Consider the following 65,498-nt stretch of genomic DNA (forward strand, 5'->3'; position numbering starts at 1 on the left):
TTTGGACATGAAGGGAAGTGATATTTAACAAGTCAAATAGGCTCCGTGATATTTAGTTGGTATAAATAAGCATTAAGGTCAGAATTTAGAGTCAAATCTAACATTGATTTTTGCTCACTCAGAAGTTACTGTTCAAGTCTTCACTTTCTTTTTATTGAGTATATATTATCATTATCATCATCATTATTAAAATATTTGACTGTCTACTAAGTACATTAGAAATTCAGACCATTCCAAAAATTCCCAATCTCTCCTATGCTGCAGAACAAAATAGCTGAAGGGGGAAGGGATGAAGTCAACATTATGCTCCGTGGGGTCTGATCTATTTCCTGATAACATTTTTATCTCATGGTGGGCACTCAGCAAATGCTGATGAGGGGATGAATGAGCGAATGACTGTGAGAACCAATACTCTTGTACTGCCCCTGCTCTAATCCTTTTTGTGAAGACAACACAGACTTGTGTTCTCCCCCAACACAAACTCAATGAGGGTGCCACATATTTTATTTCATAAAGTAAATCCATCCTTTCCTCATTCTTTTGCATAGCATTGGTGCAATGATTGTGGTAGTATAAAAGAAGACACTGTTCCAGCTGTGAATAGTGGATGCTGTGATGAGCCATGCAGATCACCCCCAACCTCTTTAGAACAGAAACACTCCCCCCCCACTGCTGAACACATGGACACCTAACAGCTCTTAGCTGAATCCCACCCACCAGCCTCCAGCCCAGAGATTTCCTTCTGCTACAATGAGCCATCTTGCCCACGAGCATGCACCTCTCCTATGTGCAGCCTGCGTCACATGATCGCTGTGGGAGTACAAAGGCCTGGCTCTCATTCTCCAGTTTGGGACACTCTACAAGGACATCTAAGCACCAAATATCCCTGTGAGATAATCTAAGCCTTTGTTGTGACTGCATCACAGCCCAACTTATCCTTCCGCACGATTCTACTCCCTTCGTTTCCCCCGCAGGTCCCAAGAGCACTCCCCAATAAACTTGCTGCCAGGGAATCTAGTCTTGGAGTCTTCTTGTTGGGAAACATGACCTATGCTACAACATGTTTCTTAACTTTAAAATTATTTCTTCACCACAACTTGAATTATGTCAAATATGTTCTATTTTTTCTTTTTTAAGTGTAGGCTAACACCACATTACCATTTTAAGACCAGTGGGCGTAATGTAGAAATTGAATCCTGCTAATAAGACTTAGTACAATTGTTTGGATAATTAAACATAAAAGTCTGTATTTCATATAACTTTTCATAACCTGTAGAAGTGGCTTAACCCCCTAACCCTTCAGTCACCTGTACTCTTCCACTCGTAGTATGACTCAGATATTTCATGGTCGAGCCCACAAAAAAACAGTGACCTCTGGTTCTAAAATGGAAAAAGAGTGACATATTTTTTTTAATTTCAGAATATTATGGGGACACAAATATTTTGGTTACATGTAATGCTTTTGCCTCCCCCAAGCCAGGGCTACAAGCATGTCCTTCCCCCATATAGTGTGCTTTGCCTCCATTAGTTGTGAGTTTACCCTCTCCCACAACCTCACCTGACTGGCACCCAGTGAATATTACTACCGTGTGAGCACCTTAGTGTTGATCAGTTAGTACCAGTTTGATGGTGAGTACATGTGGTGCTTGTTTGTCCATTCCTGTGATATCTCACTTCAAAGGATGGGCTCAAGCTCTATCCAGGATAATGTTAGAGGTGCTAGTTCACCATTGTGTTTTGTAGTTGAGTAGTATTCCATGGTATACACATACCACATTTTACTAATCCACTCACGTATTGATGGGCACTTGGGTTGTTTTCACATCTTTGCAATTGTGAATTACACTGCCATAAATATTCGAGTGCAGATGTCTTTATTATAGAATGTCTTTTTTTCCTTTGGGTAGATGCCTAGTAATGGGATTGCTGGATCAAATGGTATTTCTATTTTTAGCTCTTTGAAGTATCTCCAAATTACTTTCCACAGGGGTTGTACTAATTTGCAGTCCCACTAGCAGTGTAAGAGTGTTCCAATCTCTCCATATCCATGCCAGCATTTGCTGTTTTGGCATTTTTTGATAAAGACCATTCTCACTGGAGTTAGGTGATATCTCATTGTGGTTTTGATTTGCATTTCCCTAATGATTAGAGATATTGAGCATGTTTTTATAAGTTTGCTGGCCATTATTCTGTCTTCTTTTGAGAAGTTTCTGTTCATATCCTTTGCCCATTTATTGATGGAGTTGTTTGATATTTTTCTTGTTGATTTTCTTAAGTTCTATATGGATTCTTATTATCAGCCCTTTATTGGATGTGTAGAAAGCAAATATTTTCTCCCATTCTATAGGTTGTCTATTTGCTCTAATAACCTTGGCTATGCAGAAGCTTTTTAATTTGATCACGTCCCATTTATTTATTTTTGTTGTTGCTGTGATTGTTCTGGGGGTCTTCCTCATAAATTCTTTGCCTAGGCTGATGTCTGTAAAGAGTTTTCCCAACATTTTCTTCTAGAATTCTTAAGGTTTCACACCTTAGGTTTAAGTCTGTTATCCATAATGAGCTGATTTTTGTGAGAGGTGAGTGGTAGGGATCCAGTTTCAATCTTTTGCATGTGGTTATCCAGTTTTCCCTGTCCCATTTATTGAATAGAGACTCTTTTCCCCAATGTATTTTTTTATCTGCTTTGTCAAAGATTAGATGACACTATAAGGATGGTTTTATATATGGGTTCTCAGTCCTGTTCCAAAAGGTCTATATCTCTATTCTTGTGCCAGTACCATGCTGTTTTGGTTACTATAGACTCATAGCAAAGCTTGAAGTCTGGTAGACTGATGCCTCCCAGTTTGTTCTTTTTGCTTAAGATTGCTTTGGCTATATGAGGTCTTCTCTGGTTCCATACAAAATGTAGAATTATTTTTTCTAGATCTGTAAAGAATGAGGATGGTACTTTGATAGGGATTGCATTAATTCTGTAGATCACTTTAGGTAGTATGGACATTTTAGCCATGTCGATTCTGCCAATCCATGAGCATGGTAGGGTTTTCCATCTGTTTACATCTTCTACAATTTCTTTTCTCAATGTTTCATAGTTTGCTCTATGTATGTCTTTCACCTCCTTTGTTAAATATATTCATAAATATTTAATTTTCTTTGATGCTATTTTGAAAGTTGCATCTTTGATTTGATTTTCTGCTACACTGTTATGGGCATATATGAATGTCACTGATTTGTGTGCATAAATTTTGTATCCTGAGACTTTACTGAATTAATTTATTAATTCCAGGAGTCTGTTGGTTGATTCCTCGGGATTTTCTAGATATAATATCATATCATCAGCAAAGAGTGAGCAGTTTGACCTCTTCTGTCCCCATTTGGGCACCTTCAGTTCCCCTCTCTTGTCTGATTGCTCTGGCAAGGACTTCCAGCACTATGTGGAATAGAAGTGGACATAGTGGGCAACATTGTCTGGTTCCAGTTCTAAGCAGGAATGCTTCAATTTCTCCTTGTTCCGTATGATATTGATTGTGTGTTTATCGTATATGGTCTTAATAATTTTAAGGTATGTCCCATCTATGCCTATTTTATTAAGAGTTTTTATCATAAAAGTGTGCTGTATTTTGTCAAATTCTTTTTCTTCATCTATTGAGAGAATCATATGGTCTTTGTTTTTGCTTTTATTTATGTGGTGAATTGCATTTGTAGATAAGAGTGACATATTTTAGACATGATTTAAAGGAGGGTGAATTGCTTTCAAACTTACAGAGGTATGGTTTTAAAATTCATTTGTTTCTTTGGTTTCTAGAGTACCTTTTCTCCAAGGTTCAAAATTCAAAAGATGTTGGTGTTTCACTTCCTCCTTTTTCTATTCTCTATGTCTCTCTATGAACATTTCTGCAATTAGGAGCCACGGCTCAAATCCATCTCACTTCCTGTTGTGTTTTCTCTGTTTAGAAAAGCAAATATTTTCAGAAAAGTTAAATAAACAGGGCTAGCTCCAAATTCAATTGTGAAATAAAGTCTGTCCCTGTTGGTGTAGATTATTTCCTGTGTGGCTCCTCCTCCCCCAACTCTGGGCCTTCTCAGCCCCTGCCAGCCTCCTGCCCCATACCCTCCACAGCCACCTCTCCTCCTTTTCTAGCCTGCCCTGTTCTGCTGCTCCCCGCCCACTGCCCAGAACTATTCTGGTGGCTTCCATGTTGCCTGTTGTAACTACAACTGAAATTTCTCTGTTCTATAGCTTGTTTCCCAAGGCCAACTTTGTTGTCTTAGGAGGTAATTTTGCCTGACACCCTCATAGTTGGTTAATAAATATTTAAATGGGAAGGGGCAAGATGGTCGACCAGAGACAACAGCTGCCACAACATCTCAGTAAGAAGCAGTTTAGATGAAAGAAAAAAAAATGAACAAAAAGATTGGATGTGGGTCTGAAGGAAGAGTGCCAGGATCTTCAGGAGACTCCATGGGAAGAAGCTGTGGAACAGAACAAGGAGCAAGGTATCAGCAAAGATCAACCCCTGACAGGCTTGGAGTCCAATGAGAAGGGTAGGTGGAGCAGTTTGTTTCTCCTTCCCTTGTATCTCTGACAGTTGGCAGGTTCCTGAGCTGCTGGAGAGACTTTCTGCTCACACAAGCCAAGAGGCTGCTGCTACCAGTGAGCTGGGAGCTTCTTGTGGACAGGGCATCAGGCTCCCAGCCCTGCCTGGGGCACTTCCTGCATCACAGACCTGAGCTGGGATGGCAGGCACCATATTGCTTCTCTACCCACTGTGCATCCTTGTATTCCACAGGGGGCTTCAACTCCTCAGGTTTCATCCTGCTCATTCCCACACAGACATTTCCCAACCTCAGCCCAGAGGGGTCCAGTGGGTCCTGGGTGATCTGCATGATTCCAGAGCCTGGACATTCTGGGTGGACTGTCTCCTGGAGAGAAGGTCAGAGATGACCAGAGTGCAAGCATTCCTCCATACAGACTCTTTTCCTCTCCTTCCTCCCCCTGACACATGGCTGCTGAGAAAGATAATTGAACCACCACACTGAGGCTTCCACAGAGAATGGGGCCCAGGCCTTTCCTCTTGGAATCCTGCAATGCACAGAGGGGTGCTCAGTCTGTGAGCTCCCTGCTCACCGGCCCTCTCTCGTGCTGCTTGCCTAGCAGCTTCATCAGAGTGGGACATACTCCAAGATGGAAGGACATCAATCCTGCTTGGGCACCCCATGGCTGACTCAGGACCAGTGTGCTTCTCCCTGGCATGGTCAGGGATTGATATTCTTGGTCTCAGGAGGTGAGGGAGCCAGCATGGGCAGATCTGGGGGGAAAGTGCAGTGTGGATCCTAGCTGCAGTATGCTCACAGGGAATCTAATCCCCCATGGGATGGCCACACTCTCAGCTCAGGCTGGGATCCTGGGCGAGGAACCTCCCAGCCCACAGCACAGAGAGAGGAGAGCTCAGCTGGCTTGGGCTTCTGCCTGCTGGCAGATGCAGTGGGAAGACTGTGGAGCAGAGGAAGGAGGAGAGGAGTGAAACCCACTGCATACTGCCAGATTTCAGATGGCCCTGTATCCACATGCAGACTCTCTGGTTGGGTGGGGCCACTTCAGCCCCTCCCTGGTGGCTTTGCTGGAAGCTTGGAGCAGACATTTACCCCTGCCAAAACAGTTACTTTGCCAGCTTTTGTAGAGTCTGAGGGCAAGCTCACCCAACCCAGCCCTACTCAGCTGCACTTCCCCACCTTCCTCTGCTGTGGCAGAGAATAAAGACTCACCTGAAGTTCCAGGGCCCCACCCACCACTTGGGGCATTTGAGTGCTTCTCCTGAGGGACTAGAGCTGGTCAGAGGACACAAAAACAACATTGCAGCTTGTTCCTTCTGGCAAGTACCACCTACTGACAGGGAGGTCAGTTTGCACACTCTTCACAGCATTTACTGACTCAATCTTACAGGGTGTGAGAGGGTCCAAGGAGTGGCCATTTAGGGGAGCACCCATACCTCCCCACAGAAAAACTGGGCTACTAGGTAAGGGCAGAAAGACCCTAGCCTGGGGCCTTAGCATACAAGAATTTAGGCCCCTACCCCATAGGCAGACTTCCCAGTTTGAAGACCTTGTCCTGACCTGACTATCAGCAGCTCCCCATAGTGGCTGGAAAAGCAACTTCTGAGCCCCACCGAGGCTTTGCAAAGCCTTTCAGGCTCCCTCAATCCAGCCACTATTTATCTTGCTCCTTCCCTCACCATCACTGAGATTAAGCTGGGGAACCTAACTACACACTGTTGGGAAGAGGCGAAGACAGCAGGTGAGGTCAGACATAACTCGAGAGGTACACCAAACATGCTAGAACACCTTATAGGCAGCTCAGGATCAGCATTCCTCTCCCTGGCACACTCAGGGGTTGATCTTCAGGGACTCAGAGACAGGCTCATAAGCCAAGCCTAGCACCCTCAAATCTCAACCGAGAAGCAAGATGTGAAGGAATCATTGAAAGAACTCTGGAAACATGAAAAATCAGGTGAAAGGACAGTGCCAAAAGAAAACAACTACTCCTTACCAATGTATACCAACCATAATGAAAAGATTAAAATGACAGATGAAGAATTTCAAATATGGATTATAAGGAAGTTCAATGGAATACAAGAAAAAAAGAAAAAAAAAAAGAAACCCAACACAAAGAAACTACAAAACAAAGCAGGAAATGAATAAAAAAGTTACTAAAGAAATCAAATTATTGAAAAAAATCAAACAGAACTTCTAGAAATGAAAAATTCATTCAAAAAATACAAAACACAATGAAAAGCCTTAAGAAGAGGCTAGATCAGGCAGAAGAAAGAATCTAAGAACTTGAAGACAACACCTATGAGTTAAACAAGTCAGTCAAAGTGAAAAAAACTGAGAAATAAGAGGAACAAATAAAACCTACAAGAAATACAGGATTATGTAAAGAGGCTTAACATAAGATACATAGGCATCCCTGAGGGTGAAGAAGAAAATACACAAGGGTTGGAAAACCTATTTGAGGGACTAATTGACAAAAATTTCCCCGGCTTTGCTAGAAATATAGATATCCATGCAGAAGAAGCTCAAAGGACCCCTGGGAAATTCATCAGAAAGATGTAATCACCACGACACATTGTCATCAGACTGGCCAAAGTAAACATGAAAGAGCCAACTCCTACAAGCCATAAGGTGAAAGCAACAAAGTAACTTTCAAAGGAAAATCCATCAGACTAACTGCAGACTTCTCAACTGAGACCTTACAAGCCAGAAGAAACTGGGGCCTCAACCTCAGTCTTCTCAAACAGAATAATGGCCAGCCTAGAATTTTGTATCCTGTAAAGCTAAGTTTCTTGTATGAGAATAAAGACTGTCTTAGATAAGCAAACACTGAGGGAATTTGTCAAGGCAAGACCTGACCTGCAGGAAATACTCAGAACTGCATTATACACGGATCAGCACAGTAGTCACCCACTGGTGTAAAGTCACCCAAAAGCTAAAGCTCAGAACCCATATACCATAATGGCTCAAGTGGTAAAGCAAAGCAATAAAATTCTACTCAACAGGATGAATAGATATCCACCCACTTATCAATTCTTTCGATAAATGTGAATGGCTTGAACTCCCCACTCAAGACATATAGGCTGGCTGAGTAGATAAAAACATACAAGTCAAGTGTCTGCTGTCTCTAGGAAACACAGCTCACCCACAAGGACTTATTCAGACTTAAGATGAAGGGATGGAAAACAATATTCCATGTAAATGGAAATGGAAAGAAAGCTGATATAGCCATTCTCATATCAGATAACATAGACTTCAAATCAGCAAAAGTAAAGAAAGACAAAGATGGTCATTGTATAATGGTGAAGGAAACATTTCAACAAGAGGACATAACAATCCTAAATATTTATGCACCTAACACAGGTGTGACAAGATTCATAAAGCAAATACTACTTGATTTAAACAAAATGATAAACAGCGGCATCGTAATAGCTGGGGACTTCAACACACCACTGACAGAATGGGACAGATCCTCCACACAGAGAACAGGCAAAGAAATGATGGACTTAAACAGAATTCTAGGACAAATAGGCCCAACAGACATTTACAGAGCATTCTACCCCAAAACCACTGAATATACATTCTTCTCATCAGCTCATGGAACATTCTCTGAGATTGACCATATCTTAGGCTAAAAAACATGTCTCAAAAAGTTAAAAAAAAACAAAAAACAAAACAGAAATTATACCATGTATCCAGACCATGGTGGAATAAAATTAGAAATCAATTCCAACAGAAACACTCAACTCTACACAAAGTCATGGAAATTAAACAACCTACTGCTGAATGATTATTGGTTTAGGGAGAAAATTAAGATGGAAATCAAAAGATTCTTTGAATTAAATGACAAAAGAAACACAAGTTATTAAAAATCTGTGGGATTTGGCAAAAGCAGTCATAAGAGGAAAATTTATAGCCATAAATGCCTACATCCAAAAGACAGAAAGATCACAAATCAACAATCTAATAAATCATCTCAAGGAATTGGAAAAGAAAGAACAAACCAATCTCAAACCCCACAGAAGAAAATAAATAACTAAAGTAAGAGCAGAACTAAATGAAATTGATAATAAAAAAATTATACAGAAGATTAATAAAACAAAAAGTTGGTTCTTTGAAATGATAAACAAATTGAGAGGCCTCCCACTAGATTAACTAGAAACAGAAAAAAAAGGACCTTAATAAGCTCAATCAGAAATGAAAAAGGAGATCTTACAATTGATACTATGGAAATACAAAATATCATTTCTGAATACTATAAAAATCTCTATGCACATAAAACTTGAAAACATTGAGGAAATGGACAAATTCTTGGAAACACACAACCTCCCTAGGCTTAATCAGGAAGAAACACAACTCTTGAACAGACCAGTATCAAGTAACAAAATTGAAGCAGCAATAAAAAATCTCCCAACCAAAAAAAGTTCCAGACCAGATGGTTTCACAGCCAAATTTTACCAGACCTACAAAGAAGAACTGGTATGTATATTGCAGAAATTATTTCATAATATATAATAGGGAAGGCCAACTTGTTCTATGAAGCCAATATTACCTTGATACCAGAGCCAGGAAAGGACACAACAACAATAATAATAACAAAAAACTACAGACAAATATCCCTATGAATATAGATGCAAAAATTCTCAATAAAATCCTAGCAAACCAAATTCAACTGCACATAAAATACATAATCCACCATGATCAAGTAGGCTTAATCCCAGAGATACAAGAATGATTCAACATATTCATATCTATAAATGTGATTCATCACATAAATAGAAGCAAAAACAAAGACCATATGATCCTCTCAATAGATGCAGAAAAAGCATTTCACAAAATTCAGCACCCTTTTATGACAAGAACTCTTAACAAAATAGGCATAAATGGAATATATCTCAATATTATAAAAGCCATATATGACAAACCCATAGTCAACATCATACTGAACAGAGAAAATTTGAAAGCATTCTCACTTACAACTGGAACCAGACAAGGTTGCCCACTATCACCACTTCTGTCCAACATAGTGCTGGAAGTCCTAGCCAGATCAATCAGGTAAGAGAAGGGAATCAAGGATGTCCAAATGGGAAAAGAAGAGATCAAACTATCACTCTTTGCTGATGATATGATCTTATATCTAGAAAGCCCCAACAATTCTGCCAAGAGACTCCTGGAATTAGTAAATAAATTCAGCAAAGTCTCAGGTTACAAAATCATTGTACACAAATCAGTAGCATTCCTCTATTCTAGCAACAGTCAAGCTGAGAATAAATCAAAGACTCAATACCTTTCACAATAGCAACAAAGAAAATAAAATACCTATGAATATATTTTAAAAAGGAGATGAAAGACCTCTACAGGGAGAACTACAAAACAGTGAGGAAGAAAACCACAAAGGATGTAAACAGATGGAAAAATATATCACACTCCTGGATTGGCAGAATCAACATTGTTAAAATGTTTATACTAACCAAAGTGATCTACAGATTCAATGCAAACACCATTAAAATACCAATGTCATTTTTTGCAGATCTAGAGAAAAATAATTCTACACTTTGTATGGAACCAGAAAAGACCCTGAATTGCCAAAGCAACCTTAAGTAAAAAGAATAAATCAGGAGGCATCACTTTACCAGACTTCTGGTACCTCTGGTACCTCTGGTACCTCTGCTACAAGGTTATTGCAACCAAGACAGTATGGTATGGGCATAAGAACAGAGACATAGACCAATGGATTAGAACAGAGAACCCAGATATAAAATCATCCTCATCTTGCAATATGATCTTTGACAAAGCAAACAAAAACATACACTGGGAAAAGAATGTGGTATATGTATACCATGGAGTACTACTTGGCCATAAAAAATGGCGAATACCTTTTGTAATAATCTGGATAGAATTGGAGACCATCCTTTTAAGTGAAGTATCACAAGAATGGAAAAACAAACATCACAGGTACTCACTACTAAATTAGAACTAACTGATCACCAAACATGTGCACATATGGTAGTAAAACTCAACAGAAAGCAAGGAGGTGGTGGGAGGAGAGGGTGAGTAAATTCATACCTAACGGATATGGTGCACACTATGTGAGTGATAGACACTTTGACTCAAAGTGTACAAAAGTAATTCATGTAACCAAAATATTTGTACCCCCATAATAGTCTGAATTTTAAAAAAAGACAATATTTCATACATAATTAGCAAAGTAGCCATTAATAAAGATCTCTTTTCTAATATAAATTATTAAAATATTAATAATAGTAAAAATAAATATTTAAATGGATAAATGAGTATATAAATAAATAATCCACTCTCTCTTAATACACCACTTAGCACTTATCCTACCCCCACCCATTGAAGGTGATGAAGACAGCCTTCCTTTGTAGCATTACACAACTAGGTGAGTGGGAAGAGGAACCCCATGATGAGTAGGTGTTAGAGTTATTGTATTAACCATGTGTTTCTGATGTTTTGGCATCTGGGGCCTTGCTGACCCTGGAGAGACTGCTCTCCCAGGGGCAGTAAACAACTCTCCTGCAAGCACACCTTTCATATGCAAACCAACCAATCCAGAGCCCACACAACTAATTCCTTTATGGACTCTCACAGGGCTTTCATACTCTGGGCTACCACTCATCTGCCCTAATCAACCCAGGGCCAGGTTCCGGGCAGCAAAGGACAGCTCCTATGCCCCAAAGCCTGCTGAAATTATTGAAACCAGCCAATCCTAAGCCTTCTTACTCTGCCTTTCTCATTTCTTCCCATGAAAACCATAATAAAGGCTCTTGTCATTTCCACCCCCCCCCACCCCGGCTCCCTCTGCCTCCTGATGGATCCCAGGGTGTCCCCACGTGGCCTGCATGGCACAGTGTGCTTCCTCCTCTTGGGAACTGTGAATGACAAATTATCTTTTCAATGACAACCGTTTTCTGATCTGTTGGCCTCACCATACCTGGATAATTATAAAACCTACACTTGAAAGCAGTTATCTAAAATACTTTTCCAGTCTCAAGTGTGAGGCCTCCTATGCTAATTCATTTAAGACAGATCCTGAAAGAAGTCTCTCGTTTCCCATAAGTTCTGACAATTGGCCTAACAATTATTACCCAAAGAATGCAATGCAGTATTAAACAAACAAAAAAAGTCACTACCAAACTTTACTTAATATGGATTATATCCCTGGGATCTCAAAAATTCCTACGAATTATTGCATTATCCTCAGTGAACTGAAGTTCAAAGATATTAATAGAAAGTGATTTTTCCAGGTCACAGAGCCACATACATAAAATAGGTAAGACACAAACCCAAACTTTTCTGTCATTCCTTTTAGTCCTGCCTCTCTCACACTCCTTCTATCATTGTCTTGCAAATCTTTCAATATCTTTTTCAAAGTTCTATTGTATAAACATCACCACTTCCTTCATACTTTGAAGAGAAAATATGGCAGTTTCATCAGCAAGGGCAAATGAATGATTCCACGGTGAAAAATAGCTGAGATGTATACAGATATTTCAACAATAATACACCTTGGAGAAATGAATGCAGAGTCTTGGGAAGATATTACCCAAAGACAGAAAAGGATCTAGAAATTGAGTATGTTTATAATATGAGATCTTTAATGGATAAGAACCTTTAGAAATCTTTTCTTTCTGAAGAGTTCTCATTCTTCAGTCATGAGTCTGCAGGGCTGGCTGTGAAAAAGAGAGCCAGGCAAAAATACCGGGCAGTTGTAAAAAACTGCAAGCTAAGAAGGAGTAATTCAATTCAACACCACAAACATAAGTAAGCATACAAAAGAATATATATTAAAATTGCTATCAAATATCACGAAGTAGCAAAATATACTGTAAAGATGTTAAGACCTATATGATCAGTATTGATCATAGCTGTTGGGGGGGGAACACTTCAAGAAAAATAATTGAAAAATTAGCACAATATTGAACAAAATATAACTCATGGGTTTTCTATAGTGTGGGTTCCTACTATTAATATTTTAAGTGAGACAGAGAGAGTTGGGAAAGAGGGAAGGGAGAAAAACAATGAAGTGAATCGGATGGCTTGGAAATTTGAAAAAAGCGATAGAAGAGTTAGATGGTGAGTGTGGGGAAGAGACTGGATCAAGGGGCCTGAGCACAGCCAGTGGGGCGTTACAGGCGTGACTTGCGGCTGGTGTCTGGCAGCTGTCAGGAATTTCCGTGGAGGGTAGTTAAGAAGAAACAGCCCGCATGGCCAGACCCCAGCTGGGTATCAGGAAGAATTTCCTGACTGTAAATGTCAAGAGCTCTGGCTTACGGGACCAAGAGGAGGGTTCCGGGATGTGCTTATCTTAGGAATATTTTTCAGCCTCAAGCAAGAGGCTGTTTGGGTGGTTTTCTGCAGCCCTGGGATGAACTGCATGACCTCCTCAGAGTCCCCGGCCTCGCTGCCAAGAGGCACGCCGTACACTGCCGCCTTCAGTGTCCTTGCCAGCCCCTGACTCCCAGCCCAGGGGCCGCAGAGTTTTCCCCGCAGAAAGGAACAACCAAGCCTTTCACTCCCTGTTGCTCACTTGGACCAGTCCTTAGGTACATCTGTGGTTTTTCAGCTCTTCAGCACTTAGGCTCTTTCCTTCTGAGCCAAGGGCCTCCTGGGAACAATGTAGCATCTGTGTGCTGACAGTAACAGCCTGTGGGCCAGAGACACTCCACCAAACTCTCCCTCCGTCCCACATGAGCTGGGTTGCACACCTCACCTGCAGCCACCCGGGCTCAGCTGCCCAGCCGCCCCAGCACCAGGAGCCCCTCGGCTCCCACTGGTTCCCCAACCTTTTACCTAGTTCGCTTCCTGGCTCCTTTGCCACATTTGTAACAATCCTCCTGCAGGATGGTCTCTACCCACCACCCCTCCCACCCACAGGGTGAACAATAACACATTAGTGGCTATGGCCCGACACTAAATGGTGGGCACTGAAGGGTGAGGAACATGCTGCTTAGCTTGGCAGCTGTGTATTTATGAAAGGTTTGGTCTGCAAAGAGATGCCAGTCTTTTCCTATAATATTATTGCCTTTTATTTATTATGCGGGTTGTTGATTCACATGGGGAGTTGGAAATGCTAGACAAGCACAGAGTTTTCACATGGTCTGCTTCTGCTGATTCAGAGACCTGGAGACATCATTTAACTTCTGGCAAAAAGACGATTTCAGAAAGGTGTTTAAAACCATTCTTTTGTCCTTGGCCCTGAGTCAGAGAGGAACATGTGCTTATGAAGGAAGGTAGAGTTTCACCCCTTAGGTAGCCCTAAAGGAGCAGAAACTAAGTTGTGTGTAAGTCATGGGCAATGCACACACTCAGTATTAAATGACCAATCAGGACAATCTCTCTAAGGATGCCTCTCCTTCTCAGAGCAGTATTTCTCTCAGAGCCTCCATCTAGTGGTAGTATAGGTGGTCCTACACAGTATGAATGCATAATAGGAACGTGGGTGGGGAGTGAGAGAGTATAGGAAATTTAATAGAAAGAAGGAGAGTAAATGAGGTTTTAAGGTACAAAATGGAGGGGGGTGTGTGTGTGTGTGTGTGTGGTCGGCAGATCTGGCGACCCTGTTGCTCAGTGTCTCTGAGGTCTGAGTTGCCCCCTTTGATTCAGCAAAAAGTGGATACTTGGCGGTATGCACACATATCAGGGAAAATCAGAGTTCCACCTTTGGAGTCTTTCCTTCTGATTCACGATTTTCTCTCTGAAAAACATCATAACACTGATCTTGAGATTTGGCGTTCACTCTTGTTTTTAAGCTCTGAGATTAGTAAATTGAGCTGTCTGATTATTCCTGGAAGTCCTAAATCCATCTCCAATTTTTATCTCAACTAACTCTCTTATACGGAATTTGATTCATTTCCTATTGATACCTTAAGTAAAATGGTGAAATTCAAAATTCAGCTTCTTTGAATCTGTAAGACCTTTCCAAAAATGCTTTCCTCATTCTATTCTCATGACTGTATCCTAAAAAACATCCTCACTCTGACCCCGTATCCTCATATATCTTTATGCTTAATCAAATCTAGGACCGCCCAAAGAATTCTTTTTTTGAATTTAATGTTTTCTGTTTTTATTATTATTTTAAATCGACACCTAATAATTGTACATATTTATGGGGCACAATGTGATGTTTACAACGTGTAATGATCAAATCAGGATAATTAGCATATCCATCACCTCAAACATTTGTCATTTCTTTGTGCTGGGAACACTCAAAGTCTGCTTTTCTGTTTGAAATATACAATAAATTGTTATTAATTATAGTCGCCCTGCAGTGCTACAGAACACTAGGATAAATAAATTCCCCTTAACTAGCTGTACTTTTGTGTCTGTTAACAAACCTTTGGCCATCCCCATACCCCTAGATCCCAAAGAACTCTTATTTAAAAGGAAATAAAAGAGACACAATAAGAAAGAAAACTCAACTTGCTCCGTTGGTAGTCTGACACTTACCAACAATTTCCCTTGGAGGAATCCATCACAAAAGTTTTGCACGTGCTCTACTGAGACTTCTGCTATGGGCAGTGCATCCCACTGGTCATCCAGAGTCCGGTAGATTGCCAAAGCTGGCAGTTGAGACTTGTTTAGTTTGAAAAACGATATCACCTTCCCATTTTCCTGCAGACCGCTGTCCACCAGAATAAAGAGAATCTGCAGTCAGAGAAGTTCAAAAGAAAGAGAGCTAGCTGAGGTGGTGGGGGTAAAGAGATACCTTGTAATCGTTACAGTTCACACTGATTGAATTTAGGGTCTGTGCTACACAATTTAAATCTTGACTGAGTTAAAATAAATTTCCTATTATGTTTTGTCACTTTGGTATTTTATCCCTTTGATCAGATTTATTTAATTTTTGGTACTTAGAATCAGAAGAGACTTTAGTGATTATCTAAGGGAGGAAGTATAGCCTAAGGGTTAAAAGCAGAGAACAACTTTTACATTCTGCCTCTGGTGCTTTCTGGCTGTGTAACTTTGGGTACATTACCCACCCTCTCTGAGACTCAGTTTTCTTGTTGGCAAAAACGGGCTTTTGTTGGGCGAGATTAAGTGAAATGATGCATTTAATATTTTTAGGATAGGTTTTGTCATATAGTAAGTGCTTGACAAGTGTTAACTATTTTATAGTATTAAATCAAACATTTTACCCAAAGTACAAATCTTCTTTTTAATATATTCTGATCATAGGTTATCGACATTCAGTAACACTGACTACTTCCAGCAGCAGGGAACCAACCATCAGAACAGCAGCTTATTTTATTACCAGACAATTCTCATCATTAGAAAGGTCTCCAGTTCTACATATTAGACTTGAAGTAGTTGAGTTTTACTATCTCAGTGATATCAAGCAGAACTTCACAAAGGAGGAAAGAGGAAGAAATAAATATTCATTGGACATTTCATAGGCACCAGATACTTTATAGGTGTTTTCTATGAGAAAGAAGCCTTGAGGCCTAAAACTCTGAGAGATTATGGCAAGGAATAAACAAATTGTGATTAATGGGTGTTTTTTTTTTCAGTATCTTTGTGTCTCTATTTTCTCTCTAGCAATCAATGCAGAAAAAAAAACAAAAACACAAACTTAATCACTATAGGAAGATGTGATAATTCAGGCCTTTAACTTATAAAATACAACATTCTTAATTTCAAATAATGCGATTTATTATGTCCCAGTTCTTGCTTTGTTATGTCTTAACCATACTTGTTTTCCTTATTTATCTCTACTTCCTGGCCACATTTTCCTTTTCCTGGTGTCCTGGTGGTCCCTATTCAAAAGGGCATGCCTATTCCCAACTTGCCTTTCCCTGGAAGAGCTGCGCTGCCCTCTGGTATCTGTGCCTGCTCTCTTCGTACTCTGGGGAGGCCTTGCTCATCAGCAGGAGGAGATGAATCTGAATCATGCTGTTAAACAGGCCAATCACAGTCTGGCAAATTGAAATGCGTTAGTGTAGAATGGAAAAGAGAGAGAGAGGGAACACATTAGTGAGCACCCAGGGAATAGACAGACCAAAACGTAAGTGAGAACTGCCCACCAGTAACACAAAGGGAACCAGCCTCCAAAATGGCTCTCAGTAAGTATCACCATCTTGTTTTCATGCAACTGTGTGGACCTTTCCTTTGGACACTGAATAGGGCTACACTTAGTTACCAAGACAATAGTGCAGCAATGATGGAGTGTGACTTCCAAGGTTAAGTCACAAGAGACATTGTGTTCTCTGCTTTGCTCTCTCCTATATCCCTCGGTCCGAGGAAAGCCAGCCCCAGTGTAGGGCACTCAAGCAGCTCTGTGAAGAGGTTCCCATGGCAAGGAACTGGGGCTTTCTACCAACAGCCAGCACTGACCCGTCAGCGGTGTGTGTGAGCCATCTGGGCAGCAGGTCCCCAGCCCCAGTCAAGCCTTCCAATGACAGCAGCCCTGACCCATGACTGCAACCTCACAGGAGACCCCACACCAGAAGCACCTAGCCTGGCCACTCCAACTTTGCTTACCCATAGACCACAGAAACTGCACAAGATGATCAATGTTTCTTGTTTGAAGTTGCTAAATATTGGATTAATCTGTTGTACAGCAATAGACAACTAATATACCATGCAACACATTTGTCACATTTTTTCAATCCCTCTTCATATTGCAAGACTAGTCAGAGACACTTAAAATGTTGCCTTTGACTACATATTAGTAGTTCACACTTATTGAGTGTTTATTATACGCAAGGCATTGTTTTCAATTCTTAACATGCAATAGCCAATTTAGTCCTCAAGGTCCTAGGTTTTCAAATGAGGAAATTGAGTCACTCTCAATGTAACTCTCCCAAAGTCATGTAAATGGTAGATTGGGATTCACACCAGGCAGCCTGGCTCTGGAGTCCATGCCCTTGACCCTGAGGATGGACTCATGCACAGTGGGTGGCAAAACTCCTGGTGAACAAGTTCAACCCTAAGTGTGGTTGAACCAGGCCACCTAAGGTCAGCAAGAAATGGGGCTCTTCAGGAGACCAGAAGCATTGGCCCTATCTTGCAGATTAGAGATGACAATTCCTCAAGGAGCTGTCAATGACTTAGGTGAGCAGGACAGCCAAGAGCCAGAGTGAGGAGAGGAGAGAGAAGGTGAACTATGGCACTGGTTTCCTTCATTTTACTGTCCTGAAATGGTGCTGCAAGTCTATTTTAAACAAATCCCATTCTTTTCCACCTCTCCTTCTAAATACTGAAGGCATTACTGTGAAACTAGTGTGTACATGGGAAGAGAGAGTATGGTGGATGAGCAAACCATTGGGCAGAGTCCCCAGAGGGTGGGAAAGGGGCAGCTAGGTGGGATTCTTCCTGAAGCTACACACTGTTCTGTAGAGATTCTCCAGCTCTACCAGCTGCAGGAGCCAATATGTAGCAAGGAGGGCCAGTGGGTTCTTTCCTAGAGATTTCTCCCTGGAGTTTAAAACCAGGTCTTAGATTTTACTTTGGGAGATTGGATGACAAGCAATGTCACTCTTGTTTTACTAGATTCTGCTACTTAAGTTTAGAGCATGCATCTACTCTCCTAAAGCAGAGATGGAAGAATTAAGAAATATAAACTAAGGAGTTAAAAGGTACACTTGTCTTAGCAGGAGGGATTGGCTATAGCAGAAGTGATTAGTTTAACCCTAACAGAAGCAGCCTGATTTTTCACCTTGAAGCCATCATTGAGCATCTGCATTAAAAGTGCATGGTAGGCCAAGTTCATGGCTATGATTTTCTGCCCAATTGCTACTGGTGCAAACCTCTGCACCAGTAGCAGATAAGAAATAGCTATAGTAGAATGGGCAGCATTCCAAATGAGAAAAATACTACTTTTGGGAAATATAAAAAAAGTAACAATATATACTGAACTTGCTTCTCTAAAGAAAGTCTTATCTAATTTCCTCTTGATGTGATCTGCCTTCACTGATAATGTGGAATTTAAAAAAGATACATTATTGTTCTGTAAGATGGGAGACGAATCAGGCATAAGAACCCAGGCAGGCCAGTGCCGGCCCCTGCCTTAGCTGGCCTGAAGAATGCCAGAACACTTGGGCCACAGCCCAGGGACCATAAGATCATTTTTTTTTCTGGCCACACATGCACTTCTGCTAGCTGCATAGACACAATAACCGAATAGCGATGGTCTAGGACAAGAATGCCTTCTTGGTTATTACCGCCAACATCCCATAGTTATATATGTTTGGAATCTTAGCAGAAGTGGAAATACAGTCACCAACTCCATAGAGATAAAGATGTGTGAGAGATGGATGGGAATTTAGTCCATAGAAAAAGGGGTGTTTCTATTGAAGGCAGTGTGGGGTGATAGAAAAACCACAGGATTCAGTCACACAGACCAGTCATGAAAAAGCAGGGGTAAGTGCATAGGCTGTCTCTGAAGCTCAAATTACTAGCCATATGGCCTTGAGGGAGTTATTTAATCTTTCTGAACTCCCATTTCTTCTACTGTGAAATGGAAATAAACAATATGAGTGACTCAGTCATGAGTTACTTTTTTTCTGCCTTAAATTATGCCTTTTCTATCTATTCATTATGTGACCTTGAATAATGTCACTAGGATCTTGACTGTTCTCCTCTATAAAATGGGCATGAATTTTTTCTCTTCTACCTAAAAAAAAAAAAAAAAAGTAGGAAGATTAAATGAGAATATGAGTGTGAAAAGGCCTTGTAAATTAAAAAAATCATAACATGCATGTAAAGTTACTGGAGAATGCACAGCATTTCTGAGCTGATGTAGATCACTAGAAATTAATACTCCATCATTCTATGATCTATGTCAGGGAAAGTAAAGGGCAGTACTGTACATGTAAGATAATTCTATAAATTGTAGGGTGTTAGAAGGCCATCAGATGGTCAAGGCAGGTGGACCACCACCCTGGTCTGGATCGCATACAGCGCGCCACACAGAGGACGACACACCTAGAGAGAAAGCTGAGGCACAGTGAGGGGAGGGTGTAGGCATGTGCTAATCAAAGCATGGTTTCCAGGTGGTGCCAGACCAGGAACTGCTTGTAATTGGTCCACAAGGATGTAATACAGAAAATAGAAATAGGTATTTAGAAACTTTTGTAGAAATTTTACATTGCTGTGACATCCAAATATGGGATCAGTGGGCTTCCTTTAAAAAATTTCATTTGTCTAGTAATTTACTTTTATTGTATTTTACAAAAGTATGGATCACCAATGCTTCGGGGAACAAATGGACCTTAAATACTGATTGCCATCTAGTTTGAGAAGCGTGATCTATAGGGTTGCCCGGGTCGGAGTTGCCTTCCCTGAGCACCGTCAGGCAGCACAATTCAGAAGTTTTCAATCAGTCACCGTAACTTTGCATTCTGATTCTCTTTCTTCCTAGTAGTGTGATAGGTCATTTAACTTGTCTGACTCCGTTTCCTTGTTTAATAGGAATAAGTCCATCAATCTTAAAGGGTTATAGTAAGGTTAGTAATATAGACAACATATTAGGTATTCAATTATTGGCAGTTACTATCATTATCGGTCAAAGGGTCAGAACTCTGGGAGGACGGGATCTCTGCTGTGAAGACAAGTACCCTCCCTGACTCAAGGACTTAAGGGGCTGACAGCAGGGACTATTGTTTACCGCAGGGTTGTACTCTGTCACCAAGTGGAGGCTGTTGATCTCAATGAAATGGCTTAATTTGGTGGCATCAATGCTTTCGACATCTTCACCCTCTAAATCCAGTTGTTCATTATCCACCTGGGTAACACAAAAAAGGATAAAATTATCACTGTTCTGTCTTTTCTCGGTCACTGATAAATGTTTTTAGACCAACATATGACAAGCGCTGAGTAAACCTCGGAAGTCAGACAGGTAAATAAAAAGTGTTCCCTGCCCTCGAGGGACAACCTGTCCTGTAGGATACACAGAAGTGAAGATAAACATCCCACATAGTGTGGCAGGTGTCATGATAGGGGAATCCCAGGCCCACATGTCACCTAAGGAAGAGCAGAATAGCTTCCAGGGAGGGGCTACTCCTGAAAAGTGGCCAAGACTTGATTGGATAAATAGGATAAGGAGGGAGCTTGAAATAGGCAACAGTATTTGCAAAAGGCAAAAGATGTGAGAGATCATGTTCTGGAAGCTGCAGCTAGTTCACCGTGACTACAGCAGATGTCACGTGGTGGAGAGACGAGGCCAGCAGGGTAAGCAGGAGTAGACTTCTGCGGGGCCTTGCATTGAAGGTGAGCAGATGAAACTCCAACCTGTAGGCAAGGAGAGCCACTTGCAAGGTCAGATTCGTGTTTTGTTGATGTTCCCTTTTAATGTGAAATAAAACACATGTATAGAGAAAAGTATAAAACAGAAAATGTAAAACTCAGTCTTATCGCAGAGCAAATCACACAGGTAAAGAAATAGAATATTGCTAGAACCTCTGAAGCCCTGTGCTCCCTTCTAATCAATAATCCATCCTTTGTTTTGCCAAAAGTAATCATTATGGTGACTTTTATGGTGATCATTTTCATCCCTTCCTTTATAGCTTTACTGAATAAAGATGCTTCTCCCAATACTATAGTTTAGTTTTATCTTGTTTTTTTAACATTACATTAAATGTAAACAAACAATATTTTTTGCCTATACCTCATTTATTTGGCTTCACATTTTGTTTATGAGTCATCAATATTATTGCATGTAGCTGTAACGTGTTCATTTTCCTTGCTAAATAACATTCCATTGTCGGAATAAGCGCAACTTATTTATTCATTTTACTATTGATGAACACTTTGTTTCTAGCTCCTAGTTCTTAAAACAATTCTACAATGAACTCTGTTGTTCATGTCTCTTGGCACATATATGCCTCTGTATCTATTGAGTGTATAGCTCAGGTTGGGATTTTTGATTATAGGATATGCATATATTAAACTAGAAGAAAATATTATGCTATTTCCCAAGGTGGATAATAATTTAAACTTGTACCAGTACTGCTTGAAAGGTCCCATTGCTTCACATCATTGCCAACACTTGCAATTGTCAGTTTTCCTAATTTTGGTGGATATGTGGTAATATCTCATTGTGGTTTTAATTCCATTTCCCTTATTAACCACTGGTATATCTTCTTTATATAGTGTCTATTCAAGTCACTAGCCTATTTTTCTGTTGAATTGTCTATCTTTTTCTTCCTGATTTGAAAGTATTTTTACATGTTTTGGATACGAGCATTTTGTTGGTTCTATTGCGTATCTTTCCTTACTGGGGGCTTCCCCTTTAATGGTGACTGCTCACGAACAGAAGGAAATTTCAACATAGTCAAGGCCATCATCTTTCTTTTATAGCCAATGTGTGCTTTTTGTTTTGTTTTGTTTAAAAAAATCTTTGACTATACCAAGGTCATAATGACATTCTCCTGTATTATCTCCTAGAAACATTATTTTGTCTTTCACAATTGATCTAAAATCCACCTGGAATTCATTTTTCTTACTTCTTAACATGGATGCTTAGATCCTTGGTTTTTAACATTACTCTTCTCTAAAATATACACTAAAGGCTCCGTCTGCCTGGCTGCTTGAACGAGGGCCCGGGTCTTCTGCCCTCAGTGCTGCTGGTTCTCAGGCCTTCAGACCTGGAATGGAATCCACACCATTGGCCCTTCGCTCTCAGGCCTTTGAACTATAGCACTTGCTCTCCTGGGACCCCAGCGTGCGGACAGTAGATTGTGGGACTTCTCACCCTCCGTAATGGTGTAATACATTATAATAAACCTCTCTATATGCTAATACATGAATATAATATTATCTATATAATATATACAATCTTTATTGCATATCCTATTATATTTAATTTTTATATTATAATGTATTATATATAATTTTTGTTATATGATACATACATAATCTCTGTCTATCTCCTCTTTGTTCTGTTCTTCTGGAAAACCTTAATGCATTCTACCTTTTGGCTATTGCAAATAATGCTGCTATGTTGTTGTTTTTACTACTATTATTGTCGTTGACAAATTGATAGATGAAAACTCTTAATGTTTGGGTTTTTCCCTACTTTATTTTATTTTACTTTTAACGTACTGTTTAGATTTATCAAATTCTAACAGTATGCCTTGTTTCCATTTTTTTAGTTTTATTTTTAATTTGTGTCAGTTTTTAATTTTGCTAATTGTACATATTTATGGGGTACAGTGTGCTATTTCCATGCATGTATATATTGTGTAATGATCAAATCAGGATATTTAGCCTTTTCATTGCTTCAGACATTTATCATTTCTTTGTAGTAAGAACATTCAAAATCCTCTCTTCCAGCTATTTTGAAATATGCAATACAGTATTGTTAACTATAGTCACCCTACTGTGCACTAAAACACCAAAACTCATTCCTTGTGTCTAACTGTAACTTTGTATCTGTTGACCATCCTCTCTTCTCTCCTATTCCCCCTCCCCAGCCTCTGGTAACCACTCTCCTACTTTGTACTTCTATGAGATTCACTTTTTCAGAATCCACATATGAGTGAGATCATGCAGTATTTGTCTTTCTGCGCCTGGCTTATTTTACTTAACACAATGTCCTCCAGATCCATCCATGTTGCCACACATAACAGAATTTCATTCTTTTTTATGGCTGAATCATATTCTATTATGTATATATACTACTATCAGTTCATCCATTGATAACCACTTAAGTGGATCCCATATCTTGGCTACTGTGAATAGTGCTGCAGTGAGCATGCGAGTGGAGATACCTCTTCCACATACTACTGATTTTATTTCATTTGGATGTATACTCAGGAACAGGATTGCTGAATCATTTGGTTGTTTAAAAAATTTTTTTTTAAGGACCTCGATGTTGTTTTACATAATGGCTGTACTAATTTACATTCCCACGAACAGTGCGTTAGCATTTCCCTTTCTCCACATCCACATCAGCATTTGTTATTTTCTGTCTTTTTGATAATAGCCATGCTAATAGGGGCGAGGTGATATCTTACTGTGATTTTTCATCAGTTTTCTATTAAATAATAGAAATACAAAAAAAATTTAATAGAAAACAGATGGAGCTAGAACTCCCTGGTTCCATCCCCTTCGCTTCTCCTCACAGGAAGCCCCTAGCATGAATTAAGTGCTGTTCCATGTTTTTATGGATCCAAAATACTGTATCCTATTATTTGACTAGTTTTAAATTTTTATGTAAGTGGCCAAAAATACATTAAAAATCTATGCATTTCTCCCTTAGAAGACTGTAAATGTATCATAAATTTGATACATAGTATTTTTATTATTATTGAGTTCAACATGTTTTCTAATTTCTGTTCTCATTTCTTCTCCAACCTATTGGTTATTTAGAAGTGCATTCCTTAATTTTAAAATGGGACATTTTCTGATTATATTCTTATTGATTTCTAGCTTAATTTCTGTCTTATGTCATTTGTGTCCTTAAAATTCTGTACATTCTACAGTTTTTGAATACAGTATTTTGCATATGTGCATCGGGTCACTTGGTTAATTTTATAGTTCACATTTTCTATGTTCTTACTAGTTTTTGTTTTTTTACTAGTTTATTTTATTTAAAAAGGAGCATTAACAGCTACGTGGAAAGCTGAGGTGGGAGGATTGCTTGAGGCCAGGAGTTTGAGATCAGTCTGGGCAACAGAGAAAGAAAGTCTTTCTTTTCTCTCAAAAGAAAGAAAAGGAAGAAAGGAAGGAAGGAAGAAAGGAAGGAAGGAAGGAAGGTTGGTTGATTAAAGTCTTCCACTTGGATGTGGCTTTAACCATTTTTTTCTTGAAATTCTGTCAGTTTTTGCTTATATATTCTCAGTACATGTATTAGATAAATGCAAATTTATAATTGTTAAATCACTGTGGCAAATTGAAACTTTTATCGTTATGCAGTGTTACTCTTTATCTCTAAGGGTGCTTGTTGCCTAAAAGTCTACTTTGTCTAATATTAATGTGCTCATACCAGCTTTCTTTTGGAAGTGTAGGCGTGATGTATCTCTGTCCCGTATTTTACTGTGTCCCTATGTGTTCTTGTGTTTTAAAATGATATGTCTCTTGTAAAAAGCACATAGTTGTATTTTTAAATCCAGACTGCTGATCTTTGTCTCTTAGTTGGATTATTTTTATGTAATGAAATTACTAATATATTTAATTATGCATTTTCTATTGGTTCTGCCTACTCCAAATTTCATTTTCCTTCATTTCTGGCCTACTTTTGGGTTGGTTGGGCACTTTTTATTATTTCTTCTTTCACTTTATTGGCTTAGAAGTTACATAGTCTTTAATTATTCCCTTAGGGATTACCAGAATGCATTATACAACATGAAGTTTTTACTTATCAGAATCTCATATTAATTGGCAATTTTATCCTCTTCTTGGACAATGCAGACACTAGAATATTCTAATATAGTTTGTCTCCTTCTAATACCATTCTCTGGCCTCACACTCAAGACTTATAGGATTATTGTTGTATTTTTAATTCTAGATCTCACAAGACATTATTATTGTTATGTAGTCAATATGCACGTATATTTATGCACATATTTAGATTTTATCTTCACTTCATTTCATCCTGCATTTTTGAGCTTCTGTCTGGGTTTTTTTCTCCCTCTGTCTAGAGCACAACTTTTAGTATAATATTTCCTTTAGCATGAGTTAGATCTGTGGGTGACAAATTCTCTCAGTTTGGTTGTTTAACATGTATTTATTTCACCTTTATTTTTGAAGGCTGTTTTTGCTGGAGGTAGAATTCCAAAGGGGCAGTTATTTTCTTTCAATATTTGCAAGATTTGATACTTTGTGTTCTGCATTCCACTGTATTTAGCTGTGAACCTTACTGTTGTCCTTTTGAGATGACTTTGAGGACAATCTGTCTCTTTTCTCTGACTTTTAAAATTTTTTCTTTTTTTGAGTTTTAGATGTTATGCTATGGCATATCTAAGGGTGGATTATACATGTTATAGATATATATAAAATTGTATATGTGTAAGTGTGTGTGTGTGTGTACGTGTGTAGATGATCATCTTAATCCAATTTCAGGGAATGGGATGATTTGCATTTACGCATAGCCCTCGTGAGGGCTTCATCCTGTTTTTAGGTACAGCTCTTTGGGATTCAAAGTAGGTTCCAAAAGTGTTATACTGGATTCATGTCCTACTTCCCCTTGTACGGCTTGGACTTCAACATTTGGTTTTCTGGCTCTTTGAGAATCTCAAAATGCTGATTAACTTCTCAGCCTCTTGGCAGCTTCTTCTAGACTGCCAAATGCCCCCCAGGTGAAAAGCAGTCCCCAATGTGGGGTTCATATTTTTAAGTTTTTATCTTCTTCTAGATCTTGGTCTAGATATTTTTTCTTCCCTTGTTCGGCTCTGTTATGCCTTCAGGCATGTACACACACACACACACACACACAAACACATAAACGTGTGTGTGTGTGTGTGTGTTTTAAGCCTGCTTTTAAAAAATAGTCTTTGGTAGAAGGGATTGTCTAGCTACCTAAATAATGATTTCAGATTTGTATTTTAGAACAGCCTTTCCACCATACTCAGATATATGAAAAGATAGGACCTCATTCTTCTAGCCATTGTTCTCAGTTTCCCGTTCCCCTCCCTCAACCTACTCATGCCCATAAAGACATAAGATAATGCTTCCATCATCCATAGTAGCTATGCTTACAGATGAAATTATCTGTGCCAGCTCCTGAACAATTTTGTCCATGTCCTAAAATAGTTGGGGTCACTTTTGAGATCCTTGGGCCACTAATCCCTAGACATCTCCTTAATTAACCCCCTTCCCCTACATCTGCTGTCTAATATTGGTCCTACCTAATCAGATCTTGGCTAGGATCAGAACCACCCATTTATCCCCAAGATGCTTCCTCCCAGGCTACCCAGCAAAATCAGGGGTAGATCTCATTTTAGTTTATGTAGGAGGGGATTCAGGCAAAGGGAAATTAAAATCACTGAACAGTAAGAATCCAAGATTGCTCATTATTTTCATCCCCATGGTGATGCCTATTAACTAGTGTTCATTTCTTTTATTCAAGAGGGTCTCCCATTGGGTTAATTAAAAGCAATACGAACCTCTGAGAAGCTCACTGCACTCCTTATGGTAACTTTTATTAATTCTGAGTATATCTCGTCATTCTCTTATAATCCATTTGTTTAATAAATTATTTGTTGAGTGCCTGCTATATGCATGGAGGCACAGAAATGCTGCTATTTCTCATATGGCAATTTAAGCCTCTTTATTTTAGGACTGCTTTACACAATTTAAATAAATGCTGAGGTACAGAAAATGCTTGTATTTCTAAAAAGGAATTTTGAGAAAAAATCATCAAAACCACAGGATAAAAAATGTGAACTCCGTTTGTATATTTAATTGTTTTTAAATTCACAAAGTTTTGAGTAGAAAGCTTGGGAAAAAATATAAAAGCAAGAGAAAAAAGGTCTTAAGTGGAGTCCTTACTCACCCCCCTAGCCCTCCCTCTTGTCTCCCTGTGCAAATCAATAAGAGTGAGTAGAGAAATAAAATGAGCACACAACAAAATTGACATTTGCTGCTCATCTGATTCCTTACTGCTGCTCAAGGCCTGGCTTGCCAGCTGGCAGGTCTCTGTCATACTTAAGGCTTTGCCGCTGCAACCACCAAAATCATCACTATTATAATCACAGTCGGGGCCCTTTGAGCATTTGATATGTCCAACTGCTTCCTGACTATTTTTCTAGGAACTCACAGTCCTGGTGTCTGCGCCTCTGCTGACCTGGCTGTGCCAGGGTCCCCTCCCTCTCTGCACTCTTCTGGGCAGTCCCTCACATTCCCAGAACAGGGAGAACAGGAAACGCTAGTTACTCCAGGTGTTTCTGGACTTAAGGACCACAGCATATTGGAGGCAGAGGATGTTAAGTGGCGATAACATTCTCTAAGAAGCAAAAGAGTTTTAATAAAAACCACCCTTCTGCGGTCTCTCCAACTGGTTCTTCTTTTAACAAAAACATGCGCGATTATTTCATTATTTCTTAAACTAATAAACTCTGGAACATTCATGTGTAGGGTTCCTGGAAGCAACATTTGAACAAGAAATCTCCCTTCTGTAAAGAGAATTATTTGTATAATGCACTGGAAAGAAAATTCGACCTTGGAACCAAGAGCTGGAAAAACTTTATAAATATCTTTTTCCAGTTTTCGGAAAGAATTTTACTTAAGATAGCATATTATTTTTTTCCCAAAGAACAGAAGCACCAGAAGAAAAGCAGAAACATTAAACTAGAAGGGTTGCTACCTGAAAATATAATTTGGAGGTTCCCCAAGACTATGTAAAGTAGATTATTTTGTTTTAGGGACTATATTATACGAAGAGATTTAATTACTCATTTTCTCTGTATTAGTATTTCAGCAATATTCATTTGAATTCCTATGGATTTCTCTAACAACCCAGCTTTTCATAAAATGTATTAAAAATGGTCTTAGTTTACCCCATCGTTACAGTATTAAATGTCTTGGATGGCACTGAGAAATGATTTGTTAAACAAAAGCCCTCATGTCCCTGGGTTTGTTTTTGTAAGCTGCTTAGCTTATCATATATTTGGTAAATATCTACTTTAGAAAAAAGGTTTAATAATTTGACATATCTTGCTTCTTATATTTCTTATCACTTTATTCTTATGCACTAGTTCCTCCTGATTTTCTTTGTCTGCCAAGGTGCATTTCTTGTCACAGGCACCCGATAAATGACTACAAGGAGTAAAGAATGACTCCACTGTGTTTTTGTTGCTACCCTATTGGGTCAAAGTTAGGTTAATTATATTTCTTAAGATAAAAGTGACTGAGAAAAATCCAAAGCAGGGGAAACATTCAAATAACATCTCAAATTCCATTTTAGGACAGGCGGATGGTTTATTTAACCTGGGAATTACATCTCTGTTAGGGCAACAATAAGAGTCCTATTGGAGCGTGCGGAGGGTCTCTCTGCTTCTACACTCACAAGAGATAGGCCTTGTCCTCAAACAGCCAGGTTGTCACATGCAACTTATTACTGTTCCATGAATTATACCTAGATTCTTCCCGATCACAGGTATACCGTGGTTTGCACTATTTTTGGAGAATGATGTGTTGTACCAATACAGCATTTGCTCGTCTTTTATTGCTCCAACATTTCAAGCATCCACTATTATCAGCTTATTATTATTTTTTCACTTAATCATTATCTCAGCTTGTCTCTAAATATGTTCTTAATGCTGTAAGTCTAAATTCTGAAATTTCTTTACCAAAATATATAGTGCCTAGATTAAATATTGAGAAGTAATACTGGGGTTTGATTAGGTGGTTAGGGTTAATTCAGAAGAAAATGGTTAGAATGAAGGACATTAGAGTAGATAGAATCCAGCATAAAAACAAAGGTTTCCCTCAAGGTTAAGTGCTTTGGAGACCCACGATAGTATTGTAGAAAGGGTATGATTTGGGGTCAGCAATACTGGGTAGGAGTCAGACATCTGTCATTTCATAGTTATGAGACTTTGGACATCTGAATTGATCTCATATAACTTTAATTTCCTTATTGAAAATTCAGGGATAGTAATAAAAATTATTTCATCAGATTCTTTCCAGAATTAAGTGGTAGAAGATTGTAAAAGTGCCTATATTCAATTAGGTACTAAAAGGAAACAAGCAAATAAACAAACAGAACAAACTATAAATCTAAGAAGAAAGAAGGTACAAGAAAATTTGCAATAGGTTCACATTTCCTAATGTAAAATAGAATGGTTTTAGTTGAGGTTCCTTTTATTCCAACCCCCTGAATAATAACAGTATTAAAATATGTACTAAACTTTTGAAAGTATAAACTGAGAAAAAAATGTTTATCTGAAAGTTGGCATGACATAAATTGAGTCTCTTCCAGACTTGCCAATAAAGCAGGGCAGGAACCACTGTGTTTGTTTTTGGTACGCACATAAATAGTCTTGTCCAACAGAGGTCCCAAAAGTTCACTTAGACTAGGTCTGTTACTAGTGGTGAACAAAAAACAGATGCTAAAGAAAAGTGAAAAACTCTGAGAAGTCATCAACAAGGCTTTATAAAGAATAACTTGTAAGCAAAGCTAATGTTCCCATTAGAAGTTGTTACGTGCATAGAGATGTTGGAAGCCACAGCGCTTATTTTTCTTCCCCACGTGTATATCTTGGTATTGAAGGGTTTCTGCCAGTGCTTCAACTGCAATGTGAAAGACATTTGCTTAACCTTCCACACCTTTCTTACCAAAGCCTTTTACAGAAAACCTTGATTTAACCCTATTTCACAATGGGGGAAATGCAAACCCACAGCTATTGTGCAGGTGGGGAAGGGATTGCTAAAGGATACTCGTGCACCCTCAGACGCACTTTTGAAGGTGAATTCAGTGTGCAGTTTCCCAAATACTTTCTGACTAGCTTCAAGGTGCCAGAGATATATTATAGACCTTTGGAATACAAAGATGAATAAGTCATGGCTCCTGACCTTGAATTGCTCATGGTCTCATAGGGTTGTGGGACAGGCATATAAATACATGATATAAACTAAAAAGCTGTAAATGAAAATAGAAATACAAAAGTACAGATAGAGGAACACTTAGGCCAATTTGGGGATTCCAGGGAGGCTTTCTGGAGGATGAGATTCTTGAGCTGATTCACTGGAGTGTGAGGCAGAGTTAGCTGGATGAGGCTAGGTGGAAGGGGAGTTTTGGGAGGGAGGTGGCATCCTAGGAGAGGAAACAGCTTGGGGGAAATCATGGAACTAGATGATCATAATGTGTATAGCTTGCTAATGAGACGGTAATGCCCAGGGTCGAAACCTGCTGAAAAAAGAACTAGAGAAGCAGGTAATGGCCAGGTCATATAAGCCTATTTGTAACATTAAATAGCTTCTTTTTGATCTTGTAAGGAATGAGAAATATTGAAGAGCTTTTCAGAGAGGAGCATCACAGTGAAATTTACATATTACATACATCATTGTGATATCATTCTAGAAACTGGATATGACATTGTAAACAGAGATCAGTTAAGAAGCTATTGAAATTGCTTATGCCGATGATGCCGAGCCGAAATGAGGATTGGAGTAGAAAGAGTGGAAGCAAATATAGATTCAAGATAGAAGGTACAATTGGCAAAAATTAAACACTGAACAAACATGGCCATTTAACAAAATGGTGTTTTAGATGGAGGAAAATGATTTAGCAGGTGCAGACAATAAATTCATTTTTGAGCATGTTAAGAGTATAGCGCTAATGAGGGTATAAAAATTTTTGTATCCAGCAAGCATCTGAATCACAAGAGAAGTCCAAGCTAGAGACAAAGTATTCCAAATGCTCAGTAAATATATAATAATCAACTAGGTGAAAGAATTATATTGTTTAAGGAGAAAATATGCAGTCATTCATTGATTCATGCGTATATTCATTCCCACACATACTTAATGAGCACCTGCTATGTGGCAGGCACTGTTCTAGGCTCTGTGAATACAGTGGTGAACAGATAGTCTCTGCCTTCACAGAGCATGGATTCTATAACCTAGATTAGGAGGAGTATTGGCTTGGGCAATAGTATAGACACAGGAAGAGAAGGTCCCCAGGAGACTAAGAAAGCAAGAGGTCGATCAGGAGAAGTAGGCTCTAAGAATTCAAGGAAAAAGAGAATAGTAAAGAGAAAGGAGTGGTCAACAATGTCAAATATGGCAGAAATGTTGAGTAAAATAGGACCTAAAAAAGTGTTCACTGGGTTTGGCAATATAGCAGCCATACTGACCTGGATAAACGTAGTTATAATGGAGTGATGGGACATAAACTTGATAACAGTGTCCAGCTTAAAGAAAGCTAGAGACACAGTATAAAATACACTTAAAAGAAGTTTGAATGATAAGTGGAAGAGAAGAAAGGACAGAAATCGAGGAGGCAGGATATTCAGTCTGGAAATCTTGAAAACTTTATCTTTTGCCCCAATTTCTGATTTCCACTGGACTCTTGACATCTTTACCTTGATATTCCACTAGCAAGTAAAACTCAACAACCAACAAAATCATCAGAAATTCCTACTTCTGCACATGCCCTCACTATTCCTATATAGCCTAGCTTTAAACGTGGCCTCCTTTCCATAATTTTGTTACCTAATCATTACAGGATCTTCCTCTTCTTTAATTTCTGTTGTCACCTATCTGCCATAGACCCTTAATAGATTTCACATGGGCTATTTTATCAGCTCAGTAAAAGTGCACCATTTCTTTTGTCTTTTTACCTAACAACCCATCATACCTCCTGTTGCCAAAATAATCTTGCCAAAACACATTCCTGCTCATGTTACTCCCCTGATTTAAAGGCTTTAGTGGCTTTTCAGTGACAACCAAATTAGGTACAAACCCATTAAGTTGGTATTCTAATTTCTCCACAATATGATTTCAATCAAGTTTTCCTGTCTTGTGTTTATTTCCCCCCTAATATGTACCCTGCGATCCAGTCAGATTTGCCTGTTCATTATTTCCCAAGTTCAATTTCCCCCCCTTGGCCATGAAGTCTCCTTTTTCTTGTCTAAATTTTATCTGTTCTTTAAATCCCAGTTCTGTTGACTTCTTCATATTTTTTTCCCCAGAATTCCCACACTGTTTTTATCCTTGATCCCTTATTACACTTTAACCACAGTAATGCTCTTTGTATTATAGATACTTGTATATTATGTTTACAATTTCTACTATACTTTAAGATCTATGAGAATGGAGAATATATTTTACATGTTTTCTTTATTTTCAGTATCTTGGGCACAAGGAGATGTTTAAACAAATGTTTGGTAAACATAAGTAAACTCCCAAAGATATAAAAAATTTTTGAGCTCAAAATCATGTAACAACGATACGGTCTAACTATTTTGTAGATGAAAGGATTGAAGCTAAACAATGTTAAGTGACTTGTCTGAAGTCACGTGGCTGGTGAGGGAAAAAGCAGTCCCACAAATGCCCTTTCCTGACTCTCAATCCAGTTCTCCTTCCATTTCATTACAGCCCCTGTTTGGGAAGTTTGAGTTGAGTCATCATCCTTGTCAACAATGTCCCTGAGTTTGGCACCGTTGTTAGTGTCAAAGACATTGAGTCCTTTCCAGTCTCACAAGTTTCTGAGTCCACAGCCTAAGGGAAACCTAGGAGGAGGCCAGAGAGCTGCCCAACTTACAAGACGGAAGAGGGAGATGCTGTTCCCAGTGATGTTGTAGTGGGCCAGGACCTCAGAGTCAGTGCTGATTCCAAATGACACGTCTGGATATTTCTGTACCATGCTACGGAACACAGACACTGCTGGTATCTCTAAATCCTAAAAAGAAGAGGAAAAAACACCGCAGAGGTTATTTTGGAGGAAGGAAACAGAATAGGGAAGAGAAATATGGTTACTCATATCAGAAATTATAGACTTGATTTAGTGCCCCATGAAAGATCATTTACCTCTAAGAATGCAGGCTAGATTTGCAGTGGCATTCTTGAATTTTCCAGGCTGTGTGAATTAATAGGTAATCACTAAAATTGTGGCTAAGCCTGGGACTTGCATCTGACCTTATCATAGAGTGTGAAATTTCCTAGTAGCTGAGAAAGGCCTCAAAATCCTAGAGGCCTGAGGAATTGAGCTGCGCTGTCATTGATATAGCTGAAGAGGCAACTGTTTTGGGAACAATTTGTGGAGGAATGAAAAAAATGCAAAAATTAAGAAATAGGTGCTGTCAAAAGGGCCAAAAAAGAAAAAAAGAAGAATAAAAGAAATTAGAACAGAAGCTTAGAAGTTTTATTAATAAAGGTTTGTGCAGGATGTGGAAGAACAGTCTGTTTCCTGTCACTGTAGATAAACCTGAGCTTTGCACAGGTTCATGCATCCCGCTCTGCAGCCCAGACCTACAGGAGGGAGCAGGGAGGCCACTTCTGAGTGATGATTCCAGTCCTTCCATAGAGACTGGCAGCATTTTCCCTGCTGCCACAGGACGTTTGCACACTGCAGTTTTACTCAATAAACGGGCATGGTATACATATACCACATTTTATTAATCTGCTTATGTATTGATGGGCATTTGGGCACTTATATACCATGGAGTACTACTCAGCCATAAAAAAAATGGTGAACTAATGCCTCTTTCATTAACCTGGATGGAACTGGAAAGGATTCTTCTAAGTAAAGTATCACAAGAATGGAAAAAAAAAAAAATACTACATGTACTCACCATTAAATTGGAACTAATCAATCAACACTCATATGCACATATGGAAATAACATTCATTAGAAATCAAGCAGGAGGGAGGGTAGGGTGGAGGAGGGGATGGGTAAATTCATACCTAACGGGTACAATGCACACTACTGGGGGATGGGCACACTGATAACTTTGACTCAAACGGTGCAAAATCAATTTATGTAACCAAAACGTTTGTACCCTGTGACATTCTGAAATAAAAATAAATAACAGGAATGAACACATTTTTTCCTGCATCTCCCTGGACGGAAGGAGGAGGGGAGAAAAGAAGATGGCTAGCCTAGTATCTGGGGCCAAGCAGGAGGAGGGGGAATCTTGCTCTTCTGAAGGGGTGTGTGGAGTTCATTAGAGGCTACAAACAATTACTAACTGAGGTTTCCTCTCTTTTAAATTCTGTTCCTTCGAAGTGAATTGCTCAAGGATGAAATGACGACATCTGGTGGCTGTTCAAGTTATTGCACGCACCTCCAGTTCCACCCTCTTGCCCTTCCCCGTCTTTCTGAGGGTGGCTGTTTTTGTCTACAGCTAAGATTTCTCATCACTGAAAAATGTACTCCCTGTCTTCTTCCCCCCCTTGCATCTCCTTGCAGCTATTTCCAGCTGTGTACACAGAATCCACAGGGTGACCGTAAGTGGGAATTAATGAATGGAAACAGACAAGAAGGTCTGCCATGAGAGAGTAGGGGCTTGATCAGCTGTGAGAAGTGCCAGATGCTACCAGCAGAGATAGATGAAAGTGCTGGAATGTGCCCTCCCATTTATGACTGCCTTTACTAGCCAGGCGGCCAGTCTGAAGGATGGACGTTAACACTTTCAATATATAGTATGTCATCCTTTTCCAACATTTTAGAGAAGGCAAAGAGAAAGAAGAATGATTCTACCAATTTGGGGGAAAGGGTTTAGACAGAGGTAACTATTAACTGATGATGCTCAGAGGGTTTGGCATATGATTAAAAGTGTTGCTAGATGACAAAAGTTGGGGTTCCTCTGTCCCCTGCCTATTCTGAGAGCGCTGTGAGAGTACAGATTAAGGGCATTTAGGACAATGGGAGGGTTTGATGGAGACATTCTCCCTGCAGAGTTAAGCTTCAAAGCATCCGTAGATGAGGAGATCCAGCCAGCAGACTCAGAACTCTCAGAGCAAGTATGAGAAAGGCACACAGACTGGGAATGGGTTGAAATTTAGAGGTCTCAACTGACAACCTGAAAGCAGACCCTGTGTCCCCCACCCCTGCTTCTAATGCAGTGTCATCTGGTCTAGTAGGTGACTGTCATGGTTCCCGAAAGGTAGAACATTTCTGGTCCTTGGGGAAATAGCAAATGGAACATCTGGACCAACCTGGAAGAAGCCTAGGACAGCCACTTCGGCAGCGGCGATGAATTCCATGGCAGTTGGGACATCTGTGAGCCACGTGGGTTCCTGGGCAGCACCAGGACCATCTAGACAGAGAGAGAATGACAGAGAATGACAGAGAGAAAGAGAGAGAGAGAGGGAGTAGGTGTCAGGGTACTGAGGGGAGACGAAGCAGCTCTAAAAAATGAAAGCATCCATACCTTTTCTCTCCATACCAAGGGCAAGGAGATCACAATTTCTAGGAGTGCTCTTATCATTCCAAGGCATTACTTTTTTGCTAACATATGGAGGGTGACCCTACTTACGGTCTCTCTCTGAAGGTTCCTGCCAGACTTCCCTCCTTTCCACTAGATAACACACATCTCATCCAGCATTTCCTGGAAAGGTTTCTAGGTTTGGAGAGTAGGTACCCAGAGGGCACTATCGTGTTCCCTTCCCTTCTCCTAATGACACTTTCACCATCTCGTCACCCAAGTGCGATTTTTTCTTTTACCTGAGGATTTCTCAACTTCTGCACGAACTTCTGGCAGCAGCCCACACGTGAGAAGAAGTAGGAGAAACAGGCATGTAAGCTGGGCAGCTTCCATTGTTCCTCTCCTGCTCCTGCTCCGACCCTGAACTTCGTGTTTTGGGGTGCCGATTCAGGGAGGCCCACACTTGTAGCCAATTGGCTGTGGGCCTACTAGTGCTCTGGGAACTTTGCAGCTGGCTCGAGGGGAACCGTCAACGTCTGAGATAAAAGACCAAGTTTAGTGACAGGGCCTCAGAGTGTAACCAACCAGAAGAAAGTCAGGTTGGTTTATTTAAATAAAAAAATTAAATATTCTGTGCCAGGTATTGACCTAAGTGCTCGGGACACAAAGATAATTGTGCTCTGATCTGGCATCTGCCAGCTTAGATTGTTCATAGGAGAGATTGACAAATAAAGAGATCATTTAAATATAGACGGAAAGTGATAAAAAGTAGAAAAGTCATAGGGGTTACAAGAGTACAGACTAAGGGTATTTAGGGCAATGACAGGGCCCAGTGAAGGTGTTTCACGCAAGCAGAGTGCTGGGTGAATAAGAACCTGCCAGGCAACAGAAGGCACAAAGAGAGTTCCTTGAAAAGAGCCAAAGCCAGAGATGCAAATATTATGTGTGTGAAAGAATTGTTAGTAATTGATAATTTGTAATTATTAGTAATTGGCAAACGTGGGCCGAAAGGCATGGTGGGGCCAGCTCCCGGAGGGCCTTACACAGTAAACCGAGTGTAGGGGCTTCAACTTTATTCTGTAGGTGTTGGAAACCCACTGAAAGGTCTTAAGCAGGAGAAAGAGACAATATTTGATTTGGCCGAGTGCCCGTGGGAAACCCAAGAGGAGATTTCCATAGGCACTGGGATCTCGAAGTCTCAAGCTTAGGATAAGCTTCCAAGTGAGAATATTATAACAGAAATTACTAATACGTTTAGATTTTCCGTTGCCTGTGTCCTGAATGCTCATTGCCCATTGCAGCGAATCAGAGGGACCAATGTGCTCCCGATGATGTAAATACCCCCTCCGGGGCGTTCCCTCCCCCGCCCTGGGAGGGCACTCCCAAATGTGAACCATCCAGTTGCCATGTTTGTTCAAAGGAAGAAAACAGAAAAACGGGGGTCTCAGAACAAACAGTCATTTTATTCATACTCTCTAGCATTGTTTACAGCGTCTCCCACAAAAGAGGAACCCCAGCCGGCAGGGGATGCGAGTAGGGAGTTAGCGGGCCCAGCAGCAACCACCGAGGAATCCAGGGATGGGGGCTGAGTGCGGAAACCGAGGCAAAAGGGCTGTTAACGACAGTTTGGCGGCTTCCTGGAATGGGGATGAGGGAGGGAAACACGACAGGATGCGTAGTGAGATGGAGAATGTGGAAGATCCGGCCTGGGTGGAGGAGCCCAGCGACAGGCGGGAGGAAGGCCCGGTTTTACGCCCCGTGTGTTGGGGAGCACGGTGAGACAGAGGGGATAAGATGCATCGATAAGGCCCGTGTGGGAGACGGACGCAGCGTGGACGGGGAGGAGGGACAGGGTGATGAACACTGCCGGGGGATTCTCCAGGTGGCAAGGTGGGGAAAGGGGTGGGGAGATGCACTCATTCTGTCCACTCCTTCTTAATGGACAGGTTCCAATCCCAGGTGAGGTGGTCGTTCTTATCGTCGTCTGTGAAGAAGGACTTGTTGTGGTACGTGCCTCGGGCCAGCACGCCCTTGGGAGCCTCCTCGATGGGCGTGAGGAACTCATACTCCTCCGGCCGAGGCCCGTAGCTGCCAACCATGAATGTTGCTTTGTCCACTGGGAAGAGGAAAAAGTTCATTAGGGTAAGAGTCTGACAGAGGAAAACACACCGCAAACTGGAGAATTTGGAGTTTCCAAGCCTGACTAAACAGCAGATTTACCTGGAACATCTGGTTATTTTTCTTTAAAACATTTTTTAAAGATTGAAATGCCTTTTAATAATACAATTTCCTTTGCCCTACTCCCAAAGGCTAGGGTTCAGTAACCTGCAGTGGATTCTAAGGCTCAGTGTTTTTGTAGAACAACACAGCTGACTCTGAGTTTCAGGAAAGTTGGGGAATCAATGCCCTAAACCAATGGGAACACTTTTTTTTTTGGCGGGGGGAGGGGGTTGGGGGAGAGTGGGGGGGAGACATAAAGCAGATTATACCCCTTAAAAAAACCCCGGACAAGTTGAGACCTGAGTTCTTGTCTTAGCCCTGCAACTACCTAATTCACATAACATTTTTGAGCCTCCATTTCGTTTTCTAGAAAATGGACTGCTACGTACAAACTGTCATTGTATGAACATATCAGTTGGGGGAGATTAGGTAATAGAGGTGATCAAAGTGAGCAGAATTCATGGCTAGAATACTTGAATGGAAAGGGAAAATCAGTAAATTGGGTTAAAAAAGTGAAGAACTGAGACAAATGGTAAAGATAGCCAACGAAGTTTATTTATAGGCGAATGAATGGGATATAAAGAAGAGTTAGGGATTGCAAAATGTTAATAAAGTTAGGCAGATAGACAAGCAGCATATAGTTGGCTGGTAACTGTTGTTAATAAGTTCGAAGGAACAGCTGCAGACATGGCATTGTTCTTTTGTCTAAGAGAGGCAATACAGATTTTATGCCCAAAGGAAAATAGGAAATTGAACTAGTTTTTCATGAGACTAGATATTGGAAAGGCCAATCAATATCTTTCAGGTCAATGTTCTTCTCTGGGATTTGAGCAATTGATTGGTTCTCCACGTCATTCAGATTTATCAGACAATTTTTTCCTAATCTTGTGTTTATTAATTTGGTGGAACTAACCTAGGCTTTGCTGTTTCCCACCTCTGGGAAGAGAAGAGAGCACCTCAGGTGAAAAGCGACTGTAAAGGTCTTTCATCACGTTCTGCCTCTCATTTCTCTCTGCCCATATTAACTAAGAAAACTGAAACCAGGTTCCCAAGGCATGTTGAGAACTGCAGATTAGGTAATGTTGTCATACTATTTGTTTCAATTAGACGGCTTTTCTCAATCCCAGAAAGGGTATTTTTTTCTATTCCTTTGTTAGCAAATTGAGCAATCACCCTGCTCAATGCCACTGCCCGAACTCCCACCCCTAACACACATCCCACTGGACAAGTCTTTCTCATCTTGGATTTATCTGACACTTGGGTTTTACACCCATGAATTGCTTTTTCACTTTTGAGAGTATTTTTATGTACTTTGCATCATTCAAACTTATCTTGGTTACTCTCCCCTTTATGAGTAATAAAGTTGAATTCCAGAAGCTGATTGCTGAAGGTTAGTGGCTGACCCAGTCTCAGCTAGGTCTCCTGAACGTTGGCCTTGCTATATTAATGTCTAGGTCAGAGGTGTATGTGTGCCTGTCCACAGCTTTTATTGATTCTTACGAGTCTACCACTCACAATTGTTAATAGCCAGACATTTCAGTATCAGTGAGAAGCAGTCTGGGACAGTGTGAAGTGTGGGGTCACTTACCCTTCACCCCAGTCCGGTAGGTGTGCTGAACATATTTCAGGCCTGACACAATATCCTTGTTCACCTGTAGGTGGGAAGGATACAAGCAATTTAGATTAAAGAGGGTCTTTCATTTTTCCTGATCTTTCTTGCAGATCCTGTCTAGCTGAATCTTCTCTGAGAATGAAAAGACTGAAGACTTGGTTCAGAAAAGTGTTCCTACATTCATTTAGCATGGTCAAGATGTAGAAATTGGAGAGAGGAGATCACAGTGTTGCCAATCTGGTTTTAATTAGTGACCACTGTGACTTTTATTGTTTATGGGCAGGAGGTGGTTCATTAAAATCTCTCAATATTCCTCATGGTATTTTTCCTTCCTCAGTGGTCCAAAGAATGGCTTGGACCTCCCCCTCCCCAATACTACTGGTCAGGAAACCATCCCCGTCTTAGAAAAGGTTATAAAGATACCAATGGAAAATATTTTGTAAATATCCAAAAACCATAACCTCAGAAATGATCCACCTAGCACATGGAAAACAAATAAGAAGGAGAAAAGCTGTAATGGAAAATCCGGTCTAAAAGATGGTTGTGCCTGCAAAGCAACTGAGAGTGGAGTCTAGAGGTGAGACTGGCGGCACAAAAACATCCTTCTTCATAAATAATTGGTGAAATCCACTTGCATCTGGCAGGCATTTTGGACATCTGTCATTTTCAGGTGTTGTCTGAGATCTTGCTATTTTCCCAATCCTGTCAAAGAAAATTCACTAAAGCAGAATGAAACTATAGACAGTTCAAGCACTTTGTTTTTCCATGATTCATTTTACCTGGGACTGACCCGGGTTGTCCGGTAATTTTATACAGTGGTCATGTCTATACAAACAAATTGAAGTGGACATTGCATCATTAGCTGGAGGGCATGGTTAACTATTCAGCAATATGAAGAATGGAAACATCTTCAAATAATTTTTCCCCCAAAATGATTATGACTCCCTTATTGTGTTGGCCTCAGTAGTTAAACCAATCAACCTGTGCTGTGTCTTGTTTTGTTGGCAGTGAAGTAGCAGAACAGTGAACACTGCCAGCTTAGATTCTAAACTGTCACTCAGGAAATCTATAGAATCTACCTACCAAAAGCAGGCAGAATGAAAACAGCTTTATTGAAGAGATGGTGACAAAATGAAGCCCAAACTTTCTAATGACTCTGAATCCCAGATGTAGCTCATAGGAATGGGGAAAATTAATACATCTTTCTAGATGTCCCTAATCTTGTCCCTTGGACCAAGTGTCAGATTCGACCTGGTGGGAAAAAGACCGAAGAAGAAAAATGGCAGTGGGATAGCAGTAAGAACTTCAACACAAAGAGTTTACTGTTTTACCACTGCTCCATAGAGGTTGCTACATTTGGGATGGGTAAAAGAAAAGTAAGACTATTCATAGTATCATCTTCTTCTGCCTGCAGCCCCTCCCCAGTGTGTCTCCCACACCAGGAGGAAGAAGCCTAGGTGATATGAGTAAGAGTGAGGACCTGTGGAAGTAAGAGATACCACATTTCCTTGGGAGGCAGAAGAGGAGGCAGGGGGGAACTAAACAAACCATCCTAGGCCAGGGTTTTAGAAAACGCTGTAGAGTTTGGGAGGAGAAAGAGAAGAACATTGAGAGCAACTAACAGAGCTAAGGAAAGAGGGTTTTAGAATGTGGTGTCATGCATGCAAACTTTCTTGGGCATTTTTCAAGAGATGTTAGTAAGAATTTAAATTGCTTTTCAATTATTTTTTGACTTTTGTGTTTCCTCTAACTGTAGCTCCATGCTAGGACAGGCCACAGGGTGGTTCAGCTTTACATGGATAACACAGAGAGTGGTCAAACCTCTGACGTGGATGGGGCTTGGCAGCCCCTCCCTGTTCCCCCTCTGCATCACCCTAATGTGTAACCCAGATCCCCCAGAGCCACACCACTGCGTTCCTCCCTGGCCTCCCCACCCACAGCAGAAGCCCACACCCCAGAGCTTTCCTTCTCATCTTATTCACATCAAAATTTAGCTGTCACATTTCATATGATAAAAACTGGCTTGCTAAATTGACAAATTAATGCAACAGCATCAATAACTAAAAATTGAACTGATGTGCAACCCATTCTAGGCATATTGAGATACAATGCCTTACCAAACCTCAGGTGTTTCAGTAATACATGACAGGAAACAAGTAGGTGAACCATAGCTCAGTGCCTATTATAGAGAAGGTGTCAGCAAATATTTCCAGAATGAAATTATTCTGAGGCATATTTGTATGTGGTGAGTGATGCCCATCGACCCTGAATCATATCCTGCACCTAGGGGAAAGAAGCTCCCAGTGTGCAAATAGAGAAAACAGATGGATAGAGTCTTCCTTGGTGGAGCCCAGGCCCCGGAGAATAAGGCTGAGAGGGAATGAAGGGCAGCCAAGACAAACACAAAAAACACAAACCATTAAGTGCAAACAGTGCATTTCTGAATTATTTGTTTTCAAAGTCAAGTTTACTTTTCTTGTGATTTTGGCTACTCATTGGGATATACGGCTATTCATTAGATGTCAATTTATTCCTTATTTAGTTTTGCTCTTACCTGGTCACCTGCTCCACAACTATAATTATAATTTCCAGTTACTTAGCAAAGACCACACTCCCTGGATTTATACAACCATTGAGCAGTTAGAACTGAGGCCCTATCTGTTCTATTTTCCTATTAGTTGATTCATTCATTTGTTCACTTCTCAATATACATTCAATAAATGTCTACCATATACAAAGTTTTGTGTGAAGTATTGGAAAGAAGGGATATATAATTTTACTCTACCTCAAGGTGCTTATGTTGTATAAAGTAAGACTGACATAGATGGTACAATACGAAACAGTGTGGGCCTCATGGTTAGGCTAGGAATTCATAGAGAGAGGGGTCCCATGGGCTTAAGTGACAATGGACAGTTTAACGAGTCCTGGCTGGGAAAAAGCACAAAGCAAGAGCAGGTCTCAACAGGTAGAGCTGAGAGTTGGGAATAGGACGTTACGAATCCAGGTAGGGGTGGAGGTCAGGGGTGGGGGGAGAAACAAAAAGTATGCCAACATGATAATGCAAGAAATTTAGTCACTAAGTATAGGAAAGATTTAAACTTTATAAAAACACACAGGGCAAGATACTTACTTTGAAGTTAATTTTGACTCTATACTCAGCACCTTCCTTTACCACAAAGGTTTGTCTTTTGAGGGCTGCAACATCCCCTGTAGATGAGGATTTAGAAAGAGTTTATCCTTCTCAGAAGCAAGTACACAAATTGATGAATGAAGTTTAAGCTCCAGAGCCATTTGCTGAGGCCATCAGAGGATGATGGTCCATAGGGCCCTCAATTCAAAGAGTATTTGAGATAAGTCCCTGGATACACACTTGCAACGCCTGAATGCTTGCAGGTCAGTTACGACAGAAATGTGATAGAGTTTCCCTGACCCCAAGTTTCATGACAATGCTAAAAATATATAAAGCATTACCAGTAATGAATTACAAAGATAATCTTTTCTAATTGTCAATACTAAAAACAAGTTTTTATTAACCATTCTAGAGGAAAGTCTAAATTATATTTTTATTCTCTCTATTGAAAATGATATTACATATAAATGGTCAAATCAAGAGGTAATTAAAGAATATGCCCCTACCCTTCAAATAAAGAAATATGAGAAAATCATTACCTAAGAATGTCATCTATTTGTTTTTATAGATTTGGAATGTTTGTGGCATTTTCTAGCTTTTAAAAATTTACTTGTTTTTGTTCCTTTTTATCAATCTAAATAAATATTCACTTTTGTACTTATTTTTGTATTTGCATTTATAATTTCATATCATTTTTCTTAGGGAAGCTCACTGAAGTTACAAAAACTTTAGGTTACGTAAAACTGGGATCTGTGCCCACTATCACCACTCCTATTCAACATAGTGCTGGAAGTCCTAGCCAGGGCAATGAGGCAAGAGAAGAATATTAAGGGTACTGAATTGGGAAAGAGGAGATCAAACTATCGCTCTTTGCTGACAATATAATTTTGTACCTAGAAAACCCCAAAGATTCCACCAAGAGTCTCCTGGAATTGATAAATTTATTCAGCAAAGTCTCAGGATACAAAATCAATGTACATAAATCAGTAGCATTTCTATATACTAATAAGAGTCAAGCCAAGAGGCAAATCAAAGACTCAATATCATTCACAATGGCTACAAAGAAAATAAAATACCTAGGAATATACTTAATTAAGGAGATGAAAGATCTCTACAAGGAGAACTATGAAACTCTGAGGAAAGAAATTGCAGAGGATACAAACAAATGGAAAAATATATCATGCTCGTGAATACGTGGAATCAACATTGCTATGATGTCCATACAATCCAAAGTGATTTACAAATTCAGTACAATCCCCATCAAGTTACCAAAATCCTACTTCACAGATCTAGAAAAAATAATTCTACACTTCATTTGGAAACAGAAAATATCCCACATAGCCAAGGCGATCTTAAGTAAAAAGAGGAAATGTGGAGGCATCACATTATCAGACTTCAAGTCATACTACAAGGCTATAGTAACCAAAACAGCATGGCACTGTCACAAAAATAGAGACATAGACCAATGAAACAGAACAGAGAACCCAGATATAAACCATCTACCTACAACCAACTGATCTTTGACAAAGCAGACAACAACATACACTGGAGAAAAGAAGCCTTATTCAATAAATGGTGCTGGGGAAATTGGATAGCCACATGCAGAAGAATGAAACAGGTTCCCTACCTCTCACAAAAATTAATTCAAGATGGATAAAAGACTTATGTCTAAGGTGTGAAACCATAAGAATTCTAGAGGAAAATGTAGGAAAAATTCTTCTAGATATTGGTGTAGGCAAACAATTTATGAAAAAGACCCCAATGGCAATTGTGGCACCAACAAAATTAATAAATGGGATTTGATTAAACTAAAAAGCTTCTGCACAGCTAAGGAAACAATCAACAGAGCAAACAGAAAACCTACAGAATGGGAGTAAGTATTTGCAAGGTACACCTCTAATAAAGGGCTAATAACCAGAATTTACAAAGAACTCAAGGAAACCAGCAAGAAAAAAACCAAACAACCATATTAAAAACTGGGCAAAAGACATGAACAGAAGCTTCTCAATAGAAGAAACACAAATAGCCAATAAACATATGAAAAAATGTTCAACGTCACTAATCACCAGGGAAATGCAAATTAAAACCATAATAAGATATCACCTTACCCCAGTTAGAATGGCATTTATTTAAAAATCCAAAAACAATAGATGCTGGTGTGGATGCAGAGAGAAAGGTACACTTATACACTGATGGTAGGACTGCAAATTAGTACAACCTCTATGGAAAACAGTATGGAGATTTCTCAAAGAACTAAAATCAGACCTATCATTCAATCTTGCCATCCCACTACTGGGTATTTACCCAAAAGAAAAGAGGTCATTTTTATCAAAAAGACACCTGCATGCAAATGTTTATTGCAGCACAATTCACAATTGCAAAAATGTAGAAGCAACCCAAGTGCCCATCAATTCATGAGTAGATTAACAAAATGTGCTATATGTACACCATGGAGTACTACTCAGCCATAAAAAATTGAATTAATAATTTTTGCCACAATCTGGATGGAACTGGAGACTATTCTCCTAACTGAAGTATCTCAAGAATGGAAAAACAAATACCAATGTACTCACTATTAAATTGAAACTAACTGATGAGCACACATGTGCACAGAGGAAGTAAAATTCGGTGGAAAGCAACCAGCTGGGAGTGGGGAGGAGAGGAGAGGAACAAACCAACCTAATGGGTACTATGAACACTATTTGGGTAGCAGGCACATCTGTAGCCAGGACTCAAGCATTACAAAAATGATCCATGTAACCTAAATTTGTACCCCCTTAGTATTTTGAAATTAAAAAAAAACTGGGATCTGCCCCGAATTCCTGTACCATGGTGAGGTGGGTAATCATCCTCTGTTCTTTTCTCAATGTGCTCTCATATAACTTGATATGCAAGGGGCGTGTGTGTGTGTGTTGCACATCTCTGTGCATGTGCTTTCTGAACACAGCTGGTACCAATATGTATATCTCTGGGATTCACCTCAGTAGCTTCTTTGTGACAGAAAACCAAATCTAGGTTTCCTCTGCTGGGAAACGGGGCAGAGACCAAGTTTTCCTTGTAATACTGTCAGGACCTTCTGAACAGAACAGATTATCTTAGCGCTAATTCAGATCTTAATGTCGCAAACCAGTGGCTGTACCTGGTAGCATTACACGATTTTGCACAGGAAGAAAAGTTCTGGTGCTAGAATGTGGGGGTAGCTGAATTTGTGTGTGTGTCTGCGCTAATGATTTCAGTTGAGCAGGAAGTGTCTTTGCAGCTTCTGACTTCCTCCCTCTGACAAAAAAGCCCATATAAGGTAAAGAGTGGATACATCCTTAAGAGGGGAACTACCATGCTGCTAAGCATACTGTTCTAGACTCACGCTTTGATCTGTCTCACAAAAGTCCAATTCTTGAATTTGGTAACTTGTTTTTTCAACTGCCTTTGATGTCCTCTCTGTCCTGGTTCGGTGTGCCTTTCCTCAGTCCTCTCAGATGCCATTTCCTCACTGTCCCCACCTTCCCAGTCTCTCCCTATCTCCTCAGGACCCAAATCTCAGCAAAGGGCTTGACACAATAAGGTGAAAGAAAATGACATCTTACTTTGTACGCCTTTAGTAGGGGAAGTTGTTCATTTAATAAGAATGAGAGTTTTAAGCTAAAACAACATGTATACAGCAGTGGAATTTCTAACATTATTCAGAATTGCATCTTGCTTTCAGATAAGTCTTATAGCTGATATAAGATCAATATTTTTTTAATGTTTAGACTATGTAAAGATTACAACTCCAGAGGCACACAGCTTGTTGCTCAATATTTCCATCGGTAGTCTTTTGTACATGAATAGTAATTTCCTTACTATCGTGGAGATAAAAATCTGAAGTAAATATGATACAAATAAATACATCAAGTGTGTATGCCTGCACCCTCTTCAACTAAATAGAGATAGAGTGTGGACTTTTCATTAAACATGGTAAATACTGTGCACTCTGAGAGAATGATTTGTAAACTTATCCCGGCGTATATACCTCTGGGATTCGCCTTACTGAGGTTTCCTTTTGCTGGGACAGGAGACAGAGACCAAGTATTCCCTGTGACACCGTAGGTGCCTCTGAGCAGTACAGATGTGTCCACTCACCAGTAAGGTCCATGGTGATCGGTCCTGGGGCACTCTCACAAACCAGGGTAAGCCGGGTGACAGTGACATTGGGGACTGTCGGGTCTGCAGGATTCAAAAGAAAATGTAAGCACAGGGAAGAGATATGTGTGTGTGAATTCCAAGTGGAAGAGAGAGAGAGAATATAAGAAGAAAAGTGATTTCTCTATCTGGAGTAGAAATGGAAATGGAAGCAGCACCTTCACCATGCCTGGTCTTTATGGCCTTATAAATGACAGTGATGCTATTTCTGCTTCAGGCACTTGTATCGCCACCATAATTACCAACATCCAGCATGCTCTGAGTGGCTATGCTAGCAAGGGACTCTGTTAGTTGGGCATTGCTCATGCATATCTTTGGGCCATGTCTTGCTCTGTCATTGTGTATGTGGAAGAGTTGAATGGTTAGGTAAGGACTCAGAAAGAGAAGAGAGAAAATGTGAGAGCTCATGGAGGAGTGGACTATGATTCAAAGTGGTAGCCTGGAATTCTTTCTAAATCCCGCCTACGTGTTATTATTGCCTATCTCACTGCCGACTTGCATCTTACCTCCAAAGCAGGCTTAGTGATATAGTCCATGAGTTTATTCAGCACATGTAAAGTGTGCCTCGCCTGCTTAGCCCTGTAAGCAGTGCTCCTCCCTGTGCCCCTGTTCCCGAGTGGCTGCAGTGTCTGCCTTCTCGGGGATCCTCCATCTACTCCATGCCCCCACACACCTGCTACCACAGGGCCGTCTCCCAGCAGCGTTTTCTTGTACTTGGTTAGACTTTCATCATCTTTGTCCATCTCCTGCAGTTCTTTCAGGGACTTCTGAGGTGGAGGCTTGTAATTGAGCTTGCCGTCCAGGTCATCCTCCTCCTCCTCCAGGTGTGGCTCGGGAGCCTTTTCAGTCATTTTGATCTATTTCAGAAAGGGGAAGGGGGCAGCTGATTAGTCAAAGTCAGTGGCTATGCGTGCAAAGCTCTCAGCATGCACAATCCCAGTAATTATGGCTTAAAGAGGCAGACAGAGTACCTGCCGAAGGAATGGTTGACTTCTTCTGATTCATTGAATCTTTCTCTGAACAACTGCAACACCTCAAAGGTGACTCATGAGGAATTGTAGACCTTTATGGCACCTGCCTGAGGCATCTGAACGGTCCACACCCAAGACTACTAACCTCCTTGAGGGAGGAAACTAGGTTCAGTGTTTCCACTGAATCCCCCGTTAACACTTGGATAGTTCAGGCATTTGATAAATTTTCATTGATTGATTTATTAATTTCTATATCTAAAGATATTCCGTTCTTTTGAAATGCCACAAAATAGCAAAGGACACATTACAATTTTGTAAGTAAAAGTTTGTCCTTAGCACCCTTCCATCCATCTCTCCTTTCTGGGACCCACTTCCCTTCTAGTTCCTCTCTCCCCGCCCCAGGTTTGCAGTGACATTATGCTCTAACGACCCCCGCCCCTCTTAGCACACTCTGGAGTCTTCCTTCTTCCGGCATCATCTACACTTAATGGTTTTGTGTTAAAACATTGAGGGGAAGTCTAGTTAAATTATCCACATGTAAGTGTTAATGATTGAATAATAGCTATAAAGTGTGTCTCATAGGGCATGTATAGTCACAGTTTTTCAGAGCCGAGATGAACCTTTGAAGTGGTATATTCCAACCCCTCATTTAATCACTGAGAAAACTGAGATCCGGAGGTTAAGAGAATTGCCTAAGTTCACACAGCTGGATGAGATGCAATGTCCTAACCAAGAGGAACAAATCTCTATGGGAAGAATTTCAGGCCTGTGGGGGGTTGGCAGCCACAGGAGATAACTGCCAGGGAGATATTTGGGCAAGGAGATTATTTTCTGACTCCCCTTGGTCCCACCTTGAGGGTAACTCTCTTCCTTGCCTGTGGGTAAAGTCTTCATGGCTTCTAGGTGACACACCTATAAGGTAATATCTATCACATCTCATCCTGAGTGACTCTGCAAACCTTTATAAAGTTCCCTGAGGGTGAGGATATCTTGGGCCAAAATCAGTTATGGTTTTGAGTTTCCATGTCACTATCATTGGCAACAGGAAGAAAAATAATTTGGAGGTAAAACCAAATAAAAGCAATTTTAATAGAACCAAAATACTACTACAAAAAAAAAAAAAAAAAGGAAATGATATCCTTTGGCTCGTCAATCTTCTTACAGCTAAATTACAAGCCAAACATTATAAGTGAGCCTTGACCAACTGTGAAAACAGCATTGCAATGCCGAAGTCCACTTCCTGTACAGGAAGGAAACATGCAGGCCTGTTTCTGGGGCCCCTCTTCCTCACCTGAAGAACCAGCACCACACAGAGCTGAGACTCTAGAGCACAGCAGAACGAACATAGTGACTAACTCAACTCATATTGCAAACAACACTTGGAGAAATTGAATGAACTGGCTGGAAGAAAAAATGAAGGATGCAGTATGTGGCTGTTGTAGGTTGTGGGTAGTTTAAGGGACAATTGTTAAGTGGCAAATGAGGAACAAACCAGATGAGATTAATTTGAGACTTGTCTGGTGACTCCAGGAGCCTAACCAGAGCCCAGGTGACCCCAGGAGGGTAAAGGCCACATAACAAACCTGCTGACAGAACATCAGGAAGGCTATTTACAGAGGGAGACACCTCAGCCCCTATGGGCAGGACTTTCTGGAAGATATCACTTGGTTCTAACAAGTCACATGCTTGAAGCCTGACCATCAGATGGTGGCATTGCACCCAGTCACTCAGGGTGATTTCAGTACCCTGTATGGAATTGTAATTATGCTGCCTCAAATCTCAATTTTGAAAAGAGAATGAGAGAGAGAGAGAGAGGAAGAGAGAGAGAGAGAGTGAGAAGGGGTGGGAGGGTGGGGGACGGAGAAAGAGATCTGGTCTAGGGCAAGATTTGTCAACTTCTAACTGTGTTGACCATTGGTGATTCCATTTATCTGTTATTGAGATCTTTATCTTCTCATTAGTAAATCTGAGATTTATGTCCGTTCTATATGTTTGATTCATTGATAACAGATTCAATATTGTTTCATAAAAATGAGCCACAAACTTATTTAAAGACATTGAACAATGGAAGATAATGTTGGTATTACTGTATGAAATTTTGTTGTAGTCAAGAGGAGGGAATTCTACACTAAGGTTATTTGGTCCAATTGTAGCATAAGAAAAATAGACATGAGGCCAGATGATCCAAATCTAGCTCACTCTGGAAAGCTGTTAGAAAAAGTAATAACACAGCAAAGAAAGGACTGGAAAACAGTTCTCATGGAAAGGCTTTGAAAGCAACATTGAGGCCACACTATTTGGTGAGCACCTACTCTTTACAAGACACCGTACATTAGCACATCCTTATGTTTAAGTTACCTTTCAAGGGGTGAAGCAGCTAGAAGCTGGGCAATCTCACCATCCTAAAAAGGTCCAGCTGGTTTGATTACAGCTCTTAATCTTTTTGGAGATTACAGGACTCTTTAAAAATCTGATAAACATCATGGACCTTTTTCTAACAAAAAAAGGAATAAACCCATGAAATTGTGCATATGATCCATGGATTCATAGACCCCTGAAGTCCTTCATAGGATTTATTGGAGTCCGAGATCTCCAGATTAGGAACATGACCTTGAAACTGTAACTTCTTGGAAACAAGAAGCAGTGAGTTGAGTGTTACAGAAGAAATCTGCTTCTCCCAGATACTTGGCCAGATCACTGATACAATTTAGCCTCTAGCTCAGGATCATGTCCATCCACCCAAAACGTTGACTATGTAGAAGCAGAAGTTATCAGGTGACCATAAATCCTTTCAGAGAGACAGAGGAGCACAGGGCCACAGGGAGCAGTCCTTTAGGGGAAGACTCCTGTGGTCAATCTATTTGATTTTGGATAATTATCTCTCCACGGAACTAGGCCTCCTCATGCATGGGTTTGGGTTCTGGCTTTCCTACGAACTAGTTGTGACCCCAGAGTGAATGTTTCAACCACTGTGGAGCTTGCTTTTCTCATTTTGGGAGAAGAGGGATTAGCGGACACCATCTCTAGATGCTTTACTTTTCTAAGGCCTCTATGTATTTCTCCTGACCCACAGTCATGTTTCACCTAAGTCACCAGACATTCAGTTACCTTATATTACCTCTATGTATGAGAGACTATCTAGCTCTGTTTTATTATTTAAAATTTATGTGAACCCCCAAAAGATATTGCATTTTAAATTTAATTTAATTTAATTTAATTTTTTTGCAGACATAAAATGATTTTTTTCACCCAACAGTTTTTTGCATAATAAAGGATACCATAATAATAACAGCAAATAGTTATAAACAATTATCATGATTCTAAACTTAGCAATTATGGGCTAAGTGCTTTGTATGCATTATTATATTCAATCACCACAATATTGTGAAGTAGGCACTATTAATTACATTTTAGAAATGCAGAAACTGAATATTTCAGCTATACAAAAATCTAAAATTTCAATTAAAAATGTGACCTTATAGATAGTGAAAAAAGTATTGGTTTGGACTCTAAAAAGGAGATATTTGCAATGTACACATTAATAAGAGATTAATATCCAGAATACCTAAATACTCCTACTAGTCAGTTTTTAATACTTTCATTATATGTGTTTAAAGTATAAAACAGGATGTTTTGATGAACATACTGAAAATGTTACTATAGTCAAGCAAATTAACATATTCATCAACTCACATATAGTTACCTTTTTTTTGTGGCAAAAGTACCATAGTACAATACTAATACTGAGTATAATAATGCTGTACTCAGAGTACAATATTATTAAGTTTTGTACTGCATTTTCAATTTTACAATTTATCCCTGGGTAACCTTAGATTCTCCCAAAGCTCTAGCCATAAATAGTATATGTAGTTTGACAAAAACTTCTTAAACTATGTATGTGTGTGTGCATATTTAACCACAAACATTAATTTTCTTTTTTTCTCCTCCCATTTTATGGATGCTTACTGAAGCAAGAATAGGAATTTTATGAAAATTTTACACACTGTTTTCCAATCCCATTATCTAAAGAATAACTGATTTTATTATTGATAATAATTGCAGTAGTTATTGCATATAGTGCTAAGTGCTTTCTAGAGGATTATCTCACTTAGTGCTCATAACAACTTACTGGGCATCATCATTCTCTTTTACAGATCAGGAAACTAAAGCACAGGTTAAGCAACTTGCCCAAGAAGACACATCATGGAAGGGGCAGAATTAATGTCTGAGTGCGAGTTGCCTGACTTTTCGGCACTGTACTCTGTTGCTTCATTGTCTTTTTTAAGAAGTTATAATGAAATTAGAGCTTGTGAGTCATCTTGGGAATCTACTTAGGGTGCACAAACAGAGGTAAGTGCTTCCCTGCAAGCTCCGCAGGGACAACTTTAACAAAGCAGGGAAGTGTCGTATAAGGGTTTCAGTGCAACCCTGTTCCTGTGTTATCTTGTGCAAGTCACTTAACCTCTCTGGGCCCAGTTTCATCCTCTGCAAAATGAAATCATTACATTAGAAGATCACTGAGGCCCCTCCTTAATTCAGTGACTCTGATGGTCCCCAGTTTAAGAGGCTTGTGGAATGGGAGAGGAAAAGAGGAAGTGAAGGTATGGTTGGAGAAAGCCCAGCTCATCAGCATAGAACCTTCTGGATGGGCTTTTCTCATCTTCCTCAGCTGCTCATCCACTGTTGCCCAAAGAGCAGAGTTGTTTTTTGTTTGTTTATTTCTTTTTGACTTTGGTTCTTTACACAGGAAAAGTTAAATGGAGAATTAACAATTATATATTTAATGAGGCTATTGTGGACTCTGTCAGGCCCCAAAGCACATACATAGCTTTTTCTCATCTACTTAAACTACTTCAATTTTCTCTATTTTCTGCTTCACAGATGCCTACACAGATTAATTTTCACAGTGGAGCCCTCACACCCCGATCCTTGCTATTCAGCAAAGCATTGACGAGCATTAGATGTGCTGAGATGGAGACTTAATCTTCTCGGGCTCAATTAAAATGCCAAATTAAATTAGATGGTTACTCACAACACACATGCACCGCATAGCACAAACCAATGCTTTTGCTTGCACATTTAGTGAAGTTTCTAAGACACTGACAGTGAAATACACTTGAGAATTTACACCAATCTCAGGACAGAGCACACCGGTCTAGTTCATGAATGCAGTTCTAAACGAGTTGAGGGCAAGAAAAGGTGACATTCATGAGTTCAGATGAAACAAATCACCCAGTTAATTCAAAGAAAGGTGATCTTCATGTCTGAGAGAACAATGGACTTTGAGTCAGATGGGCTGGGGATTCAAATCCAGGCTCTGCAATTGGCTTATTACAGGATTTAAGCAAGTTACTAATCTCACTGAGCCTCGGTTTTACCAGTGCTAAAGTGGGAAGAATAATCGTTTTTTTATGGGGTTGAAGGATTAGAGAAAACATATGACAATTCTAGGACTACACTGACCAAGAGTAGGCGTTCGATAAGTATTTGTTCCCTTGCTCGTCTTCCACCCCTGCCCTGACGCGGTGTTTTGTTGCACAGCCTCAGAGAAGCTAGATAACTGCCTCCGCGCCGGATGCTTTCCACTAGCTGGAGGCTCATCGTGTCCATTCCTTCCTCCTCAAAAGTAGCTTTTGTTTCGTTGAGAAGTACGGAAGAGATGAGAAGTTCTGGGAATTATAAGGATTGTTTATAAAACTGAGTCAACCTTAAAATGAGACTATAACTATTATATTTCCTTTAAAAACTCCCACGTAGACAATTTAATTTTAGATTTTATTTACTGCTCCCTTTCCTAGTTGAAGCCAGAGGTCACTCTGTGAACCATGAGAAATGTCAGTGGACACAGGCACAGCCAATGGAGAGAATTCCTTCCGGCTCTAGAGACAAATACTGTGGGGACTTAACTCATGTCCCCAAGCTGGCTCTGCTAAATGATGCTAGATTGTGCATTTAGGCACACAGGCCAGGCCGTGAGTATTAGGTAGAAGAGGTAGAGATGGGAGGGGAAGGTGGGGGACAGAGTGGGAGAGAAACGGGAGGGGGGGGAGAGAGAGAGTTGAGAGAGATTAGAGAGGGCAAAGGAGGAGGGGAAAGGAGAGAAGACAGAGACAGAGACAGACAGAGGAAGTGGCAGTATCACAAGCAGGGGATTTCCATCAGAGAAGTCCCTATAAAGCATCGACATTCTTTGCCACTCCTGTTACCTCTGTTCCTTGCTGACCAGGATATGTCTGCCTTTCCCCAGATCTATCACCTTAGTCCAGTGAGAAACATTGAAAACTTCAAAACTGGATAAGAACCAAACATGCCTGAGAGGAGACTATTTTACTAGATACAATAAACATATAATCGATTCAGAGGAGGGTACAAATTACCAGAAGCAGAATTCTATAATATTTCCTTTTGCAACAGAAAAAATATATGATTTCTTGCCTGTGCATTCATGGTATACGCTTCTAACCCCCATTTTTATGCAAAGGGAGAAAGAACTCAAGGGATCCGTGAGCTTTGCAGAGTGCCCACCATGGGCAGTCACTCTGCTGGGTACTTTCGCAAGTATTATTTTAAATAATCCTCAAAGAAAACTGTGCATCGGGCCATCATCTTCAATAACTCAGTATATTCACAAAAGTTTTAATTTAGCATGAAAAGTTAGAAGTCAATGGCAATTTTTATGACCAATTGTGCTTAGACTATCAGACCCTTTAGAAAGCCCAAGTGAATTTTTACCAGCTCAGACTGTGGACACCAGAGAGGAATACAACACAGAGGGATACCGTAAGTGCTCACTGAATGGACAGATGCTGAAGTTTCAGGAGCACCATGAGACCCATCTCTGCGTATGCCAGTGTAGACGCTAATATAGGGCCCCAGGCAGCCGTAACACTGACCCAGGAATGAGGATATTCACAATGTGGGATTAGAGAAAATTTCTTCCATGAAACATTCCCTAAAATGCTATTCTGAGGCATTGTAGCGCTGTGGATTCTTTTTGGTACCAGTATGTGACTTTAGTCAAATCATTTAACACTTCCTCAGTCCTTTCGGGATTAAAATTTGAAAGTTTTTAACACCAGGCCTGACTCATAGAAGGCACTCAACGAATGTCGGTTCTCTTTTTCTATCTGCATAATTTTTACTCCCCAGGGCTTCTGTCTTCCTGCTAGCTGAAGTTTGCAATATACTGTAGTCCCATCAGTTGGCCCAAACCCACAACTTTCCCTCAGAATGACTTTGCTGTCTGAGCTTCTCCTGAAAAGAGAACCTTGATGTTGCTCAGAGAATACTTCCCTAGAGACACACTCATGCTCTCTGAAACACGGAAGCACCAAATTCCAGTCCAGGCCTGGAAAATGTTAGTTGGTTTTTATTCAGCTACAACATGGTTGTTCCTGATGTTTTGCATCTGTGCAACCTGGATGGAAAATGAACTGTTCTTCTCTCAGAATTCCGCACATCACACAAAAGAGTAAGAGGATCTTGTTACTAAGCTTGTGCTATGTCTGGTTTGGGGAGGGATATATTCTTATGACTTAAAACAAAGCCAATGGCAAGATTGATGATGCCTCCTAGTGATTGGACCCTTGCTTCTCATCCTCCCCCAGCCGACAGGCCAACATGGACCTCTTGATTTCCCTTGCTGGGTCTTCCTGCAGCGAGGACCCAACACGCCAATGCTGACTTTAGTGCGCTCGGTCTCATGTGAAGGGCGGCTACCGGCCCTCCATGTTCGAGCAGTCTGCCCTCCCCCACCTTGGATGAAGAGCTGCCCAGGGTTTACCAGACCCACACCACAGTCACCTCAGGTCTAAACTTTTAACTACAGATGATGTTTATAAAACATGCCTGCTGGGATGTTCTCTAAAAGGGAAGAAAATATTTCAGCTTACACCTAAAAGCACTTCTCCTAATGGCAGCCAAAGTTCAGACCTTGGCATTTTGAAGGCCCACTAACCAAGTGTTCTAACTGGGCTCACTTAGATTTTTCTAGAACCTGGCTCTTTAATAAACTATTTGGCATCTTCCTTGTTTGCTTTTAGTTCTCTCAGGTGTAAAGAAGGGCTTTTTTTTTTTGGCAACAACATCAACAATCTTTCTGCCCATTTCACTGCAGGAATTTAATACACAGCTTTTGTTAGTGGTAGAAATTCTATCAGCGTATGACTGAGGAATAAATAACAATGTGTTCTATCGTACTTCCCCTTGAGCACTAAGTCCCCTTATACACTAGGAGAGGATTTCATTATGCATTTCTCTAATATCCCCAGAAAATTCCTCCGTGGAAAACAGTTTAATATTTGACAGCTTTGAACCATTTTTTCCCCTCTTTTCAACCAATCTCTCTACACAGTTTGCTTAAAAACAGGAAACCACATATCTCCACCCCAGCACAACCCACCATCCTCCAACATGGTCCATATCAGTTTGGATCTGCAGTCTCTTTGCTTCGGAGCTTGGTGAGGTGCCTGCTCCTACCTTGTAGGAAACCCCTCCAGGCACTCCCCGCCAGTGTCCTCATAGCCCTGCTCCAGAACATTCAGGATTTCACCTCCTGGGCTGCAGTACACCCTCTGCCCTCCCTTTTGTAGCTGTCTCCCCTGAGTCACTGCTACCCTTCCCCGCTCTGACTTCCCCTTCTCTGCAGAACTGTTCCAAGCAGCCTCTTTAGCAGTTTCTCATTACAAAGTTTCTTGTAAAGAGCTGCCCCTCTGAAAAAGTAATAACTGCAGAGAGTGGCAGCCTAGTTCAGAGATTTCCTACTTTGCTCTGTGCCCACCTGAAGCCTCCCCCGCTCGAGGTATTTGAACTTACATTCAGGGCTTCACGTCTCTGTCCGGGGTGCCTCTGTCTCTCAACTCTGACTTCTGTGTACTGGCAGTTAGAACAGGAAGGAAGTTAGGGAGAAAAAAAATGTTTTAAACCTACTTGAAGAGGAAACCCTGGGCTGCCTCAAATCCTGTTCCTTTGCACTGCCTATCTCTTGATCAGCCAACTTGAGCAGCAGTCTTGTCAATTAATGGCACAAGTAGAAGCATGACAGCCCATGTGACGTGGAGATGCATGAACGTGCACGCAAGAGTGTGGAGCCTATAGCCCCGGGTACTATGAATAATTGTGCAGATATGTCTGAAAATCAGGTCATTTCAGTGCATCAGCCTTCTGAGGCGAGTAGCCTAAAACTAGTAGCAATGAATTCACATAGGCTTTACTTTGTACCACTAACTTCTGTTCCTGTTGGGTCCCTGCCAGCTTCCTTATCAACCAGATATGTTGAAAGTTTGCTGGCAGTGACTGTAGAGTGCTAAGAAATTTTGAATGTTAACTGCATATACTAGGTCCTAAATTTAAAAGTGTGTCCTTAAACAGGATTTTGAAGTTTTATGGGTTATAATTTCAAGATGTAGCTTCGTATTGCACCACAAACAGTCAAAAATGTTGTTTGTTATAATTTTTTGCTGATGTTTCTTCAAAGGAAACAAACAAACTAGCTAAAGCACTGCCTTTGATGAAACCGAGAAATGCAATTACAAACTAAAGTAAAACTTCATTAATGCGTAGTCTTCTAACTCAGAATTTGTGACATTTTAACAAGTGCTAAAATTGACTTTGTACCATATTTGAGGAAATGGTTTATGAAGCAATTTAACTGGGAACAAGTTGCAGAGGCCATGTTTAAACCATTTGAGGAGACAGTTTTTAAGCTCCCGAGCCACATTTATCCCATACATTCCCATCGCTGGTGCCAAATATAACTGCTTATTTAGACTATTATTTCAATATTCAGTATTTACACCATATCTGTATGTTTAGGACTGACTAATCAAGCACATATATTTGGAGAAACTGACATTTACTTTGTTTTCACCTAAATGTACTTCATTTTCTTCTCTTCATTTTGTATGTTGAAATCACAGGATTTATCTTACTCTCAGAGCCAATGGAAATAACTGATGAAGAGAGTGGTGGTCATTTGGTGTGACAAGGAGATTAATCTGGAAAAATTTAAAAAAGAAAACAATATATAATAAAAATTAGTAAGGTACTAAAAACCTAATACAGTTTTATTCCATAAATTTCAAAATAATATAGACAGATGATAGCCCTTGAAACAATATATATAACTTTATTACAAATAGAGGAAAATACTAATTTACAGAGAAGGCAGTAAATTTTGCAGCTTTGGACCTTTAAGAAAGAACATATTTATTCATTCAATAGTATTTGTTGAGCACCTCTTTTCTTCCAGGTTCTGTTCTAGGCACTGTGTGAAGCATTAGACAGTGACAACATCTCTGTCGCCTTGTGGAACTTATGTTCTAATGAGGAGACAGTCAAAATAACTGGAACGAGGAGTGTTTACAAATCAGAAATGGTAAATTCATGATCTACATGCCACCACCCATTTCTCATCCTAAGAGGGAACACATCATTAGTCAAGCCTGACCTTTTTTTCCCTACTGAGTCCAGTGTATCCTCACAACTTTCCTTAACACAGTGCTTTAGACACAGACATTGGAGGGTGTGGAAGCCCCCCAGAAATCTGTAAAATCAGTATGTATAGACACAGCATGTGGGTGCATGTGTGTGTGTGAGTGTGTTATTTGGGGAAGAGAGAGCATTCGTAATTTTATCAAATTCTCAAAGAGATCCATGAGCTCAAAAAGACTAATCATTACTAATTTAGATCCTTCTCTGGGTGATTTAGCAATGGACTTTCAGTAAGTTAGAAAACAGCTGCCATTGATTTCCTAAAATATCTTCTAACATCACAGTCAGTGCAGGAGGCTACCTGAAATTGCCATTTCTTGTGTCTGTCTGCTGCAGGTCATTGTTCATGTGTATTTATTAGAAAGGGAAACTAAGAGGAAGAGACTCCTTTAAGGAATTAAAAGGGCAGACACTCCGCTTCTAGCCTGTGCTGACAAAGGTGTGTTATGTACTGAGTCTCCCTTCCCTGTAGCTCAGCTTCTGCAAATATAGGAAAATGCCTGTCGTGTTCAGAGGAATGCTCTTACTCTAAGCACATCAGCATTGTAATGTCCAATGAAACCAACATAACTTGGAAACCTGCATAAGAATTTCCAGAAAAATGATCCAACTTTCAAGTATTCTCCAACTTTTCCCTTCTGTTATAAGGATATAACGAAAAGGTAAATTCAGAGCAAATCTTCCATGGGGCGGCACCTTTGCTATGGAGCCCGAAAAAGTGACAAATGGCTGCTGACGGTTGAGACTTCCCCTTTTTGCACAGACATATTTGTTGGAGGCTACATGTAGAGACTCTCAGAGAAGGCTTTCTGCCCTGAAAGCCGTCCCTTCGGAAGTGTGTTTAGGTAGCAGTCACAGAAGCAGGGACGGAGGGGAGAGGTGTGGTTCAGACAGACCTCCCGGCTCTGCTTCCTACCGTCAGTGTATCTGTGGGCCAATGCTTTCATCTCCCCGAGCCTTAGTTTTCTCATCTGTGAAAGAGGTTTGACACTCGTCTTCCGTGTTGCTGCAAGGGTTGAAACGATGTGTGACAAAGCATAAGCAGAGTTCCTACCTCCAAGTAAGTGCTCAGTAAACGGTCCACACTAAGAAAATGATCACTTCCACATTACATTTTGATCCTTACCACTGTGTAGCAAATACTGGAATTACTAAGTGTTCATGATCCGCCCAATATCTCAACTGTTACCTTCCCCTCTCTTGGGAACTTTCCACCACCAATCCAGGATGTGATAGTTTTTTGGGAACTCCTAGAATGTTCATGGTGTATTTATACAATACAATTTAGTATCATGGTAAACACTGATTTGTATTGTTAAGTGATTATTTTCTGAATTTTAGACTTATTTCTTCACTCAAATATAAAGTTCTCAAAGAAAGGGTTGTTTGTTACATATCTTTTATTCCTTGGAGTGCCTAGCATAATACTTGACTAAATCATGGAAGAATTTGGGTAAGATCTTTCAGCAGAAATCTATGTGTCTAAATTAGGCAGTTATGCCTGCACTTTGCTCCCCACCCTCATCTCCCTCCTCTGGTGAAAGTGTCGCCTCAGGGTTGCCTTGTTGAGAGTGAGTACGGTCACGTGTCAGCATGGGGCGCCGAGACCAACTTTTCTCTTTCTTCTTTTCTCCATATAGATGACATATTGTGCTACATTATGCAGTATTTCCTAGCCTTGGCATACAGGCTCATTTTAAAATTTAACAAACACTTAATAATTCCTGGTTATATGCCAGGATGTGTGTAAAGATACAGAGATAAACAGGTCCTTAAGTAGCTAATGATGTAATAGGGGAAGACAGAAATTAAACAACTTTAAACCTTTTTGAGAGCCTAGGAAAAGAAAATAAACATGAGGTATTTTGGGAGCACAAGTGAGATTGTCAAGGAAGACTTCTTGGAGGAAGTGACTGCAGTGCTCAGTCTCAGAGAAGAGCAGGTGTGGGGTAGTTGATGTGGGAAGGGTTGGGAGTGGAAGAGAAGGTGTTTGAGGTAGAGTAGAAGCATGAGCAACAACATGGCATCCCTAAAACGGTGCGGTATGTGCAGGGAATTACAAGGAAGCAGCTCAAGGTTGCTGGAGTGTAAAATGCAAGTTGCATAAGGATGAGAAATGTGCCTAGAGGAGGGCACGCACAGAGTCCAGATCACAATGGACCTCTGATGCCATGTTAATAAAGACCTCGGCTTTGAACCTGCCCATGATGAAGAACCATCGAGAGTAAAGGAAGGATGTGTTCAATTTTATGTTTTACATAGTTCACTGATAGACTGGTGTGGATGGAGTTGATATGAACAAAACTGGTTAGGCTTGAACCAGAACACTCATAATAGAGAGAGAAAGAGGTGTTCAGATTTGAGAAATAGTTAGGTGAAATTGACACGACTTGGTGATTGGTGGGATGTGAAGGATGAGGGTGATGTTAGTGGTACCACTAACTGAGAATACAGAAGAAGGAGCAGATGTATCGGGGGAATAATGACTTGAATTTGGACATGTCAAGTGTTGAGTTTGAAAAAATGGTGTCAGTTCTAGAAGGTAATTTCTGCCAGACAGTGAGATATATGCCTGGATTCCAACCCTCACCTAATGATTTGTATGTTATCAGGCTACAGATGATACTCTAAGCCAGGCTCCCCAGAGTACAGTGTGTGTACCAGCAGATCAGCATCACCCAGGAACTTGTTGGAAATGCCAACTTTCAGGTCAGATCTACTATGCCAGGATCTCTGGGGTTGGACCCACAAATCCATTTTTAAAAGTACCGCAAGTAAATTACAAAGTTTGAGAAACACTGGTTTAAACCATGGTATCACCCAGAGAGGGTGTAGAAAGAGAAGGTGGCCAAGCGCTGGGAAACACTACTAGCTCCACATTCAGTGTAGGACTTGCTGACTACTTCTCACCTCCTCCTCTGTTAGCACCCAAGCCCTACCATCATCGTGCCTCTGCTGCTCTGTTCTATTTTTTTGCGGGGGGAGATAGAGTCTCATTTTGTCACCTGGGCTAGAGTACAGTGGTGTCAGCCTTGTTCCCAGCAAACTCAAACTCCTGGGCTCAAGTGACCCTCCTGCCTCAGCCTCCCAAGTATCTGGTACTACAGGCATGTGCCACCACGCACGGCTAATTTTTTTCTATGTTTTGTAGAGATGGGGTCTCGCTCTTGCTCAGGCTGGTCTCAAACTCCTGAGCTCAAGTGATCCTCCTGCCTCAGACTCCCAGAATGCTAGGATTAGAGGTGTGAGCCACCGCGCCTGGCCTCTGCTGGACTTTCACAAAAGCCTCCTATGTTTTCTATTTCCATACCAGCCTCTCTTCCACTACTCTTCTGACAGCAGCCACAGTGAAAAGCACACTCATGATCACATCATCCTGTGGCTTTCAGACCTTGACAGACCTTTCATCCATTTAGAATAAAACGGAAGATGTTACAATACTGTAGCCCACAGGTTGGCTTACTGGGGTGGCCAGCCTCCAAGACAACACCCCCATCATTTCTTATCAAGGCTGATCTGTATAACCAATCGAATATGGCAGAAATGATGGCATGTCACTTCCAAAGCTACGTTATAAAAGACATTGTGCATTTTCTTTTAGATTACTCATTCTGTGGAAAGCCAGGTGCCACGTCACAAGGACACTCAAGCCCCCTGTGGTGAGGCTCTGAGGCTTTCTGCCAATAGCCATATGAGTGAGCTGTCTTGGAAGTGGGTCTTCCTGCTCCAGATAACCACAGCTGACAGCGTGACTGTAACATCATGGAAAACCCTGAACAAGAACCACCTAGTATGCTGCTCCTGGATCGGCCCTCAGGAACTATGTGAGGCAACAAACATTTATTGTCATAAGGTGCTAAATTTGTGTAATGCAGCCCTAGAAAACCAGAAAATTTTTGTAATGCAGCACTTGTGATATGGCCCCTTGCAATTCTCCAGGCTCATCTAACGCTCAGCCATTGTTTAATCCTTTCCAGGACACTGGCCCCTTTGCTAATCCTGTTGTGAGAAGCAGGTTCCCATGGTAGGGATTATTCTCTCTGCAGAAATGTCCTTCCTCCAGATAGTCATACCTGCTTCATTTTCCTTCTTTGTTCAGGTCTCTGCTCAAACGTCAATCCACCAGAGAGGTCTTCTCTAACATCAGACTAAAATAGTGCCTCTATTCCATCATCCTACTTTGTTTTTATTTATAGCATGTAACACCTCTGGACATATTTTCTATGTATTTGTTTTCCTGTTTATTATCCACGCCTCCACAGAATGTGAGCTCTACAAGGTCAGAGATCTTGTTATATTCACTGCCGTATCCCAGAGACTAGAACACTGCCTAAACACACAGTACACTATCAATAAATACCTGTGCAGTGAAAGAAAAAGGCTACAAAACTGGGAAGCATCCGATTTAGGAAAGATGAAGTAAGAGATCACAAAGGAAGCAGAGGAGGAATAGCTTGAGAAAACTGGGCAAGTACAAGGAGAATGGGAACAGTTGTGCCTGCTGACTCGGGTCACCTGTATTTCAGCTTCAAACAAATATTTATTTGATTGCTACTGTGCTTGAGTTACTGCGCCTCTTTCTTATGGATTTTAGAACAACAAATTTAACTTTATATTTTCAAATAATTATGAGTTTACAACTTTAAGAAATTGTAAATAAATGTTCACCCAGTATCCCCCCAATGTCAACATTTTGCTTAGCTATGTACAGTATCAGCACAGGAAACTGACACTGGTACAATTCACAGGGCTCGCTCAGATTTCTCCAGTTATATATGCACTCGTGTGTGTGTGTGTGTGTGTGTGTGTGTGTATGTGTGTGTGTGTATAGTTCTATGCAATTTTATTGTTTGAGAAGCTTGTTGTAACTACCACCATGAACAAAATGCAGAACTCTACCATTGCACATGTTCGTTCTACCCTTTTGTAGCCACACCCACCTCCTCCCACACCCATCCCTAGCCCCTGATGACCACTAAACTGTTCTCTATCTCTATAGTATTTTAGTTTCAAGAATATTATATAAATGGAATTATATATACTTTTATAATTGGCTTTTTTCATTTAGCATAATTCCCTTGAGAGTCATCCAAGTTGTGTGTTATCTATAATTTTGTTCCTTTTCTGACTGAGCAGTATTTCATGGTAAAAATGCACCATAGTTTGTGTAACTATTCACCCACTGTAGGAAATTTGGATAGTTTCCAGTTAGGGGCTAGTGTGAATAAAGCTACTATAATATAAACATTTGTGTACAAGTTTCTGAGTAAGCCTAAGTTTTTATTTCCCTGGACAAATATCGAAGAGTGTAATTGCTACATTGCACGATAAATCCATGTTTGGTTTTAGAAAATCTTGCCAAACTGATTTCCACAGTGGCTGTACCATTTTACACTCTTTCCCACAAAGCATGAGTAATCTAGTTTCTCCATATCTTTGCAATCATTTAGTGTTATCATTTTTAAGTGATTTTCATAGATGTGTGGTAATGTCTTGTGGTTTTAGTTTGCATTTCTCTAATGAATGACTATGGTGAACATCTTTTTGTGTGCTTATGATCTATATATCCTCCTCAGTGAAATGTGTATTCATGTTTTTTGTTCATTTTCTAATTGGATTATTTGCTCCTTTAATATTGAGTTCTTCACATTTTCCAGATACAAGTCCTTTCTTGGGTATGTGATATCCAAATATTGTCTCCCAATATATAATTTGTCTTTTAATTCCCCCATCAGGGGTTTTCACAGTAATCATTTTTAATTTTAATTAGGTCAAATTTATCAATTTATCAATATAATCAATGTTTTGGATTATATTTTCACTTGCAAATGTAAGACCTTTCCACTAGTCCAAGGCCCAGAAGATTTTCTTCTGTATTTTTTTAATTAAAATTTTATAGCTTTACATTTTATATTTTAGTCAGTGATCCATTTGAGTTAATTGTTATACTAGGTCTGAGGTTTTGTTGCCTAAATGCATATGGTGTGAGGTTTAAGTTAGGATTCTTCCGTTTTCTTCTTTCTGGTCTATGTGTATAGAGGAATTGTTCCTGCTCCAGCACCATTTGTTGGACAGGCTATCCCTCCTGCATTGAATTGCTTTTGCACCTTTGTCAAAATTTTGTTGGGCATATTTCTGTAGGCCTATCTCTGGGTTCTCTACTCTATATCTGTATTCATTGATCTGCAGGTCTTCATAGATTCTCTTTATGGAATCTTATTTTCTAGTTTTCCTAATTCTAGTTTGCTGAGAGTTTTTTTTTTTTTAAATCATTAATGAGTTTTGGGTTTTGTCAAATACTTTTACTTCATAAATAGATATGATCATATGATTTTTCTTCTTTAGCCCATTGATATGGTAGATTATGTTGATTGATTTTTGAATATCCAATAAGCCTTGCAAAACTGGAACAAATCCCACCTGATCATAGTGTATTATTCTTTCTATGTATTGATGTATTTCATTTGATAACATTTTGTTAAGGAGTTTTGCATCTAAATTCATAAAAGATATAAGTCTCTATTTTTTCTTTTTTACTGTCTTTGACTTTGGTGTCAGGGTGAAATAGGCCTCATGAAATGAGTTGGGAGGTGTTTTCTCTTCTCTATTTTCTGGAAGAGAATATTGCATTTCTAATTAATAATCTTTTTTTTTAAGATTAATAATGTTGTTCTGGAGAATCAAGACATAGGACATTAAGGGGAAGAGGGGCCAGGTTTGTGCATTTCTCCTTCACATTTAGTGTGTTCCTCTCTGGAGTCCACTGTGCATTAGTTAGAGTGGGAAGTTCAGTCTAAGAGATTCAAAATGTGTAGGAAATGTGACTTTAATTTGCCTTCCCACTCACTGGTATTTTAAGAAGCACTAAAGAAAGATTAGAGATTAGCACTTACGTAAGCAGCTTAAAGGACAGCTAAATTTTTAATTACTTTCTAATTAGTACCTGCACTTTAAGTACTTTCCTATATATAATTAATAATACTTTCCCATCTGTCAGAAGGGATCAAGAACCAAAGATTATAGAGCTATAGAATACAGATTTTTTACAAAGTGTTTTATTATATTTAGTTTTAAAATTTGCATGTGGTAGAGTTTACTCCTAGTGATGTACATATGAGTTTTGACAAGTGCATAGGGTTGTGTATCAACCACAATGATCAAGATGCCAAATAGTTTCATCATCACTCAAAAATCTCTTGTGTTTTTTCTTTGACGTCAACTTCTCCCCTCAGCCACAACCCCTGGTAAAACAGTGATCTGTTTTCCAACCCTGTAGTTTTGCCTTTCCAGAATGTCATAAATGGAATCAGGCAGCATAGAGCCTTTTGACTTTAAATTTTTTCACTTAGTAGAATGTTTCTGTGATTTATTTATGCCATTGCATCTCTCAGTAGTGAGGCTCCTTCTAGCTTTATTTCTTCTTTCTGTGAAATCTTAAGAGTATCCAACACACTTAAAGTTGTTTTGGAGGAATTCCCTGGTGATTGGTCACATTGCTTAGAGCCATATAGCCCCACTACCGGGTTGATAAGATCAGAGAGAAACTGATTAGAAATCAGCCATTGCTAGACTAG

At 40.1% G+C, this 65,498-nt stretch overlaps 2 protein-coding genes across 2 annotated transcripts; both read right to left on the reverse strand.

Annotated features, from left to right (window-relative positions):
* Positions 1 to 14,218: 14,218 nt before the first annotated feature.
* On the reverse strand, positions 14,219 to 27,154 carry ERP27 (endoplasmic reticulum protein 27). The gene is made up of 5 exons (XM_069491539.1): positions 27,125 to 27,154; positions 20,177 to 20,293; positions 16,359 to 16,484; positions 15,019 to 15,216; positions 14,219 to 14,266 (listed from the first exon to the last, which is right to left on the reverse strand). Exons 1-5 carry the CDS (start codon positions 27,152 to 27,154, stop codon positions 14,219 to 14,221), a joined length of 519 nt encoding a protein of 172 aa, XP_069347640.1.
* Positions 27,155 to 36,765: 9,611 nt separating this feature from the next.
* On the reverse strand, positions 36,766 to 56,317 carry ARHGDIB (Rho GDP dissociation inhibitor beta). The gene is made up of 6 exons (XM_069490230.1): positions 56,248 to 56,317; positions 47,136 to 47,319; positions 46,403 to 46,486; positions 42,284 to 42,360; positions 39,130 to 39,193; positions 36,766 to 37,437 (listed from the first exon to the last, which is right to left on the reverse strand). Exons 2-6 carry the CDS (start codon positions 47,311 to 47,313, stop codon positions 37,238 to 37,240), a joined length of 603 nt encoding a protein of 200 aa, XP_069346331.1. The 5' UTR covers positions 47,314 to 47,319; positions 56,248 to 56,317; the 3' UTR covers positions 36,766 to 37,237.
* Positions 56,318 to 65,498: the final 9,181 nt, after the last annotated feature.

The sequence above is a fragment of the Eulemur rufifrons genome, chromosome 16 (assembly GCF_041146395.1).
Source record: "Eulemur rufifrons isolate Redbay chromosome 16, OSU_ERuf_1, whole genome shotgun sequence".
Classification (NCBI taxonomy): Eukaryota; Metazoa; Chordata; class Mammalia; order Primates; family Lemuridae; genus Eulemur; species Eulemur rufifrons.

What these genes read in the sequence shown, in the direction of transcription:
- ERP27 (XM_069491539.1), bottom strand. Translation starts at nt 27,154, where the DNA reads ATGACAGAGACCTGCCAGCTGGCAAGCCAG. An exon ending in CCTGCCAGCTGGCAAGCCAG is followed by an intron (nt 20,294 to 27,124) that starts GCCTTGAGCAGC and finishes TGTGTTACCCAG; the next exon opens with GTGGATAATGAACAACTGGA. An exon ending in TGACAGAGTACAACCCTGCG is followed by an intron (nt 16,485 to 20,176) that starts GTAAACAATAGT and finishes TCAATTTGCCAG; the next exon opens with ACTGTGATTGGCCTGTTTAA.
- ARHGDIB (XM_069490230.1), bottom strand. Translation starts at nt 47,313, where the DNA reads ATGACTGAAAAGGCTCCCGAGCCACACCTGGAGGAGGAGGAGGATGAC. An exon ending in AGACGGCCCTGTGGTAGCAG is followed by an intron (nt 46,487 to 47,135) that starts GTGTGTGGGGGC and finishes TGAATCCTGCAG; the next exon opens with ACCCGACAGTCCCCAATGTC. An exon ending in GATCACCATGGACCTTACTG is followed by an intron (nt 42,361 to 46,402) that starts GTGAGTGGACAC and finishes CCTCATCTACAG; the next exon opens with GGGATGTTGCAGCCCTCAAA.